This window comes from Cibotium barometz, chromosome 32 (assembly GCF_041138505.1).
Source record: "Cibotium barometz isolate CiBa-2024 chromosome 32, ASM4113850v1, whole genome shotgun sequence".
Lineage (NCBI taxonomy): Eukaryota > Viridiplantae > Streptophyta > Polypodiopsida > Cyatheales > Cibotiaceae > Cibotium > Cibotium barometz.
The window spans coordinates 38763402-38835490 of NC_141077.1; the positions used below are offsets into that span (position 1 = coordinate 38763402).

At 41.3% G+C, this 72089-nt stretch overlaps 1 protein-coding gene across 2 annotated transcripts; it reads left to right on the forward strand.

The window, feature by feature from the left end:
* Nucleotides 1-25042: 25042 nt before the first annotated feature.
* Nucleotides 25043-27425, forward strand: LOC147620178 (mitochondrial uncoupling protein 5-like). 2 transcript variants are annotated; one of them, XM_086772712.1, is made up of 2 exons: nt 25043-26377; nt 26994-27425. In XM_086772712.1, the coding sequence occupies exons 1-2, from the start codon at nt 25506-25508 to the stop codon at nt 27019-27021; spliced, it is 900 nt and encodes a 299-aa protein (XP_086628838.1). In that variant the 5' UTR covers nt 25043-25505; the 3' UTR covers nt 27022-27425. The 2 variants fall into 2 exon arrangements, with proteins under 2 accessions (XP_086628838.1, XP_086628837.1); XM_086772711.1 differs by lacking the exon at nt 26994-27425 and having other exon boundaries at nt 25046-26756.
* The last annotated feature ends 44664 nt before the right edge of the window (nt 27426-72089 follow it).

Genomic DNA, 72089 nt, shown 5'->3' on the forward strand with positions numbered 1-72089 from the left:
CCTTTCTCTCCACATGCAACCCCAAATCAGAAAGTAGCTTGTGCAACCAAGCTATCTCACATGCTGCCACCGCAGCTACTCTGTACTTTGCCTCTGTGCTTGATAAGGCAACTGTGGGCTACTTCTTGTTGCTACTCATGTCACAACAGCACTCCCCAACAATGAAAACATAAATCCACTGGTAGATCTCTTGTTTGAGATGCTACCTGCCCAATCTGCATCTGTGTACTCATATAGCTCATGGTACACCTACTGCATAAAATGCATAATCAAGAGTGGCCCTCAAATACCGAAGTGTGCATTGCACACACTGTCAAGATGTGGTTTGTGCGGAACTTGCATAAACTGGCTCTCTAAGCTAATAGTGTAGCTCAAATCTAGCTTGCTGATCGTGACATAGATCAAACTCTCCACAATCTTCCTATACATAGTGGGATCCTCCAACACATAACCTGCATCTACACTAAGCTTGCCATTTTGATCTAATGGCATCGAGATTAGCTTACAATTAACCATCCCATACTTGGACAACATATCCTGTTAGATACCTGTAACGTCGCTACGGGCGTTACCACAAGAGGGGACGGCCTCTGGCTCACCACCCAGCCATAGAGGAAGAATGAGGATTGCCTCTCATCCCCCAGGCTATATAGTGTGTGGCTTGCCGTCCACACTAGCCTGGCCGCCCATGACTCCGCATGGGCATCCTCTCCCACTGAACCCCGGACATGGCCATCCGGTCTGCCGTCGGTCTCACAGGCGTTACAGCCTACGTGACATTACCCCCCCCCTTAAGAAGAGTTTTCATCCTCGAAAACAAATTGGGGAAACCTTTTGGAAATTGCACTACGGCGTTCCCAGGTAGCTACCTCCTCACCCCTATTTGTCCATTTAACAAGTACCTCTTGGTACACTTTATGTCGGGTTTGTCTGTCATGATACTGTAGAATCTTTTCAGGTTCATGTGGTATCTTTGGTGGATCTATCAAGTCCACCAAAATATCTGGAGAAACTGCGTTCTCTAACCCGTGAACTGAATTCTTCAGTTTAGTGACATGGAAGACAGGACGGACTTGAGAACTCTCCGGTAACGCAAGTTTATATGCTACGTCCCCAATCTTCTTAAGGATTTTAAAAGGACCACAATATCTCGGAGAAAGTTTATTACACTTTCTCGTTTTCATGGTTTCTGACTGCGCAGGAACCTTGAGGAATACAAAGTCACCTTCTGCAAAGGTCACCTTTCTACGTCCTATATCCGCATAAGTTTTAGCGCGATCCTGAGCGCTACGAATGCTCTCACGTGCGGCTCTGAGCATATCATTCATATCTTCAAGGAAATCCTTGACAGATTGAATCTTCTCCTTTTCTAGGCCTACAGCCATCGGAGATCTCGGCTGGAATCCATACATTAACATGAATGGTGTAAATCCAGTCGCTGAGTGTTTGGAGCTGTTATAGGCAAACTCCAATAAGGGCAAGTACTCTTCCCAATTAGATTGCTTCTTACTAACATAAGAACGCAACATATCCTCTAGAATTTGGTTAACTCTTTCAGTTTGACCATCAGACTCCGGATGATCTGCCGTACTCATACTCAGAGTAGTATCCAACTTTTTGAAGACTTCCCTCCAAAAATGACTGTTGAACTTTCTATCTCTATCCGACACTATATCTGCGGCGGGCAGGCCATATAGCTTGTAGAGATGTTCAATAAAGAGTTTTGCCAACTCTGGCGTTTCAACAGTTTTCTTCGTGGCGATAAACTTTGCCATTTTAGTTAACCTGTCCACTACCACCCACACCGAGTCATTCCCTCGACTCGTCTTGGGTAAACCGGTAATGAAATCCATGGAAATGCTTTCCCATTTCCCTTGAGGAATCTCCAGCGGCGGATGGAGTAGTCCTCCAACCTTAAGACATTCATGTTTATTGACCTGGCACTTACTGCATTTCAGCACATAAGTCTGGACGTCCTTAAACAACTAGGCCAATAAAACTGTCTTTTTACTAGTGCATAGGTCTTCTGAATCCCAAGATGACCCGCACTTGGACTATCATGACTTTCTTTAAGAATGTGGGCCCGAAAGTCACCAATAGTTGGTACACATATTCTACCCTTGTAGAGTAAGTACCCGTCGTCAATGGAGTAATTAGCATATTTCTCCCCTCGACGAAGTTTATCACTCCCCTTTGAAGCCGTGCCAGTCAAAGGTGATGAAGGGCCTACGTCAGAGCTCTCTGGCTCCAAACTATACCCAGAAGACACGGCTAGTCTCTCCGGACTAACTCTCGCTTCCCTTCTCGTTGCACCTCCGGCCAGTCTCTCCGGACTAGCTATCCGTGCCAACGAGGGAGGTGGTCGCGTCTGTGAAGAAGTGCGTACGCGTACAGTGCACCAGACCTCTGTAAAAGATGGATCGTGCTCACATAAACCACGTAGTGACTCCAAGAAATCATTCTTGAAGACTGTGAAACTAAGTTCATTAATCTGTGGCATGTGACTAAGTGCATCTGCGACCACGTTATACTTACCTTTCTGGTAACGTGTCTGAAGGTCAAACTCCTATAGAATCTCCGCCCATCGAGCTTTTCTACCCTTCAGTATTTTGACTTGAAAGCCATTTCAAACTTTCATGGTCCGTTCTGACCTCAAAAGTAGCACCATATAAATAGTGTCTCCACTTTTTCAGTGCATGAACTATCACTAGTAACTCTCGCTCATAAGCCGAGTAGTTACGTTGCGCACGATCTAACTTTTTACTCTCAAATGTAATTGGGCATCCCCTTTGCATAAGTACGGCCCCAATGACCTCATTACTAGCGTTTGTTTCCAAAACAAACAGCTCATTTGGATCGACAATAGTCAAAATAGGTGCAGCTGCTATGGTCACCTTGAGCTTATCAAAGCTTCTCTGTTGGGCGTCCTCCCAACTAATGTTTTTATTTTTTGACCGTAACTGGTCAGACAACGGGACTGTGATCTTCGCGTAGTCCTTTACATACTGTCGATAGAACCCCAACATGCCAAGAAAAATCTGCAGTTCCTCGAGATTCTTTGGCGCACTGGCCATTTAAGAATAGCCTCTACTTTTTCTGGCTCCATCCGCGTACCATCGGCGGATATAATATGGCCAAGGTAGTGAATTTCTGTTTCAAAAAATTCACATTTGCTCTTCTTTGCAAATAGTTTGTGCTCTCGCAACAACTCGAACACTAGTCGCAAATGCTCTATGTGTTCTTTCTGTGTCTTACTGTACACAAGAATATCATCTAGGAAAACTACTATGAATTTTTCCAGATATGGACGTAAAATACTGTCCATCAGCGTCATAAACGTCGCTGGAGCATTGGTTAGCCCAAATGGCATAACCAAAAACTCAAAATGCCCGAAATGGGTCCTAAATGCTATCTTCGCAACATCTTCTGCTTTTATTCTAACTTGATGATACCCAAATCTCAGGTCTATTTTTGTAAAGTATCTCGATCCATAGAGTTGATCAAACAACTCGTCCATGCATGGCATTGGATATTTGTTCTTAATCGTTATCTGATTAAGAGCCCTATAGTCTATGCACATCTGCATAGAATCGTCTTTCTTCTTTACCAAAAGAATAGGCGATGCCCACGGACTTGAACTAGGCCGAATAAAGCCTTTGTTCAAATATTCCGTCAATTGTTTTTCCACCTCCTGTGCCTCGGAGTGGCTTAATCTATAAGCAGGTTTGCTTATAGGTTTTGATCCTGGCATAACTTCGATGCCATGGTCTACTTCTCTAGATGGTGATAAACCATCTGGTAAATCATCAGGAAAAACATCCTGAAATTTCTCTAATAAATAGTTTAAAGTATCTACGTACTTTTTCTTTAATGTCTCATTCACCTTGGATTTTTTCTTGTTTGAATCACATGCATGCCAAACAAGGTTTTCAAACAGTGGGTCTCATCCAAGGCTATCTTGTTTTCCTTGTTTGTCTACGCAAACATCATTTATCGTTTCATCTACAGAAACAGAATTTAAAAGAGGGTAACAAGCATATACCTCTGCTATTTGGTCTCTGCGGACCGCTGTACACAGCTCCATGGAGGAAATAAGTGGTGTGGCAGGGACAGTACGGTCGCCCTGCAGGGTAATAATGACTCTACCTCCGTGCTCAAAACATAGCGTATTATGTAAGTAATTCCGAGCTAGACTAGGGCCCAAGCCATACAGCCACTCCCTGCCTAGATATACGTCTGCTCTGGCTAAGTGCATGACCTGAAAGTCAAGCGGAACCTCGTAGTCCTGCATAGATAATGGGACCCCCAATACTATGGTATTCCATACCGTTTTGTCATATCCGTTGGCTAGGCCAACAGTATACTCATGATCACTCCGGGTCTCAGTCAACCCTAACTTCTTGACTAACGAGTAGTTCAAGAAGTTGTGGCTAGCTCCATCATCAATAAAAACTGTGACTCTACGGCCACCTATGGTGTCATACATGCGCACTATGTCATGCGGACCTACAGTAGGCTGCCACATCGCTGGTGTCACTGAACAAACGTGATGCTCATCACAATGACACACTGTCACCCTCTCTGAACTCTGCGGAACTGAGAGGGAGTCTCTGCACTGTATGCAACTGCCTAGAAGATTTACCATCTTTTTTGGGCTCGTTGCCACTCGTACTGGCTTTAGGCTTTGGACACTCAGCCTTCGTGTGTCCTACTTCATTGCAATTAAAGCAGCGATTTTCCTTTCACGCTTTAATATACTGCTCTTTCTTTTGGATTTCGCTGTCTCTTTTCTTCTTGGATGGTCGCGGTTTTTTAGACCAATGACCACCTTGTCCTTCTTGGTCCGTCCTATCCCCTTGTTTATCACTGTGGAACCCTTTTCTTTTAAGACCTGACCTCCTCTTTTCACTACCCTCGGCCCTGCGGAACCCTTTTCTTTTAAGACCCGACCTCCTCTTTTCACTACCCTCGGCCCTGCTAGAACCACCACGCGCACTACGGTGCTTGATGTCATCAAATATTTGCGCATGCTTAATTGCCTCTGCTAAGTCTTTAGGCTGTAAGGGCTCTACATACTTAAGGTAATCATCTTTGAGGCCTCTTTTAAAGCCTCGCAATGTCTGGAATGCATCGATTCCCTTTAGCTTGAGTACTATCTCCCTATAGTCTGAGATGTACTGAGTTAGGGATTTGTTCTCCATCGAGCACTTGTCCCATAACTCCCAGCTTCTCTCTGCCTCATTAACAGGCAAAAATTCTTTTCAAAACATCATTTCAAATTCCGTCCAAGTGGCAGGGTGAGTTGTCAAACTCATCCACAACTTGTACGCTTTGCCGGTTAATGAGAGGCTAGCCTCTACGGGCTATATACGGCTAGGCTGCTATCGCAGCGTGTGCAAATCTGACCACTTCGCTAGAAACATATTGACCGAGTCCTTGTTTCTCTCCTTCTTCTCGCCACCAAAACTAGGCGGCTTTAAGTCTTTTAATAACGACGAAGCTGTCGCTACGAAGGGCCCCGCAGGCACATCGGCATATACTCCTGCAATCACTGGGCGAGGCTACGCTCACCCGTGAGCTCGGCTACCATGAGGAGTCGGAGTACTAGCCGAGGCGGCTGTCAGTGCATCTAAATGTGTGGAGATGCTCTGTAGCATCGTGACTAAATCAGCCTAGACTTTATCCATATTGTTCAGTTTGGCATTAAGATGTTTAAACAGTCCACTAGAGAGCTCCGTCTCTATCAGGACGTCAGCAGGGTCCAATAGGTCATAATCATCGTCGTCGTACTCCAAGAGATCCTCCTCGGTCCCCTCGGCGACGTCGGTGTTCATGTCCTCTGGCTCATCGGCCAAAAAGGGGTCAGTTGCTAATGCGGCCACTGCAGGCTCGCTGGGTCCTAAGGCGGGGTCAATAGACGAGGAGGGCGCTGGCGGATCACGCGTGATCGATGAGCGCACTCTAGATCGGATAACGGTCGGGCGTGTACGGCCTGACAATTTGATCGGGGTCAAACCCGCGACCGAGGACAAGAGACCTAAAAATCCTAGAGAAGTAGAAGGCGGTGGGGACACACTACGCCGAACAGACATCTTTAATTCTTGCAAAAATAATGCGAGAACTCGGAAATTACAAAAAAGAATGCTAATAAAATGAGCAGTGGTGGAGAGAAAATAGTCACCCCCCTTTACGGTTGCCTGTCGATTTGTGTTTCTTGCGAGCCTCTATGTCGCTAGTCCGGGATGCTCTGATCCACGAGAAAAAATGCCTGCAACTCATAAAAAATCTAATTTGTTCGGGAAGTTGTGCCTGAAAAACTCGGATTATCCCTTGCCGGGATTATCCCTCCCCAACCCCGAGAGAGAGGATCCGTGTGAATTTACTTCATTTTTAATTTTATTAAAAATAAACAATAAAAATAAAAAAATAAATATTATTTATTTATTATTATTTTTTTCTTCTCCTGGCCGCCTGCTGCACTGGTGGCCGTCACCAGGCCGGGTTGGCCGTCGCCCGGTTGGTCGCCGTCGCCCCTGGCTGCCGCCGCCTGGTTGGCCGCCGCCTAGGGCCTGGCTGCGCGCCTGGTTGGCTTGGCCTGGCCTGGTTGGGCTGGCCGCCTAGGCCGCCTGGGCTGGTTACGCCTGGTTAGCCTGGCCGCTGGGCTGGCCGCCTAAGGGCTGGCAGCTGGGTTGGCCAGCGGTGGTCTTCGCCCCCCCTCTACACAACGGCGGTTTCGTCACAGACGGGTGGCACACAATGGTGCACATTTGTGCTCTTCGCCCTACTCTCTACACAACGGCGGTTTCTTCACAGACGGGTGGCTCACACAATGGCGCACATTTGTGCTCTTCGCTCCACCTCTCCCCCACACACAGTAGAGAACGTTGCACTAGGCAACTTCCGTTCTTTACCAAATGAAATTTGCTTCGTAGACAGTGGGGTTGGTGTCCGTCCCCCCCACACACAAGCTTCAACGAAACGTCTCTTCGCTTCAGACAAGCTTCAACGAATTCTTTCGCAGACAATTTCAACGCAGAGGAAAAAAAAAAAACAAAACGAAATGCTTACCTGCAATTCGTATAGTTGTGTGAGATGGGGAGAGAGAGAGAGAGAGAGAGAGAGAGAGAGAGAGAGAGAGAGAGAGAGAGAGAGAGAGAGAGAGAGAGAGAGAGAGAGAGAGTTCTTCCCTTCAAAAATGTCTTGGCAGCCTCCCTCCACGCACTCCATTGTGGAGATAAGGATGAGGAGATGAATGGTTGAAAACCATTGAGTGGGCTCTGGTCCCCCGGTCACGCGCGGACCCTGACGACCCCATCGAACCACGCTCTAATACCAGTGTTAGATACCTGTAACGCCGCTACGGGCATTACCACAAGAGGGGACGGCCTCTGGCTCACCACCCAGCCATAGAGGAAGAATGAGGATTGCCCCTCATCCTCCAGGCTATATAGTGTGTGGCCTGCCGTCCACACTAGCCTGGCCGCCCATGACTCTGCATGGGCGTCCTCTTCCACTGAACCCCGGACATGGCCATCCAGTCTGCTGTCGGTCACACAGGCGTTACAGCCTACATGACATATTCAATGCATACTGTCTCTATGATAGCCAAATACCCTCAGGTGTGTGAATGACCTCAATTCCCAAAAAGTAGCGTAGATCTCCCAAATCCTTCAGCTCAAACTTTCATTTGAGAAGGCTTTTCACATGCTCAATCTCATCCAAGTTGTCATCGAGCCAACAATATGATCATCTATATATATGGTGATGATCACAATACCCTTATCACTCTTGCGCACATACAAAGAGTGATCTGCATCTGCCATAAGAAAACCAATAGTGACAAGGTACTCAGCAGTCTTGTCATGCCATGCTCGTGGAGCTTGCTTTAACCCATATAAGGCCTTACGAAGCTTACACACATACTCTGGTGGGTGACCTGTATCCTCAAAACCTGGTGGCTGATCCATATACACCTCTTCTTGCAAGTCACCATGCAAGAATACATTTTTTACATCCATCTGATAAAAACCAACCTTTAGCTGCAACCACTGTAATCACAACTCTTACAGTTATTGCCATCTTTGCAACTGGGGCAAATGTCTCCTCATAATCAATCCCATGTGTTTGAGCATATCCTTTGGCTACCAATCTAGCCTTGTACCTGCTTATGCTACCATCACTATTATGTTTCACCTTATACACCCACTTACAACAACCAATAGCTTTCGTGCCTTCAGGCTGTGGCACCAAATCTCAAGTCATTTCCATACAATGCATCCATCTCCTCATCCATAGCTTTCTCCCAACACACATTTCCAATGGCCTCATCAAAATATGTGGGTTCTACAACCTGCACAACTTTTGCCATATAAGCATAGTGATGTACCACACATAACCATCATAAGTAAACCTCTGCATACTATTTTTGACTCTTCCAGATCTTTGTAACTTTGCATTCATGGCTTCCATAGCCTTCTTCACACCAGGTGTGTCCTCATTGTTAGAATCCCAAGCTCCTCATCAAGGCTCATCTCTGAGCCACTAGAATCTTCATTAACAAGAGAATGCCTTGCAGAAATATCAGGCATACCAAGGGGCTCAACCACTTTCTCTTTGCCTTCATCTGATGTACCAACTACATGTTCAAAACTCGTATTATGATGCATCCTACCACTCCATGGTCTATCAACAGAACTGCTGGATGAGGACTCTCCTGGTCCACTCAACAATGACTGTGATTGTTGACTTGCATTCTGTGCAACCACATTTCCACTTACATCAGCCCCAAAAGCATCTTTTTCAATAGCATACCAGCTACTCATCTCATCAAATACAACATCCCTGCTTACCCTCAATTCACGTGTAGTAGAATTATAACATCTATATCACTTTTGCTCAAGGGAATACCCAATAAACACACATTTTTTCTGCTTTTGGATCAAGCTTGGTACGTAACTCATTTGGCACATGCACATATGCAATACATCCAAAAACTTTCAAGTGAGACAAATCAGGTTTCTTGCCAGTAAACTTCTCATCTGGCGTTACATTATGTATGGATGTAGTAGGAGTCCTGTTCATGATATAAATTGATGTAGACATAGCCTTAGCCCAATAGTTATACGACATATTCTTCTCTGCCCATCAATGCTCGTGCTATCTCTGCAAATGTGCATGTTTTTTCGCTTTTAGCAACTCCATTTTGCTGCGGAGTGTATCTACATGTAAATTGTCTCTGAATGCCATTCTTTTGCAAGAATTCAGAGAACTCATTGGAGAAGTATTCTCCCCCTCCATCTGACCTTAGGCACTTCATATGCTTTCCTGTCTGTTTTTTAGCCATATCTCTGAAATTCTAAAAATGAGTGAACACTTCACTCTTCTACACCCACACTTTCCTCGTGTGGTCATCAATGAATGTTACATAGTACCTGTAGCCACCCATAGACATAGTCTTTGTAGGACCCCATACATCTGAATGCACAACATTTAGTACATTCCTGCTCACATTTCTATCATGTGGAAATACATGTTTTTTTTGCTTTCCAAATTGACATGCTTCACAAGCTTTCTGCATACCTTCAACTTTAAACTTAGGCAACCCTATCACAATTTCTTTAGTCTGCATAGACTTCATTCTTTGCACATTTACATGCCCAATTAGCTTATACCAAATGTTTGTATCTGCAACAACTCCTGAACTATGTGTAAACATTGCAGCACTCACTTCAGGCATATTTACATTCAATGTAAACATTCTGCCTACTATGTTGCCTTTTGCAACCAACTTGCACTTATTATTAAAGTCTTCTACATAGCAGCCATCAGGGTTAAACCGGACCTACAAACCTTGCTCAATCATCTGGCCAACAGAAACCAGATTCTTTGTAATGTTCGGAACATGAAGTACATCTGCAAGGTACTTCACCTTACCATCCTGCATAGACAATGGTACAACTCCAACATGGTAATCGGATGGGTAGTGTCATCCCCTGTTTTCACAAAACCTGGTCTTTCAAGACTCTTCATTTCGTTGAACCACTCACCATGACTTGTCATATGGTTCGAAGCATTTGAATCAACATACCATACATCATCCTTACATACTGCTACATCATTTCCAGACACAGCATTAAAACCACAAACAACCTCTCATTATCCTCATTATTTTTGCTAGAGGATGCATAGTTATTTTGCTGCACTTTTCAATTTTGCATGTTACTCTATTTCTTATAGCAATCTACCTGCACATGTCTAGGCTTACCATAGTAAAAACACCCTCGTGTATCATTATGCAACCTTTGCTAATTACCCACAACCTCTTTGACTCCCTCTCTCTCTAAACTGGCCTCTTCCACATGTATGTTGTTGTGAATCCTGGGACTGTTGCTACTGTTGACTATAATTTTGATTACCTGTTCAGCCACCACCTTGGCCAAGTCCATGACCTCTACCTCGTCCTCTACCTGTGAACTTGTGTACCTGAACTTGTGTAGAAGGCTTGCTACTGTGAAATATTTTTGTTTTGTGAAGACTGTTGATCTTCACCCAAGTTCTTCTCTTCAATGATCAACGTTGACACCAGATCTAATGTCCCCCCCCCGGAGTCTGAATAGACATCTTGAACGCCTTGTATTGTGGCCCGAGACCACGCAGACACACTTCCACCTTATCATCATCATCATCAACATCCAGAAACACCAATTGGTGCAAGGGATTCCACAATGCCCTTGATCTTCAAGGCCTAATAATTCATAGACATATTCTTCTTCTCCACAATATGAAGCTCATTCTTCAACTAAATCTTTTGTGCCTTGGTGTTGGTTTCATACAGCTTCACCAAGATGTCCCATGCCTCCTTAGGTGACTTGGCATCATGTATATGCCAAGCTCATTCCTCAACTAAATCTTTTGTGCCTTGGTGTTGGTTTCATACAGCTTCACCAAGATGTCCCATGCCTCCTTAGGTGACTTGGCATCATGTATATGCCTAATCATAGTGTCCTGTATGCTGATAGAAAGCCAATATATGACTTTCCTTGCTCCTTGATTCCAATCCTTGAACTCCTTTTATATCTGCAGTAGCAGTTGGGTTAATCTCTAGTGCCTTCTCATGTTCACCTTTAATGGAGTCCCAGTAACCTTTCCTATCAGGAAATTTGTCAATCTAAACCTCCAAGCATGGAAGTTGTTCTTGTCAAGCTTCTCTACAACAATCTGGTTTATTCTATCATTCAAAATCTTTTCTATAACACAAATTTACCAACAACAGCACTCTTGCTTGACCTGCACAAATTGTTTGTATTCTCTGCAGCAGTGGTACTATATTGCACCCAAACTGTCACAACTAGTAGTGACCTAAATTTGCATACATACACCCAATGGCAACTTTGAGACCTCTTTGCAATACACACAGTGTTTGCACAACAAATTGCCCTTTCTGCAGTTCCAAAAATAGAGTTTTGCAGAGAATTGAAACTTACTCGCAGTGTTGGTGAACACCTACAAACTGGAAAACGGAGGTCCAGACGCGCATGAAACGCGTTTTCGGCTTGAAAATTCTATCTAAAGTCCAACGGACTTTATAGTTGCCCTGTAGCTCTCCCTCTTTGCGAAGAAAGCTCCTCAATCAAAGTTCGTTTGCCGGTGCCTCCCAAAGAGCTCCCGACGATAAGGGTGTAGTAGCCAACACAAAGGGAGAAGAGTAGATGAAGCTCTTACCCTTGTACCGCTTCCTATGCTTCTCTTGCTTGCTGCTCAGCTCTTAACATGAACCAGGCTCTGATACCATGAAAAGATATAGGGGGATAAGAGAGCTTGAGCTCTTGTAAGCACACACACACACTCACACAAACCCTAGAAGAGAACACACAAGGTGAGAAGCTGAAAATTCTTCTTCTTCTTCACACAACAAAAGAGGTCTACAAAGAAGATAAAGTGACTAACACACATAATAGAGTATATACAAGTGGTCCATAATGTGAACACGCTAAGAGGAGTGAGTAGATGTGGACTAGTCGGTATAGTCTAGCTGTCGAATTTTTGGCAAAGATATGTCGGTGCCAGCTACCAAACTTGCCAGTGATATAAATGTCGAACAGTCATGCAAGTGCCTCGTGAGTGTTAGCTCATGTTGAGCTTGACATCTCAACAGCATTTCCATAGGAAAGCAACAATCGGGCGCAAAGACTCCTCTAGAGCTGGTACACATTGATCTTTGTGGTAAAATGTCTACTACTCCATTAGGGAAATCTTCTTGCTTTATGCTATTAGTCACGATTACAGTAGGAAGATGTGGGTTTATTTCCTTCGGGATAAGGCTGAAGCTTTTGGCAAGTTCAAACAATGGCATAAGCTTGTGGAAAATGAGACAAGAAAGAAGGTGAAGAAGTTTCATAGTACAGATCGAGGAGGAGAATTCCTTTCAACAGAATTTGACAGCTACTGCAAGGAGAATGGCATTAAGTGCCAACTCAGCACTGCTCACACACCTTAGTAAAATGGTGTTGTAGAACGTCGCAAATCGAACTGTTATGGAGATGTCTCGATGCATGTTGAAGGCAAAGGGTTTGCCCAATACATTTTGGGCTGAATCACTTAACACAATAGTTTATTTCCTCAATCGGAGCTACACAAAAGGCACTCAAGGATGTTACACCTCAAGAGGCCTACTTTGGTAAGAAACCTTCAGTTTCTCATCTCAGAACATTTGGCTATGAATGATATGTGCATATTCCAGATGCATCCAAGACCAATCTAGATGCCAAAAGCAAGAAGTGTATCTTTCTTGGATATAGTCAAGAGTCGAAAACATATCGGCTCTATGATACATAGGTAAAGAAGATTATGGCCAGCCTCGAGATGTGGTATTTGCATAATAGCCACACTGAGTGGAGGAAGGAGGTCCGTCCACTCTATCATCAGTCGGAGCAATAGTCCACCATGAGCCCAGCCTACCAATCAAATTTCCTCTCAAGGAGGAGGAGTTTTGAGAGGACGAATACTCTCACATCACAACATCTTGCTGCTGCACCACAAGGAACCACTTCTTCCAAAGTGGGTACAATAGCCCTTTGTTGATGAGCGTAATCCAGTACCTGAGAAGACAAAATCTTTAGTAGATGGACCATGTAGATCAAGGAGAATAGAGGAGCAGAGAAGAGCATCTGATCTCATTGTTAATATGGCCTTGATGGTGGCTGAGATAATGGGAACAGTGAAGGAGCCAGCCAGCTTGGATGAAGCCTTAGCAAATCCAAAGTGAAAAGTTGTGATGCAGTCTGAGTATGACAGCATCATAAAGAACAACACCTAGGAGCTAGTTGATTGACCACCAAACAGAAAGGTAATTGGTACCAAATGGGTTTGGAGGAAAGCTAAGTATAAGGCTGATGGCTCACTTGAAAAATACAAAGCTGGGTTGGTTGCATATAGATTTGCACAGGTAGAGGGTTTCAACTTTGATGAAACCTTTGCCCCCACAGCTCATATGACAACTATCAATACTTGGCGTGGCTGCTCACAAAAAGTGGCCAGTCTTTCACATGGATGTCAAATCAGCATTTTTGAATGGCCATGTCAAGGAGGAGGTATATGTAGCTCAACCACCAGGTTTTGAGATGCCCAGATCAGAAAACAAAGTTTACAGGTTGAAGAAGTCATTGTATGGGCTGAAACAGGCTCCAAGGGCATGGTATCACAGGATAGAACAATTTTTCAAAAATATTGGGTTTATAAGAAGTGCTTCTGATGCTAACTTGTATGTTCTAAAAAGTCATGACAAGATTGTTTTGGTTGTCTTGTATGTAGATGACTTAAACATTTTAGGTGATAATGAAGAGATGATCCAGAAGACAATAGATATGCTAAGCCATGAGTTTGAGATGATAGACTTGGGTCTTATGAATTTCTATTTGGGGATTGATGTCTGGCAAGAGTCAGGTAAAATCTTCATTTTCTAGCAAAAGTATGATTGGGAGATTCTCAAAGTATTTGGGATGACAAACTGCAAGCATGTGCCTACACCAATGGAAGTGAACATGAAGCTTTCTGTAGAGGATTCTTCATCACTTGTTGACATCAGAAAGTACAAGAAGTTGGTGTGGGGAGTTTGATTTTTCTCACTAACACTAGACCTGATATCAGCTTCACAGTTGAGTAGGTTTTCCAACAAGCCACAAGAGAGTCATTGGAAGGAAGGGATGAGGCTTTCTTCGCCGGTGGGAGTAGTGCTACAGGGCAACTATATTGTTTGTTGGACACCATTTTTCTATAGAGGATTCTTCATCACTTGTTGACATCAGAAAGTACAAGAAGTTGGTGTGGGGAGTTTGATTTTTCTCACTAACACTAGACCTAATATCAGCTTCACAGTTGAGTAGGTTTTCCAACAAGCCACAAGAGAGTCATTGGAAGGAAGGGATGAGGCTTTCTTCGCCGGTGGGAGTAGTGCTACAGGGCAACTATATTGTTTGTTGGACACCATTTTTCAAGCTGAAAACATATTTTGGGCGCGTCTAGACCTTAGTTTTTCAGTTTGCAGAGGCGTTCACGATGAGCACTGCATGTAAGTTTCAATTCTTTGTAGCAAAACTCTATTTTTGGAACTGCAGGAAGGGCAATTGGTTGTGCAAACACCGTGTGTACTACAAAGAGGTCTCAAAATTGCCATTGGGTGTATGTATGCAAATTGAGGTCACTGGTTGTGACAGTTTGGGTGCAATATAGTACTGCTCTGCAGAGAATACAATAGTTTGTGCAGGTCAAGCAAGAGTGCTCTTGTTGGTAAATTTGTGTGCAGAAAAGATGTCGAATGATGGAATAAACCTGGTTTTTGCAGAGAAGCTTAACAAGAACAACTTCCATGTTGGAGGTTTAGATTGACCAATTTCTTGATGGGAAAAGGTTACTGGGACTACATTGAAGTTGAACATGAGGAGGCACCGCGGAGATACCGGAGATTAGTGCAACTACTACAGATGTAAAAGAGTTCAAGGATTCAAATCAAGGAGCAAGGAAAGTCATGTATTGGATTTCTATTAGTATACAAGACACCATGATTGGTGGGCATATACAAGATGCCAAGTCACCAAACGAGGCATGGGACACCTTCGTGAAGCTGTATGAAACTAACACCAAGGCACGAAAGATCTAGTTGAAGAATAAGCTTCATATTGTGGAGAAAAAGAATATGTCTGTAAATGATTATGTCTTGAAGATCAAGGGCATTATGGAATCCCTTGCATCAATTGGTGTTTATGTTTATAATGATGATAAGGTGGAAGTGTGTCTATGTGGTCTCGAGCCACAATACAAGGCATTCAAGACATCTATTTAGACTCGGGAGAACATTCCCAACTTCACAGATTTGGTGTCAATGCTGATTATTGAAGAGAAGAACTTGGGTGAAGATCAACAGTCTTCACAAAACAAAAACAGTTTAGATCAGTAGGCCTTCTACACAAGTGCAAGCAAAGGACGAGGTAGAGGTCGTGGACATGGCAATGTGGTGTGGCCGAACAAGTAATCAGAATTATGGTCTCAGCAGTAGCAACAACAGACCCAAGATTCACAAACAACACACAGGTGAAAGAGGCCAATTTAGAGGCAGGAGGAGTCAACGAGGTCATGGTAATTGGCAAAGACAACATAATGATACATGAGGGTGTTTTTACTATGGTAAGTCTAGGCATGTGCAGGCAGATTGCTATAATAAGCAGAGTGACATGCGAAATGGAAAAATGTAGCAAAACAACTATGCATCCTGCAGAAATAATGAGGATAATGAGAGGTTGTTTGTTATGCAACATGTGGTTAATGCTGTGTCTGGAAATGATGTAGCAGCATGTAAATATGATGTATGGTATGCTGATTCAGGTGCTTTGAACCACATGACAAGTCATGGTGAGTGGTTCAAGGAAATGAAGAGTCTTGAAAGACCAAGTTTTGTTGAAACATGGGATGACACTGCTCATCTGATTTTCCATGTTGGAGATTTGCATTGTCTATTTTGGGATGGTAAAGTGAAGTACCTTGCTTATGTACTTCATGTTCCAAATATTACAAAGAATATGGTTTCTGTTGGTTAGATGACTGAGCAGGGTTTGTAGGTTCGGTTTAACCCTGATGGTTGTTATGTAGAAGACTTCAAAGATAAGTGCAAGTTGGTTGCAAAAGGCAACAAAGTGGGTAGAATGTTTACATTGAATGTGAATATGCCTGAAGTGAGTGCTACAATGTTTGGAAATGGTTTAGGAGTTGTTGCAGATATAGGCATTTGGCATAAGAGAATTGGTCATGTAAGTGTGCAAAGAATGAAGTCTATGCAGACTAAACAAATTGTAACAGGGCTGCCTAAGTTTAAAGTTTAAGGTATGCAGAAAGTTTTTGAAGAATGTAAATTTGGAAAACAAACAAAACATGTATTTCCACATGATAGAAATGTGAGTAGGAATGTACTAGATGTTGTGCATTTAGAGATGTATGGGGTCCTATGCGCGAAGACTATGTCTATGGGTGGCTGAAGGTACTACGTAATATTCATTGATGACCACATGAGGAAAGTGTGGGTGTACTTCATGAAGGAGAAGAGTGAAGTGTTAACTCATTTTCAAAATTTCATAGTTATGGGAAGAAAAACAGACAGGAAAGCATATGAAGAGCCTAAGGTCAGTTGGAGGGGGAGAATACTTCTCCAATGAGTTCTCTGAATTCTTGCGCGAAAGAATGGCATTCAAAGACAATTTACATATGTAGATACACTCCGCAGCAAAATGGAGTTGATGAGAGAAAAAACAGGCACATTGCAGAGATAGCACGAGCATTGATGGCAAAGAAGAATATGCCACATAGCTATTGGGATGATGAGGTTGTGTCTACAGTAGTTTATATCATGAAAATAACTCCTACTACAGCCATACATGATGTAATGCCAGAGGAGAAGTTTACTGGCAAGAAACCTGATTTATCTCACTTGAAAATTTTTGGATGTGTTGCATATGTGCATGTGCCAGATGAGTTGTTGCGTGTACTAAGCTGGATCCAAAAGCCTTGAGCAAAAGAGATATAGATGTTATAATCCTACTACACGTGAATTGAGGGTAAGCAGAGATGTTGTATCTGATGAGATGAGTAGTTGGTATGCTGTTGAAAAAGATGTTGTTGGGGCTGATGTAAGTGGAAATGTGGTTGCACAGAATGCAAGTCAGCAATCACAGTCATTGAGTGAACTAGGAGAGTCCTCATCCACTAGTTCTATTAGATAGACCATGGAGTGGTAGGCTGTGTCATAATACCAGCCCTAAAAATGTAGTTGGTACATCACATAAAGACAAAGAGAAAGTTGTTAAGCCCCTTGGTATGCCTGATATTTTTGCAGGGCATTCTCTTGTTAATGGAGATTCTAGTGGCTCAGAGATGAGCCTTGATATGAGAGGAGCTTGGGATTCTAACAATGAGGACACCTAGTGTGAATAAGGCTATGGAACCCATGAATGCAAAGTTATGAAAATCTGGAAGAGTCAAAAACCCCGTGCAGAGGTTGACTTATGATGGTAATGTGGCACATCACTATGATTATATGGCAAAAGTTGTGCAGGTTGTAGAACCCACATGTTTTAATGAGGCTATTGGACATGTGTGTTGGGAGAAAGCTATGGATGACAAGATGGATACATTGTATGGAAATGAGACTTGGGATTTGGTGCCATTGCCTGAAGGCAAGAAAGCTATTGGCTATAAGTGGGTGTATAAGGTGAAACATAATAGTGATGGTAGCATAAGTAGGTACAAGGCTAGATTGGTAGCCAAAGGACATGCGCAGACACATGGGATTGATTATGAGGAGACATTTTTCCCAGTTGCAAAGATGGCAACTATGAGAGTTGTGATTGTAGTGGCTGTAGCTAAAGGCTGGTTTTTAAATCAGATGGATGTAAAAAATCAGATGGATGTAAAAAATGTGTTCTTGCATGGTGACTTGCAAGAAGAGGTGTATATGGATAAGCCACCACCAGGTTTTGAGGATACATGTCACCCAAAGTATGTATGTAAGCTTCGTAAGGCCTTGTATGGGCTGAAGCAAGCTCCACAAGCATGTCATGACAAGATTACTGTGAGTATCTTATCACTATTGGTTTTCATATGGTGGCAGATGCAAATCACTCTTTGTATATGCACGAGTGATAAGGGTATTGTAAGCATCACCATCTATGTAGATGATCTTATTGTTGGGGGTGATAACTTGGAAGAGATTGAGCATGTGAAAAGTCTTCTCAAAAGGAAGTTTGAGATGAAGGATTTGGGAGATCTGCGGTACTTTTTGGGAATTGAGGTCATTCGCACACCTGAGGGTATTTTGCTGTCACAGAGACAATATGTCTTGGACATGTTGTCCAAGTATGGGATGACTGATTGTAAGCCAATCTCTATGCCATTAGATCAAAATGGAAAGCTTAGTGCAAATGCAGGTTATGTGTTGGAGGATCCCACTATGTACAAGAAGATTGTGGGGAGTTTGATCTATGTCACGATCAACAGGTTATGTGTTGGAGGATCCCACTATGTACAAGAAGATTGTGGGGAGTTTGATCTATGTCACGATCAGCAGGCCAGATTTGAGTTACATTGTTAGCTTAGAGAGCCAATTTATGCAGGTTCCGCGCAAACCACATCTTAATTGTGTGTGAAGCACACTTCGGTATTTGAGGGCCACTGTTGATTATGCATTGTTTTATGCAGCAGGTGTACCATTGGAGCTATATGGGTACACAGATGCAGATTGGGCAAGTAGCATCTTAGACAGGAGATCTACCAGTGGATTTATGGTTTCATTGGGGAGTTCTGTTGTGACATGGAGTAGTAAGAAGTAGCCCACAGTTGCCTTGTCGAGTACTACAGAGGAGTTGCAATGGCAACATGTGAGGTAGCTTGGTTACGTAAGCTACTTGTTGATTTGGTGTTGCATGTGGAGAGAAAGGTTGTCATATATTGTGACAATCTTAGCAGTATACAATTGGCCAAGAACCCAGTTTTTCATGCGTGGACAAAACACATTAAGGTACATTACCACTTCATCAGGGAGAGAGTCTTGGCAGGCGACACCGACTTGGCCTACGTTAGTACACAGGATCAGGTCGCTGACATCTTCCGAAGGCCTTGGGAGCTTAGAAGCTCTGCAGATTTTGAGATATCCTTGGAGTTCATGAGCTGGAGTTGAGTTTGATAGGGAGTGTTGAGTTTGATAGGGAGTGTTGAGATGTTAAGATCAACATGAGCTGACACTCACGAGGCGCTTGTATGATTGTTCTACATTTTCATCACTGGCGGGTTTGGTATAGCTAGCACCGACATATCTTCACCAGAGATTCTACAGCTGGACTACACTGACTAGTCCACACCTATCCACTTCACTTAGTGTTTTCACATTATGGACCGCTTGTATATACTCTATTATGTGTGTTAGTCACTTTATCTTCTTTGTAGTAGACATCTTTTGTTATGTGAAGAAGAAGAAGAATTTTCAGCCTCTCATCGTGTGTTTTCTCTTCTAGGGTTTGTGTGAGTGTGTGTGTGCTTGCAAGAGCTCAAGCTCTCTTCTCCCTTACATCTTTTCAAGCTGCACGTGGCTATGGGTGAGGATATACGACGCGAGGATATAGGTGAGGCTATAGCCGTTCGAGGCTATACGTGTGGCTATGCAAAAGGATATACGTGTGGCTATACATGAGGCTATACGTGAGGCTATATGTGAGGCTATTGCACGACTACAACTGCATGCCTATAGCCATTCGTCAAATCCCAAATTTCCTTTATTATGGTGTGGTTGTGGATGCAGCTATACTCTTGTTCTCTTGTAGTGATAGAAGCGTCTACCAAAATCATGAGAGATCTTTGCATTTGTATAAGTGCTCTTACCTTATGCATAAAGCTCAAAGAATATGCATAGGATAGAGCCCTTATGCATTTTCCTTATCATAGATATAGACCTCTGGCTCTTCTATAAATCCACAAGGAACTCATGAGATGGTCTAAACCTTTATGTTGTCATTGTCACGCGTGAGGCATATGACCAATGCTTCCAATGGTTTAGGGTGGAAATCATGTCGCAGGTTGGTTCAAATCCACCCCCTCATATAGACCATCTTTTCCAACCTCCAATCCTTGAGCCACTCATTTTATCCAGCTACATTCCCATCTACCTAGCCCACTCTTTTTTCAATGGCACCTCCATCCATGCCTCCACCCATGCACACCTTAGTCTTGCCATCATCTCCCCAAAGTCATGTGGGGTGTGATGATACTCTAGCATCTAAGTTCCATTGATGCCACTTGGGAGGGCCTAGGGATTCTGAAGAACAATAAGCTCTAAATGCCATTGTCCTTGAGGATGATTTAGTGCATGACTTGTGGAGATGCTAGCTCACCATCCATGAAGGATGAGAGGTATGATTCATGTGTGTAATGGAGAGATCTATTGATGGAATTGCTCTCATAGATGCCCAAGTAAACCTCTGAAAAAACTGCTTACAAACATTGATCAACCAAGCTTTCAAAAATGCATTTATTAAGTGGACCAAGAAAAAGATTAGGGACAAGAAGTGTAAATAGATGTACTTAATATAGTGTTCTCAAAACCCATGGGCTAGTGCTTTGATGAAAGTTGGGATAAAGAGAAAATGAAACTACATCTCTTTAATAGGAGGTCGATCATACACTGATTTCTTCATAGATAGAAATGCATCTATACCCCCCCTATTTCTTATAGTGGAACATCATCAAGGTTAGCTAGAGGTCCTTCAAGAAGGTGTTGCCAAGAGTTAAATCATTATAGACACCATACCATGTACACAATGCAACTTACACACAGTAGACATAATGCCATCCACTCATCAAAAATATTACATCAAAGAATTGAGCCATTCATCTTCCTAGAGCATTGTGAGTAAGCATTCTTTTTTCTAGATGCACATGATGAATAATGTATGTAATGCTATCCACGTGTCACCTCATGGTGGCAAGGTATCAAAATCTATAATGTGTCAAGACCTATATGATAAAATAATGTGCAAGTGAAGGGGTGTTATTGTGAAAGATGCATGACTTCTATGTCATCCACATATCGCCTCATGGTGGTGGCAGGGTATCAAAGTTTGACATATTTTATTATTATGTAACAGACATATTGATATATATGTGGATGGTTGTATAATGTTATTTGTTTTAATACAGGACTATCAATCTTTGGATGCAATTCATGCCCTTTGTGTGGACCTAGACTAGATTCTCATCATTCAAGAGGCTTGAGAAAGATGGTGTATGAGGGTCACAAGAAGTATCTACCAGAGGGCCATGAGCTACGTGAGGGCTATTTGGGTCGGCCTCCTCCTACACTAAAGGCAAGTGATTGGAAGAGAGCATGGGAGGACAACGAAGGGTCTCCACTCCCTAGAATGAAGCGGTTTTCCATATTTTACCGACTACCATATTGGGAAGGTCTAGGTGATGGTGGTAAGTTGCTACTAACTAAAGCTCCTTGGGTATTGACGAAAGAAGATAAAGCTCAAGCTAAGAAGTGCATTTCAGAGTTTCGTACTCTGACTGGATGTATGCACTACCTAAAGGGGGCGTTTACAAAGGATAATGAGCTCTTTGGCTTAAAATCACATGATTGGCATAAGTTCTTGCAATTTGTCTTGCCCTGTGGTGGCCATAAAAGGTTGCCTCACCAACAACATAAGGGATACAATATACAAGATTGGCACCATGGTCCGTTGGATTTCATTGAAAGGAGATAAGAAAAGACACTTTGAAAGTAGCCCACTTAAATGCCATAGAAGCAATTACATTAGTGGAAAAGTTTCTCCCAACCAACATAGTAACCATATAAATGCATCTCCTAGTTCATGTTGTGGATGAGGTGGCTATGGGGCAGGGGTCATCCATTCACGTTGGATGTTCTTTTTGGAGAGGTTCATGAAGATGCTAAAAGGGTTTGTCTCTCAAAGAACTCACCCAGAGGGAAGTATGGCAATGGGATGGCTTGTGCAAGAATCCCTCATGTACATCACAAAGTTTCTTAGTATCATAGACCCTAAAATGCCTAAACTATGGTCAACAAAAGAGGATGATAGGGTAGTTGGAGAAGAGCCACAGGACAAGGGATTGAGAGAAGGATGGATGTGGCCTTACGAGATAAGATCAATAAATTTTGCATCTTAAACTCAAAGAGTATGCAAAAGTTGATCGAGCACTATGGAGAGGCCAAGAACGAAAGGAATCGAGCTCTTCAAGATTTTCAAAGGAGTTAGAAGTCCTATGGCTTGCAACCATACCCTTAATCGCTTGCTATAATTCTAGACTTTCCATCAAGTAGATGGCTCCAACAAACCTTACAAGAAGAAAAACTTCATGATAAGGTTATTACGGATGAGGAAGAGGAGCTTGAATACGATTGTGACTACCGTGTAGGTGATTTCATTCATTCCAAGCCTTGATATGTTCACATGTTTTCCAAATATTATTTACAACTTCTCCATAAACTAACCATGCATTATTTTATTTTAGTACCAATTGCCGCATTGTGGTCACATGGATGCCATTTTTGAGTGGAGCAGATCGATAAGAAGAGAACAACATTCAGTTATAGTGTTAACGCAAATTTCATGCAGGAAAGTAAGACTAGTGCAAGTGATTCAAATACGGATGTGAACATGCTCGATTACTTTGGAACCATCCAAGATATCATCAAGGTTGGCTTTAGAAAGTTTCATATGTTTATCTTTGATGTTAAGTGGTTCAAGGTAGTCACAACAGGAGCACATGCAACCATAGAGACAAATCCAGATTAGTTCAAGTGGACTCCACAAAGATATGGACAGACCAAAAAGACACATTTGTACTACTAGAGCATTGTGAGTAAATAATCTTTAAGGAGGACCCAAGAGATCTAAGATGGTGGTTTGTAATTCAAGTGGCACCACGTAGTAAACAAATATATGAAGATCACATGGAAATAGTAGAAGATGAAGTAGAGATTGGTGTGGGCCAACAAGATCAAGTTCCACTACATGTCGAAGTATAGCAAGAGCAAGGGCTAGACGAAGGTATAGAGATCAAACAATTAGACACATGAGATGTCTCAAACATAGTAGATGGTGATATTGACGAAGAGCCAGCAACAAATGAGGAACCGGAGCCAGAGCTAGAAGATTTCAAGGCCGACATAGATGCATCTTCTATTCCTACATGATTCGAAGATGGAGGGATTTTCCTTGAAATAGAGATCTTCTCGAGGTCAATGATCTTTTTGAAGATGTGAGAGAATTGATAATGTTCAACTATGATTTTGTAAACATGCAAATATTCTCACATGCTATGATTTGATGGTAATGTATTGATTGGTTTCATTTACTTTTACAAGTATTTGTATATACCAAAAGTGAAAAAAAAACATATATATTGGTTAGGGTATAAATAAGCTAAAAATAAAAATAAAAAATTTAATTTTCATTTTTACGTCATTTTCAACGATATTTTCGACACTAATACTGACGTTTGTAGTGACACTAATATCGAAAATATTTTAGACGTCAAAAATCATCGTGAAACATAAGCATCGTGTAGTAGTGTGATCATATTACCATAGGGAGGAGTGGATGAAGGGAAAAACAAGAGAGGAATTTTTAAATGTATTAAAGTCTATTGGATGTATTTTCATTAAGAGTGAATTTTCATCTCATGTCACATGTGAAAAGAATGACCAATCTATGATCCCCATATGAAAAAACATGAGGTAACATGTAAAAATCTTTTATGTTTAGTACGTTATATTTCAACCTTACATTATCAGCTGGGCCAAAAGAGAGAGACTTGCCATGTATGTAAAAGTGTATATTAATACATAAGCTATTATCTTATGTGTGAAAGTATGAGATCATATTATTATGTATAAAAGTTGGTGGACATTTCAGCATATATGGGAAACGAGAATTTTTTTTTCATGTACAATTAGTAGATATTTTACTATATCTAGACAATAACAAGAATTTCACATGTGTTAGTTGGTATAAATTTTTACCATGTGGGAAAAATTAGAAGAATTGTCACAAGTGTTAGGTTGTGGATATTTTCTTGTGTAAAATAAATAAGAACAAATATCACAAGTGTTATATGGTTCCACTTTAAGTGAATTTTTATTTCCATGTGAGAATTAAGACATTCATACATGGGAGGAGAAATGCACTAGTTAAATTTAACATTAGCAAAAAGGAATAATTTTTCACATGTAATTTCACATTGAGGTAAAAAGTCTAAAACTTATAGTGTTTTGCAGAGGCATATTCTCTACAGCATGGTATGATGAGGAGTATCACCAAGAGCAGCAACACGAGTGTGAGAGCACCCACATGAGCCAACAAGGAGAGGCTTTGTATACCATGTGAAGATACATATGGTACAACCATGATGTGGCTAAGGGCTCACAGACAGGAGCATGTGTGATAAACAAAGTGATAAACAAAGGAAGCTCACAAAATGTTTATCAAGATTGTATTACTATAAAGATGTGTTGTGTATACAAGGTGTGCCTTTTATAGAGGTTTGAGGTTGTAGGTGCAGTTAGAGCTAATCTCTACCAGACACGTGTTCGTTGGCCTATATGCATGTGATGGTGTAGATGCATGAATGCACACCTACGTAGGTGTGTGAACCATACTCTAAAGATATACATCACATGTGATATGATACATGTTAGATGTCATGTAAAGTGTAAATGAGCGCGCCTATATGCATGTGATGGTGTAGATGCATGCAGTATGCATACCAAAGTAGGTGTGAAGTAACATACTCTAAGAAAATACATCACATGTGATATGATACATGTGAGATGGAACGTGTAAATGAGCACAAGAAACGAAAGTTGGCTAATGGGTCCCATATTTGAACAGTGTGGAAACTTGCACAACGCCCAAGTATATATTCTGCACAACGCCCAAGTAGAAGAAGACATACATTTGCATTAAAAAACATTAAGCTCGAGGGAAATGATTGAGTTAGAATGTGAATACGTAGGCAAGCTGACCGAATGAATGAATAACACTAACAAGAATCAAAGTGGAGCTCGTGAATGTTGATGGTAACTGCAATAAGCACGTAAAAAAGCCTCCACATGCGTATTTAAGCTGAGTGACTTATAACGAAGGTGGTGTCAGGCTGCGCTGTATAGGGTTTAGATCTAAGATACTATGCCTGGAAAGCTACATATTAGTGATTTCAATACGGTTTCCGTGTTACATTGTTGTTGTTTAAGCATTGCTCTCCTCCTTTCGCAACCTTTGCTTCCATCTGTAGGTAGTTTCTGTGCGCCGTGATGTTTGAACATTGAGGCCTCTCTTACTGTGTACTCAGCGCCCAGAATTATCATCTCCATTGTTGCCATCTCCTTCTTTCTAGTCTCTAATTCATTGTGGGCTATAGTGCGCTTGATCTTTCATCCTGCTCGTCAGAAAATGAACTTCCGTGCTTTCATTGAAGGGGGTTTAGCCTCTGTCGTGGCTGGTTGCTCGACACACCCGTTTGATCTCATCAAGGTGCGGATGCAACTGAGTGAAGGGGAGGCCGACTTTCTTGCAGTAGCGGCTGCATCGACAGCGTCCACAGGCAAATACTGTGGAGGCGGAGGCGGAGGCTATGGACCCATTGGAATAGGAATAAGGCTTGTGCAAGCGGAAGGGTTTCAAGCTCTGTTTTGCGGGGTTTCGGCCACGATATTAAGGCAGAGCTTGTACTCGACGACAAGGATGGGTGTGTACGAGGTACTGAAGGACCAATGGATGGGCAGCACGTGCACGGCGGGGAGGTTGCCGGTGTGCAAGAAGGTGGCGGCGGCCGTGATTGCAGGCGCGGTGGGCGCTGCAGTTGGAAACCCGGCGGACGTGGCGATGGTGCGGATGCAGGCGGACGGGTTGCTCCCCCCAAGCGAGAGGCGAAACTACAAGAGTGTGGTGGACGCACTGGTCCGAATGGTGAGAAATGAAGGACCGGGGTCGCTCTGGACGGGCTCATCACTTGCCATCCAGCGCGCCATGATCGTCACCGCCTGCCAGCTCGTCACCTACGACCACGTCAAGGAAAGCCTAATGCTTCACGCCCCACGTCTGCGAAACAACGCCCTCGCTCTCTGCTTCGTCGCCAGCTTCTCCGCCGGCGTCGTCGCCGCCCTCGCTTCCAACCCCATCGACGTCGTCAAAACCCGCATCATGCACATGAACAGCACAAGCCGCTCCAAGCCTTACCACAACGCCCTCGACTGTGCCTTGAAAACCATCAGAGCCGAAGGTGGCCTCGCCCTGTATAAGGGTTTCCTACCCACTCTCACAAGGCAAGCTCCTTTCACAGTCGTGCTCTTCTTAACCTTGGAACAAATCCGCAGCCTGCTCAAGCACCTATAGTAGTTGCATCTACAGATAGTAGCTACTATTATTCTATGTTTGCCTGCCCGAGGCTTCTCACTACTGGATTCGGGCATTATTTGATGAGATTTCTTTGCAAAGCCAAGGTGATCAGATGCCCAACGTTAATTATCCTTGCATATATTATAAGGCCCATTAAGTTAAGCTGCCCAAGGTTAATTATCCTTGCATATATTATAAGGCCCATTAAGTTAAGCAGGCATGTATATAAAGTAATTGTTGAGTCTCGATGGATTTGATGTAAGCTTATGCAGAATTAAGTAATCTACAACTGCAGCAGTTGAGTGATTTCAATGGAAGTGAAATGTATGTAGTCATGTTATGAGCAATGGTGTACGCAAATCCAACCGTTCCACAATGATTAAAGGAAGTCTATGAAATGGTAATCTATGTAGATTCATTCACGTCAAACCACAAGTACTTGTTGAGATCATAAGTTTATTATTTGCAGGGATCCTTGATGTGAATATATATTCTGTGTTGAACCTTAGGATGTTGCTGATAGGTTAGTATATTACATTGCAGGACTGATGTCTGTCATTCTACTGCGTGAAAGGAACTGGTTTTTTTTTCTAAAAGTTCGATTGAGATCGTCGAGCATTTTGATTTGAAGGATAGTGAAGGTGGAATCTTCGACACGAAGATGCGATATGCTAGGTGATATTCGCAGCATCCAAATGCATATGCTAGTACGTGCCCTGCAAAAAGTTGGTGCCATGCCTCTCTCCTTCTTTTCAAACAAGTTGCAAATTCAACCTCGCACCTTGGTGTCATGTGATCTCCCTCTCTCCTTCTTTTCAAACAAGTTGCAAATTGGTGTCATGTCACTCACAATTCATTTTCTATATTTTCTGCTTTTTTATGGTATTTGTAGACCTCGGATACTAATAAATCTATATGTGTAATGTACAAATTGAGTTTGGTGATGGCTTAATTTTATTGTAGATTTCAATACAATTTGATCATTCTTGTTCTAAATAAGTTGCAAATTAGTTGATCACTCTACTAGGCGTGAATAGCACCTACTCAAATGGTTTTTGGGAGAGAACTTAAATTGACCACACACAACCTACAACTAGGTGCCTCATGGTTTCGTCCGAGGATATTCGATCCCACAACCTCAGAAGGCAATTGAACACTTACACCATCTGGACTACTAGTTTTTGGCACCTACTCAAATGTTGTTATTACCTATGTTTGTCCAAGGATGGTCAACTTGTGTAAAAATTGTAGCTGCTAGTTGTTGTGAATATTTTTTTATATTCTACTTCAGAGCACTTAACTTTAGGGATTTAAGATATTAGTGTGAAATAGAGGAGTGACACTTGTATAGTGTTCTAGAATTTTTAGAAAAGGTTTTATTACTATTTGTGGAGGTTTATATAATTTAAGGTGATATATTTGTGGAGGTTTATATAATTTAAGGTGATATATTTGTTTTGTATAAAATTGGCATATATTATCTATATGGTCTTCAACAACAAATTTATGTAATGTGATATTTTAAAATAGGAGAGATGAACCATGGCTACCGTAAATATTTATTGACATAAAATCATTATGCTACATTTTTTGTATGTTTTTCTTCTAAGAAGAGAAAACATAAGATTATGTGAACATCGCACCTTACTTGATAGTGTGAACATGCACCTTACTTGATAGTGTGAACATGCGCCTTACTTATTTTTACAATCTTCTTGTAAATTTTTTTTTTGTATGTGTTTCTTCTAAGAAGAGAAAACATAAGATTATGTGAACATGCACCTTACTTGATAGTGTGAACATGCACCTTACTTGATAGTGTGAACATGCGCCTTACTTATTTTTACAATCTTCTTGCACCTTACTTATTATGCTACATTTTTTGTATGTGTTTCTTCTAAGAAGAGAAAACATAAGATTATGTGAACATGCACCTTACTTGATAGTGTGAACATGCGCCTTACTTATTTTTACAATCTTCTTGCACTTAAACAATGGAATGTTATTTTTTCCCATTATTTGTATGATGTGGCATTTGTTCTCCATTTTATTGTTGTTTTTCATTAATTATTTTCCATGCAACTTTGTGGTTAGCCCATAAGTTATTAATTATTATTAATAATTATAATAGATAGAAAAATTCTTTATAAATGGTTGTAATAGAAATGAATTGTTATCCTTTACTCTAGAGAGTGTTGTGTATGCTAGTCCATGTCCTTTTACATTTTTGGATTGAACGCTAATGTCTCCATTATAAGACCTTGTACTCTATGTAGTATCGTTCTTATTACTGATGTTGCTCGTAGAACATGTAATTATGTCCTAGTGAATGCATATGTAATGTTTTTTGCTTGTATTTATTTCGTAGTTGGTTGGTTTTATAGGAGTCTAGTCAAATTATATACTAATATCGTACAAGTGTTTGACATTTTTATATTGTGTTATTTTTCTCCCTTTTAATTTTGAAAGTAGATGCTTCTTGGCAATTGCTTGAGCTCCTCTACATATACCACCTCAAACTATTTGATGTCAAAGATAAACAACTTAAAGGCTCTATAAACCCAACCTCAAAGATATCTTGAATAATTTCACACAATAATCAAGCTTGTCTACCACAATAGCAGTATCATGTCTACAAGCTTGACTATCTTGCTCAAAACCTTCCATTACACCACACTCATGTGCATGCCTTTTAAAATCCACATGCTCTCAGTGTAAAAGTTTCTTCCTTTGACCACAATGCATTCATTAGGAGAAATATGGACTCTCTATTTTGCCCCTTAAGGAGTGAATAAAAAAAGATTGGCCTGACCAATGAGAGAGCTGGGATTCTAGATCCATGTAACATGGATCTTTTTGTCATATCTTTGCCCAAATCTCTTAAGACAATAAAATAATAGAGCCTATATCTTTAAAAAATAGAGAAATGTCAGATTCCATATCTTTCATGTCAGATGTACCTTGTGGTTAGCACATGGAAGTTTGAAAATCGAATTTCTTTTTTTTTCTTTTTTTATGTTTAACTTTTTACTTTCCCTCCTTTTGCATTTCACTACCTTTTCATTTCCCCCCCTTTTTTTTAGCGAAATTCAATTTTGCCATATCTTCTGCAACTCTAGTTCTTTCTTCACGAAATTTTATAGGTATGTTGTTCTCCACCATAGCTCTCTCCTTATAAAATTTCATCTCATTTGGACAAAACCTCTATGAGTTATGTACGTTTTCTCACATGAACTTTCTCTTCTTTGTGCCACAAATAGCTATCTTGATCTGAAGTGGCATCAAATTCTTATGATCATATGTTTAGGGTTTGTCTATGTTTTGTCTTGATGTAAGATAGGTTTGTTTATGTTTTGTCTTGATGTGTTGTTGTTTATTTTCACAGGAGCAAGGTTGTGAGCAACAAGATTGTGCAAATCAAAGTAGTAAGTTGCTGTTTATTTCGTGTTGTTTTAATCTTTATTTGTTGCTTATAATCTTCTCTACACCACAGATAACTATCTTGATTTTAAGTGGCATAAAATACTTGTGAGAGTAATGATCATAGGTTTAGGGTTTGTTTATATTTTGTCTTGATGTGTTTATGTTCATTTTCATAGGTTGTAAGCAACAAGGTTGTGTGAATCAAAGCAATAGGTTGCGGTTTATTTTTTGTTGTTTTATAATGTTTATTTGTTGCTTACAATCTTAACATAGATATTTATTAATCATGCAGTCTAACTTTGTTAATTTGGTGCTTTGTTTTTTATTGAAGATGACTTCAAGGAGGAGGAATATCAGTAATATTCACACAGTGGAGGTGTTTAATAGGAGAGATGATGAAGGTAATTGGATCCCTGATCAATACAGTAAGTTAAATTGAATTTTAATGAGACCAAGTACTCGTGGAAGTTTCAAGGTCAAGCTCAAAAATGTAACAGACCCCAACAAACAATGGAAAGGTAGAATCATAGAGTTTAGGAGATGCACCAATGGTACAATAACAGAGGCTTTCATTCAGAGTTTATATGGACAAAGAGATTCGAGTGCATCATGATAACTTCAGTGTGAGACATAAGCCTAATAGTAAGTTTGTATCTCTGTGCTTTGTGTTCTTGTGCTTTTAAGTTTAACCACCATCAACACCTCCGTCTCTGTCTCCCTCTCTCCCTCTCTCTCTCTCTCTCTTTCTCTCTCTCTCTCTCTCTCTCTCTCTCTCTCTCCCCCCCCCCAATATAACATTAATGAGAAAAAATGGTAGGGCAATATAGTGTGTCATTTTGATCAAGAATTTAGATATTGGCTTTCTACCAATTAAATTGAGCGTTTTCTTCCCAAAAGGTATCCAAGGTCTTAAAGAATACAAATTTTGCATCCCAGAAACATAACAATCATGCCCCATTAGATCACACTGGATCAAATAACTCTTGGCCATACATAAATAAAATGCGGGGGAGAGGGAGACCTTGAGTTCCTTGCAAGCAAACACACACACACACACAAGAGAGTACAAGACACGAGAGAGAGAGAGAGAGAGAGAGAGAGAGAGAGAGAGAGAGAGAGAGAGAGAGAGAGATGGATGGCTGAATTTTCTTCTATCTTCTTCTCTTCTCTAAACCATACAACTAAAAGAAAAGAGTATATACATAAAGGGAAAGTAATCTCCTATAACAACATATAATGGTCAGTCTATAGTGTGAACCTGGCTATATGAGCTGGCAGTATAACTATGCCAAAACTCTATTACTAAAGTCATTTGATGAAATAATGCAATCTCTTCATAGGTGCAAGTTTGTTCATGTTCCAATGCTTAAATCTCATCATGCGATCATTTTCATGCTCATTTTGATTGGTTGGCATGATCCACTTCTATTTCATATAGCCACCTCAACATTGAACCCTTGAGATAGACAAATGATTGGTTGGCATGATCCACTTCTATTTCATACAACCACCTCAACATTGAACCCTTGAGATAGACATTTTCAATGAGGGGAAACTTGTAAAAAATATCACCTCAACATCTAAGTCTTGAGATGGAAATTTTCATTAAGGATCAACTTGTATGGCATATCACCATTTAGAATCATTTTAGTCATGATGAAAAGTATTTTCCCATTTCTCCATCCTCATCTTGTTAGTGTAGGAGTGACGAATGTGCTCTATTTTGAAGGTCCCCTATATAATAAATAGTCATTGGTGGGGTGAGAACCTGGGCATCTGACAGCTCCTAGTTTAGACACTGGATGGTGGGATGGTGGCTAAGTAGAATGCATTCTTGTGTGGACTATGTGAAGACAATATTGTCGATTTACATTCATGTCGACCTTGGGCACTATATATAAGCTAGTTTGGAAGCCTTTGTTCATCATAGAGTTCATTGTGTTCAACCACTCTTATAAGTAAGATATTCTCTATTGTATTCATCATAGAGTTCATTGTGTTCAACCACTCTTATAAGTAAAATATCCTCTATAAGCAAGATATCCTCCATCTAGAGTCTACCTCCTAGAGTCTGTCTAGATTGCCATCAAATCTTTGTAGCTAGAGCACATGAGTGGGTGGATAGCCATGAGTTTGTAATAAAAGTTTGCAAGAAATAATATTTGGGTGGTTGTATAATAAGGGTCCTCACTTTGGGATCATGTCCTATGGGATGGGACCTCATTAATGTAGCTTGATCTAGTTATGCTTCTAATTGCATCATCCCAAGTGGCAATCACTCGGGAGGTAACTCAATCGAGTTATCGATCCTGCCACTTGGGACACTTCCACGTGAAACACTACTACCAATGACCACATAAATCGATCAAGTTACATGGTGCACATCCACAAAGGCACCACGTAATGCGATCAAGTTGCATGGTGGACATTCACGTACATTCAATCAAGGTAGAGGGTGGACATCCACATAATTTGATTGAGTTACAAGGTGGACATCCACATAGGTACCACGTCACTCAATTGAGTTACGTGATGTGGGCATCCCCACCATGAAACTCGATCAATATACAAGATACCTACGTGGGTGTCCAATATGTAACAACTTAACCGAGTTACTTACATAACCCATGGAATTCATGCACAACATCAAGCATACGCCTCAACATTGCATAGAATGCACAATTCAAAAATTCAATTTTCCACATAAATCGATCAAGTTATGTGGATACCCAACCCATGATGGAAACATGTTCATTTTAATTCTTGGTAGGCATTTAACAAAAACATGTAATTCCCATGTAACTCAAACAAGTTATGTAAATATCGATTGAATGGTTGCACATGTGTAATGTTTCCCAATTTATTTTTTTGGTTTTTTCACAAAACTTGGCTGAGCTATGCGGATAACCATGATTCACACGTCCAAGAAGATTATTTTTTTGGGTAAGTTTCTTAAAACTCGATCGAGTTATTTGGCAACCAATTGTCTAGTGTCATGTCTCCTTTATGACAAAAAACCTAACTGTAACTTGGTCAAGGTATGAAAATATTCCTCCCCCCTCTCATTCTCATTGTTCACTCTTAGATATCCCTCTGTCCCTAAGCTATATTAGCTTTTCACATAATCATTCACCTAATCTCTATTAGACATTTTGATCACTTCCACACCTAGGTTAGGGATTTAATTAGGGTGGCCTCACATCATCCTCTTTAGAATGGACTCATGCGAGTCCATTGAGAGCCTATTCACTATGAGCTATCGATGGTTTGTGTAAGTGCAGGTGTGACACACCGCCTATCTTGCACAACATCATGGCGGTGGTGATGTTATCCTCCTTACACAGCCTAGGTTGCATTAAGTCTACTACAAACAAAGCTACTATTGCTAGAGTTTCACACAGCTTAACCTGCATTAAGATCCTTCTAGAGGGTTTTGAGCGTTGGAGTGAAGTGAAAAAAATTTCCAATCTAGGACAACTAAAGGCTGTTCTAGAGGAGATCAAGTGCATGACACTTAAGCATGTTGGTAGCAGTGTTGGTCTATTAGCTAGCGACTTATCGACATAGAGTCTTAAGTGTTCTCAGTAGATTACACATGTTGAGTGGGAGACATGTATGTATGATGACTTCACTCTTTGGCTAGAGAAACATGTGACGCTACGAGAAGAATGAGACATAAATGTCTAGAGGGCTCTTGTTGAGGCAGTGCAAACATGCATAGTACCGTGTGTACACCTTGGGTAGAGTCTCCACGGTGGGATTCTACTATTTCCAAAGGTCATTTTAGAGATCACCATCTCTAAAATGACCTTGCTTCTCAGTAGTGAGGCTGTTTTAGAGATAACGATCTAGATTGGTCAGATTTGGATAGTTATAGTGACTAAACCTAGAGTAGCTAGGTTAGTACTTGTTGTAGTCATTATATGATGTTTTCTTACTATTGTCTGGTGGCTAAGCCTAGAGTAGCTATGCTAGCACCCTTATGTTGTACTTTCATGATTTGTCCCATGTTTTATTCTCTTATATTTACTGGCTAAGCCTAGAGTTATTGGGCTAGCACCCTTATGTTGTAATTGCATGATTTGTCCTATGTATTATTCTCTTATATTTATACATCATGCCATTTTAGTTCTATACAAGTGTATCATCTCCGTCTCTCTCTCTCTCTCTCTCTCTCTCTCTCTCTCTCTCCAAGGAACACATGCACATAAGCATTTACACACACACTCATTTGCACATGATTCGCACACACACACACACACACACACACACACACACACACACACACACACACACACACACTTACATAATACACAAAAACATTCACATGCACATACTTATCCAAACATGTATTTTTCTTTCACATCTAATGTTTTGTCTCTTTTAGTCTCTATTTGTTTAGTGGCACTTTGGCACATTTCTCTGATGGTGACCAAATTTTGTAAGAGTGACAGTGGGATCCACATATACACACTTACAAAGTTTGGTTTCCATTAGAGCACATTAGAGCACACTTACAAAATTTGGTTACCATTAGAGCACATTTGGTTACAATGTGCATGGTATATGCTTGGTTTACAATGAGTTGTGGCCTTATAGAGCCCACTTGAAATTGGGCCTATGGCCCATACATTGTATCCAAATGAGCTCTGATGGTGAACAAACTTTGCAAGAGTGAGGGTAGGGTCCATATATACACACCTACAAATTTTGGTTATTGCCAAGAACATTTAGTTGTAATGTCCATGCCAGATGCTTGGTTTTCAATGTGTTGTGGCCTTAGAGAGTACCCTCAAAATTGGGCCATTGGCCTGCACATTGCAACCATGCTTGGTTTTCAATATGTCATGGCCTTAGAGAGCCCTCTCAAAATTGGGCCTTTGGTCTACACATTGCAACCATGATGGTGACCAAACTTTGCAAGAGTAAGGGTGGGGTCCATATATACACACTTGTATAGTTTGGTCACCATCAGAGCTCATTTGGTTGAAACGTGCATGCCAGATGCTTGGTTTTCAATGTGTCTTGGCCTTAGACTTAAGTCTCCTCAAAATTAGTCCTTTGGCTGGTACATTGCAACCAAATAAGCTCTGATGGTGACTAAACTTTGCAAGTGTATATATGTGGACCCCACCCTCACTCTTGCTCGAGGGGTTCACTATAAGTAGACCCTCTGTATCACGTGCGTTTAAGGCCTATTTTAAAAATCCCTTATCTATGAATTTTCCATGAATAAAACATACCCTTTTTCTATTTAGCTTGTGAATACCCCCTTTAAATGGTACCCTTCTGTATGTAAAAAATGTGTGTAAAAAATGTGAATGTTAAAAAAGGATTTTTTAAATCCCTTCTGTATGTTAAAAAAGGATTTTAAAAATCCCTTTTATTGAACCCACGTGCTATGCTTATATATTTATGAGTGATCCCCCATGCACTCTTGCGAGTTTATTTGCCACCATTGAATCACACTTGGCTACAAATGTCTTGTTTTCAATGTATCGTGACCTTGTAGAGCCTTCTTGAAATTGGGCCTTTGGCTCACACATTACAACTAAATGAGCTCCAATTGTAAGAGTGAGAGTGGGGTCCACATATACACACTTACAAAGTTTGGTCTCACCAAATAAATAGTGAAAAGATGCAGGGGAGAAGAGAGCTTGAGCTCTTGCAAGCACACACACACACTCACAAAACCCTAAAAGAGAACACACAAGGTGAGAGGCTGAAAATCTTCTTATTCTTCACACAACACTCAACACACCATATACAAAGATAAGAGTACACACTATATGAAAAGGTACTCAACCAAATACATACTAGGGTTCTCTATAGTGTGAACCCAACTAAATGAGCTGGTGCTATAACTATGCCAACTAGAATGGCTGTCACACAGCCTGTCATCCCACTGGCCGCATATCACCCATGATGTCACTGTTAGATTTGATAACTAAGCTATGAAGATTGATCAAAACATTCTCAAGGTGGATCAAAGATTATACAAGACATCATGAATATGAGGGACAAAAATTGGTATATGCAGAAAATTGATATGAGATTAACACAAGAAGACACTAATTGTGATTAGACATGAACCAAACTTACATAATCACTTGATCACGACTTGTACCTTATTTAGAGACTCCTCTACCCTATTTTTAGTTGCATGAGTTGCATGAACAACATGCACCAACCATTTGTAGGCTTTACACACCAACCACTAGCCTATCAACCACATTTTAATTGGACTAAGGAGTTGGGATTACATTTATCCAACAATCCCCCCTTAAGACCAACTTGTTACAAAACATGAATCAAGTCTAACAAACCTCCTTGACACAATGAGTAAGAGTCCCCCTTAACAACAACATAGGGTAGTGTACTCTTCTCTACAACTCGTCAAGTTGGAACAACATAAGTCTTGACTCAACCACATACATGACATAATTTAAAAAGCATATTCCTCATCTACATCTTTTATACTGAGACTAGAACAAAGATTTGTTTCTTCTTGTTGGTTGACTTCTTCAACCACATGTGCCTTTGCTTGCTTTTGATCTTTTTGGTAGCACTTTGAGGATGGATGATTCGTCTTTCCACAATACTCACAAGGATGTTTGGAGAAACAATCCTTAGTAAGATGATTTGTACGACCACAAATAGTACACTTCTTCTTTGCCGATGTCGTAGTAACAGTATATGCATAAGGATCTATCACATCCTTTGTAATCTTCTTGTCTTCTTCCTGCAAAGAATTTATGATACTTTTCAAAGAAGGGACTGGCTCCTTCTCTTTAAGTACCGTTACAATTTGTCTAAAGCTTGAAGGTAAGCTTTTGAGCAGGATAGCAATAGCATCTTCTTCAGGAACAGGAGATTTAACATAAACCAACTGTGTCATTAAGCTCTTCAACCTGTTAATCAAAGCTGCTAAATTTTCATTACTCTCCATGGTTAGATCAAAGAGTTGCATCTTCAAACTGATCTTGGAATGCTTTGCCTTTGCACCAAAAGTACGTTCTAATAATTCCCAAGCTTCCATAGAACACCATATTGGGGAATATGGCAATTTCCCAGTAGTTTGGGACATGTGGTCAAATCTTTGGATTAATCATAACTTACACTGTTACTCCAAATTGAGCTCTCTATAGCTCACTAGATTCCATTTTCCAAGTGCTTTCCAACAATAGGTCACATGATATGGTTTTGAGAAACTTATAGGCATGTTATCCAGGTCCCACCTTTTTAGTATTCAAAAAATGGGAGTTGGAAAATTCCCAAACTCACGAATATAGTGTTATAGCTGACTCAACATCATCAATATAATGAATAAAATCATCTTCTAAAGCATTAATGATAATACCAAGTGCTTGTTCATCTTTTGCCTTAAGTGCAGCCATTGTAGCTCTTGTAACTGCAGCAGAAATACCAGCTTCATCTTCAGTAAGTGGCTTGACCATACTCCACAGATTTTTCTTCATGAGGTAGCCCTTCACCTTGATTTGCCAGGTATGGAACCCGGTTCCGTTGAATTTGTCGGGGAACTTTGAACTCATGATGATAAAATATGATGATTGATGTTGAGATCTTGCTCACATACATGATTTAAGCCCAAATAACAAAAATATCATCAATATAAAGCAAAATTGGTATCACCATATACTTGGAGCAGAAACTGCAGAAAAGGGGCGACTGGAAATTTGCTTTGTGCAACTGCTACATTGCACCAAATGCCTTCAAATTTTGTGTGCGCATTCTTCACTTGATGGACTCGCAACACCTTGAAGCAATTGTCTCAATTCATATGGACGGCGACGAATGGTTCGAATTTGTAGACGACTAGCGCTGATGGCGACGGCGAATTCTCCCTGCTGCGATGAAATTGGATGATGAGAGCTGAGTTGTAGCATGCGTGGGAGCTAACCAACAAGGCTATAACAAAATATTAGGGTTTCATCCCCTCAGGTGCACACACGGAATCAAACTACAGCAAGGGGTTCAAAACAAAAAAACTAGCTATGGTGATTAAGAAAGTAATTAGGGTTTTTTCTAATAAACTAAATCTAATTGAGTCAAGCTCTGATACCAAATGTTAGATTTGATAACTAAGCTGTGAAGATTGATCAAAACATCCTCAAGGTGGATCAAAGATTGTACAAGACATCATGAATATGAGGGACAAAAATTGGTATATGCAGAAAATTGATATGAGATTAACACAAGAAGATACTAATTATGATTAGACATGAACCAAACTTACATAATCACTTGATCACGACTTGTACCTTATTTAGAGACTCCTCTACCCTATTTTTAGTTGCATGAGTTGCATGAACAACATGCACCAATCATTTGTAGGCTTTACACACCAACCACTGACCACTAGCCTATCAACCACATTTTATTTGGACTAAGGAGTTGGGATTACATTTATCCAACACTCACCAACCATGCCAGTGGGTGTAAGTGTGGGGCCTATCCCCCAGGCGGGTCATCAGCGTCCACCGCCTCACTAGATGAGCTCAATATCTCAACACTCCCCCTCGAGCTCAACTCCATCTCATGTACACCAAGCGAAGCCCTGAATCTGCGAAGCTTCTCTGTACCCAATTCTTTGGTGAAGATGTCAGCAACTTGATCATGTGTGCTAACATAAACAAGGTCAACGTCTCCTACCAAAACCTTCTCTTTGACAAAATGGTAGTGGACCTCTATATGCTTCATGCGAGCATGGAAAACTGGGTTCCTGGCCAACTGTATTGGCCAACTGTATACTACTAATGTTGTCACAGAAAATGACAACTTGTCTATCCACTGATAGACCCAAATCTGCAAGTAACTTTCTCAACCAAGCTACCTCACATGCTACCATAGCAGCACCTCTATACTCGGCCTCTGTATGGATAGAGCAACCGTAGTTTGCTTCTTGCTGCTCCAAGTCACAGCAGCACTCCCCAAAGAAAACATGAACCCACTAGTAGATCTTCTATCTGAGATACTACCAGCCCAATCAGCATCTGTGTACCCATGCACACATATCTCTATCCCAGTTTCATAAAATAGTCCACAATGCAAAGTAGACCTCACATACCTCAGTATGTGTCTCAATGCATCCAAATGCGGCTTCCAAGGAACCTGCATAAACTGACTCACCAACCCAACAACATAGCTCAAATCTGGCCTGGTGATCGTCATGTAGATCAAGCTTCCTACTATGTGCCTATACATAGTAGGATCCTCCAAAATCTCTCCTGAATCTACACTCAATTTACCATTCTGATCCAATGGCACTAAGATAGGCTTATAGCCTGTCATACCATACTTGGACAACATGTCCAAGCCATACTGTCTCTGCAGTAATCCAATACCATGTGGTGACCTAATCACCTCAATGCCCAAGAAATATCTGAGCTCCCCCAGATCCTTCATGTCAAACTTCTGTCTAAGCAAGATCTTTACATCAAAGATCTCTGCATCATGATCCCCCGTAATGATCAAGTCATCTACATAGATGACAACAAGCACAACCCCTCTATCACTGTGTCTCACATACATCGAGAAATCTGCATTGGCTACATGAAAGGCAATAGTGACAAGATATTCAGAAATCTGCATTGGCTAAATGAAAGGCAATAGTGACAAGATATTCAGAAATCTTGTCAGACCATGCTCTTGGTGCAGCTTGTTTTAAGCTATACAAGGCTTTCTTCAACCTGCAAACATGCTTGGGGTGACTCACATCCTCATAACCAGGTGGCTGCAACATATACACCTCTTGCAAATCCCCATGCAACTTGCAAGAATGCATTCCTTACATCCATCTGATGTAAAGACCATTGCTTTGACGCAGCCACCACTGCTATCACAACTCTCACTGTTGCCATCTTGGCAACAGTGAGACTGGGCTGAAAGTTTCCTCATAATCAATGCCATATGTCTATGCATATCCTTTGGCTACCAATCTAGCCTTGTACCTGCTTATGCTTCCATCACTGTTATGTTTTACTTTGTACACCCACTTGCATCCAATGGCTTTCTTGCCTTCAGGAAATTGCACTAAATCCCAAGTCTCATTTCCATATAGTGCATCCATCTCCTCATCCATAGATTTCTCCCAACACACATGCATTCATGGCTTCCATAGCCTTCTTTACACTAGGTGTTCTCATAGCTGGTATCCCAAGATCCTCATCAAGGCTCATCTCTGAGCCACTAGGCCCTGCAGAAATGTCAGGCATACCAAGGGGCTCAATCACTTTCTCTTTGCCTTTATGTGATGTACTAATCACATTTGCAGGACTGGTATTATGATGCAGCCTGCCACTCCATGGTCTATCAACTAAACCACTAGATGAGGACTCCCCTGGTCCACTTAAAGACTGTGATTGCTGACTTGCATTCTGTGCAACCACATTTCCACTCACATCAGCCCCAACAGATTCTTTTTCAGCAGCATATACCAGCTGCTCATCTCATCAAAAACAACATCCCTGCTTACCCTCAACTCACGTGTAGCAGGGTTATAACACTTGTATCCCTTTTTCTCAAGGGAATACCCAATAAACTCACATTTTTCAGCTTTTGGATCTAGCTTAGTTCTCAGCTCATCTGGCACATGCACATATGCAATGCATCCAAAGACTTTCAGATGATGAGACAAATCAGGTTTTGTGCCAATAAACCTCTCCTCTGGAGTTACATCATGTATGGCTGCAGTTGGAGTCTTGTTCATGATGTAAACTGCTATAGAAATAGCCTCAGCCCACCAATAGCTATGCGGCATATTCTTCTCTCCCATCAATGATCGTGCAATCTCGGCAATGTGCCTGTTTTTTCGCTCAGCAACTCCATTTTGCTGCGGAGTGTATCTGCATGTAAACTATCTCTGAATACCATTCTTCTTCAAAAAATCAGAGAACTCATTGGAGACGTACTCTCCCCCTCCATCTGACCTTAGGCACTTTACATGTTTCCCTGTTTGCTTTTCAACCATAACTCTGAAATTCTGAAAATGAGTGAACACCTCACCCTTCTCCTTCATGAAGTATGCCCACACTTTCCTTGTGTGCTCATCAATAAATGTCACATGATACCTGCAGCCTTCCATAGGCATGGTCTTTGCAGGACCCCATACATCTGAATGCACAACATTTAGTGCATTTCTGCTCACATTTTTGCTGTCACGTGGAAATACATGCTTTGTTTGCTTTCCAAATTGGCATGCTTCACATATTTTCTGCATACCTTCAACTTTAAACTTTGGCAGCCCTATCACAATTCCTTTAGTCTGCATAGACTTCATTCTTTGCACATTCACATGTCCAATTCTTTTATGCCAAATGTCTGTGTTTGCAACAATTCGTGAACCATTTGGAAACATCACCGCACTCACTTCAGGCATGTTAACATTTTGCCCACTCTATTGCCTTTTGCAACCAACCTGCACTTGTCTTTAAAGTCTTTAACACAATAACCATCAGGATTAAAACGAACCTGCAAACCCTACTCAATCATCTGGCCACTCTATTGCCTTTTGCAACCAACCTGCACTTGTCTTTAAAGTCTTCAACATAACAACCATCAGGATTAAACCGAACCTGCAAACCCTGCTCAATCATCTGGCCAACTGAAACCAGATTCTTTGTTATGTTTGGAACATGAAGTACATCTGCAAGGTACTTCACTTTGCCATCCTGCATAGACAATGGCACATCTCCAGCATAGGCAATTGGATGAGCAGTGTCATCCCCTGTTTCCACAAAACTTGGTCTTTCAAGGTTTTTCATCTCCTTGAACCACTCCCCATGACTTGTCATGTGGTTCGAAGCACCTGAATCAACGTACCATACATCATCTTTATGTGCTGCTTCAACATTTTCTGACATGGCATTAACGACATGCTGCATAACAAACAACCTTTCATTATCCTCATTGTTTCTGCTCGAGGATGCATAGTTGTTTTGCTATAATTTTCCATTTTGCATGTCAGCGTGCTTATAACAATCTGCCTGCACACATGTCTAGGCTTACCACAATAAAAGCATCCACGTGTATCATTATATTGCCTTTGCCAATTTCCACGACCTCTTTGACTCCCTCTGCCTCTGAATTGGCCTCTTCCACCTGCGTGTTGTTGTTGTTGTGAATTCTGGGACTGTTGTTGTTTTTGCTGCTGGCCATAATTTTGATTACCTGTTCGGCCACCTCCTTGGCCGCGTCCACAGCCTCCTCTACCTCCTCGTCCTCTTCCTGAACTTGTGTAGAAGGCATGTTGCTCTGAACTGTTTTTGTTTTATGAAGACTGTTGGTCTTCACCCAAGCTCTTCTCTTCTCTATAATCAACATAGACCCCAAATCTATGAAATTGGGAATGTTTTTCCGAGTCTGAATAGACATCTTGAATGCCTTGTATTGTGGCCCGAGACCACGTAGACAGACTTCCACCTTATCATCATCATCTACTGAAACACCAATAGATGCAAGGGATTCCACAATACCCTTGATCTTCGATGCATAGTCATTCATAGACATACTCTTTTTCTCCATAGTATGAAGTTCATTCTTCAACTGTATCTTTCGTGCCTTGGTATTTGTTTCATAGAGTTTTATCAAGGTGTCCCATGCCTCCTTGGGGGACTTGGCATCCTGTGTGTGCCCAATCAAGGTGTCCTGTATACTGATAGAGAGCCAATACATAACTTTTTTGGCTCCTTGGTTCCAATCCTTGAAGTCTTTCACATCTGCAGCAGTCGGATTGATCCCCGGTATCTTCGGTTCGGTGCCTCTTCATGCTCACCTTCTATGTAGTCCCAGTAACCCTTTCCCATCAAGAAATTTGTCAACCTGAATCTCCAAGCATGGAAGTTGTTCTTATCAAGCTTCTCAGCAACAATCTGGTTTATGCCATCATTTGACATCTTGCCAGATACACAAATTTACCAGAAACAACACTCTGGTTTGTCCTGCACAAACTGCTGTATTTTCTGTAAGCGGTACTGTACTACACTCAAATGTCACAACCAGTGACCTCAATGTGCATACATATGTTGAAAGAACGGTAGAGGGGGAGGAGACACACACACAGGAGCAAACCCTAATGTATATTGCAAACCCTAACCATAGAGGGAAGCCATCTCCACTCTCACACACAGCATAATGCCATAATCCATAATACACACAACACACTATGAGTTGTGTCCACACACATCTAACCCTAGCTAATGTCCACACACTATGACCAGCTGGACACGCGGTCATTAACCCCTCTCAAGCTCATGATGTACTGCCGATGAAGATGTAGATGAGCTTGGGATATCAAGACTCTCAACACTCCCCCTCAAGCTCATCCCATGTACTCCCAACATAGTACGGAAGTACTCAAACTTCTCCCTGCTAAGTGGCTTTGTGAAGATATCAGCCACCTACTCATCATCAGTCTTCACATATTGAAGATCAACTGTACCATCCAGCACCTTTTCTCTGACAAATTGATAATGGACCTCTATGTGTTTGGTCCTCGCATGAAACACTGGATTCTTGGCCAACTGTATACTGCTCATGTTGTCACAATGAATGACAACTTTGCCATCAATAGGCTCACATAAATCTGCCAAGAGACCCTTTAACCATACTGCCTCACAAGTAGCAATGGCTGCACCTCTGTATTCAGCCTCTGTACTGGATAAAGCAACTGTAGGTTGCTTCTTGCTACTCCAACTCACCACGGCACTTCCAAGTGTAAAAGCATATCCACTAGTAGACCTCCTGTCATATGCGCTACCTGCCCAATCAACATCTGTGTAGCCATGTATGTCCAAACTTTTACCACTCTCATAAAGTAGACCATAATGTGCAGTCTTCACATATCTCATGATGCGTCTCACTGCATCCAAATGTGGTTTTCTGGGGCTCTGCATAAACTGGCTTACTAGCCCCACAGCATAACTCAAATCCGGGCGTGTGATAGTCATGTATATGAGACTACCAACCATCTTCCTGTACATAGATGGATCATCAAGCTCATCACCATAATCAGCCCGCAACTTCACATTTTGCTCCAAAAGGTGTACTCATAGGCTTACACCCTGTCGAGATTCAAGCTCGATGTCAGTGTGAGCCAGCTATGCCATGTGCTGGCATGTTAGGTAGGAACATGTGTGAGACATAAATGACCGCGTGTCCAGCTGGTCATATAGTGTGTGGACATTAGCTAGGGTTAGATGTGTGTGGACACAACTCATAGTGTGTTGTGTGTATTATGGATTATGGCATTATGCTGTGTGTGAGAGTGGAGATGGCTTCCCTCTATGGTTAGGGTTTGCAATATACATTAGGGTTTGCTCCTGTGTGTGTGTCTCCTCCCCCTCTACCGTTCTTTCAACATGGTATCAGAGCTTGAATCTCAACAACATACACCCAATGGCAACTGTTGACCTCCTTCGCAGCACACACAATGTCTGCACAACCAATCTATCTTTTTTAAAATAGAGTTCTGCATAGAATCGATGACTTACCCCACAGAGCTCGAAATCGCCTGCTTTCTGAAAAATGGAGATCGTAACGCGCCCGAAACGCATTTTCGGCTTGAAAAATTCAGTATAGTTGCCCTATAGATTTACTCCCGCGAAGAAAGCTCCTCAGAGATTGTTTGCCGATGCCTCCCGTAGAGCTCCCTACAAGGGTGTAGTTGTCGCCAACACAAATAGGGAAGAGTAGATGAAGCTCTTACCCTCGCACCACTTCCTGTGCTTCTCTTGCTTGCAACTCAGCCCTTAGCATGAACCAAGCTCTGATACCATGAAAAGATGCAGGGGAGAAGAGAGCTTGAGCTCTTGCAAGCACACACACACACTCACAAAACCCTAAAAGAGAACACACAAGGTGAGAGGCTGAAAATCTTCTTATTCTTCACACAACACTCAACACACCATATACAAAGATAAGAGTACACACTATATAAAAAGGTACTAAACCAAATACATACTAGGGTTCTCTATAGTGTGAACCCAACTAGATGAGCTGGTGCTATAACTATGCCAGTCTCTAGAATGGCTGTCACACAGCCGGTCATCCCACTGGCCGCATATCACCCATGATCTCACCAACCATGCCAGTGGTGTGAGTGTGGGGCCTATCCCCCAGGCAGGTCATCAGTGTCCACCGCCTCACTAGATGAGCTCGATATCTCAACAATAGAGACCAAAAGATGTGGTAATAAAATAGAGAAGATAAATTACAATGAGAAAAAATGAGACACCAATAATAGACTAATAAAAATTCAAATGATAACACCAAACTAATCATCAACACCCTCTCTAGATCTCAAAACATCTAATATGCTCTCATGCTCATCTACATGAAGCCGCCAGAGTGGTCGAGTGTCGCTTGTGTGTCTTTGAACCAAATCAAGCCGAAGCTTGATTGCAATCACAAGATAAGACAAGATGTAGGTCTCACGAGAAACCTCGTACTACTAGAGTTGGATGTATCTCTTATGGATACAAACCTACTGAAAATAGTGGCTTGTAACCATGCCATGTACATCAAACTAAACCCCATGATCATCCATGGCATCCTTATTGAGGGTGCTCTTCATAGAGCATCTCATCAACAAATAGTAGTCCGCCTGCTCCTCATTGCCATTGGGGGAAATGACAACAAAGACATCATCCATGGCCAATAAATCTGTAATCTCATAGTCAACTAATGCAAACATGGCACCAACATCATGTGCCATGGGTACAACATGCATTGGATGCTCTTGCATTGTATTGGATATTCTAATTCATAAGATAAGATTACCTTATTCAATAGGATGATTATGGATTGATAATTTTTTTTTAACAATATACATGATATATTTACTTAGATTTTTAAAATGAGAAGAAATTTCATATAAATTTTTTTAAAAAATATTTTTAAATAATAACTTTAAGAAATAAATAAAATTCTTTTTTTAAAGAAGATGACATAAAATATATTTCTTTCAACTATAAAATAATATATTATTTGATTTAGATATATTGTTTATTTTTAGAAATTAAAAAATAAATAAATAAAATAAGTTGATTTAAAAAGTTTATCTTTTAAATAATTATATATATTACATAAATTAATAAATAAAAATGATTTTTAAAAAATGTATATAAGTGTAATAATATATTTTAAATCTATCTATATTTTACTAAAAATTTGAATATCATAAAAGTATTTTACATACATATGCATGGATTAGCTATAATTTATATATATATATATATATATATATATATATATATATATATATATATATATTACATGCATATGAAACTATGAATGGATGCACCCATGCATGTGGGATGATGAGGACATGGAAACTTGTGTTTATGATATGTTATGGTAGATTGTTGGTGTGGCATATACGTGTGTGACATGGTGTGGACATGTGGCACTAACTCAAGATAATGTGATATATCCACATGGTGGATGTTTTGAGATGACATAGACTAATGATGTGAAACAACTCTCCCTTCTTGATGATGTGTTAATGTATGTGATATGGCATCTAATGAGGTGGCATGCCATGCCATCAATGATGAGGTGGCATAATAAAGTGGCATGTGGAGATGGCACATTGAGGTGAAATGCATGCCATATGTAGGTGACATATCACACATGTAGGTGGCATAATAAAGTGGCACATTGAGATGGAATGCATGCCATGTCTAGGTGAAATATTAGACACGTGTAGGTGGCATAATGAACTAGCACATGAAGGTGGAATGCTTGCCATGTGTAAGTAGGTGACATTGTCAGACACGTGTAGGTGGCATAATAAAGTGGCACATTAAGGTGGAATGCATGCCATGTGTAGGTGAAATATTAGACACGTGTAGGTGGCATAATGAATTGGTACATTAAGGTGGAATGTTTCCATGTGTATGTAGGTGACATGTCAGACACGTGTAGGTGGCATAATAAAGCGGCACGTTAAGGTGGAATGCATGCCATGTGTAGGTGACATAGACACGTGTGAACATGTATGGCTACCTAAGGGGTCTCCATTTAGGCCCGATACATTACCTACCATAGGTTACCAAGCTAGTTAGGCTTGGGTTTAGGCTTGGAAGGGAAGACACTACTCAAGTAGAGCTATTTTTACATAAAATGTATGACAATAGACATTTTCTTATTCAAATCAAACCAATTTATTTTTTATAGAATCGCCATGATTAGCACTACTTTCTCATATGAAATTATTGTATAATCACATAAAAATAATCACATAAAAATAAAATTATTGTATAATCACATAAAAATAAAATTTTTAATTATGTTCAATTTTTCGAAGACTTTGAAGTAAATTTCTAGTAGAGATCTTGGAAAATCTGAGTAAAAATAAAGAATTTATGTTATAAAGATGTACTGCACACAAAAAAACTACTCTTTTTGTATACCTTAAAAACATATGTTGATTAATTTAAAATATAAATTACATGTAAAAATTACTAAATTAAGTTAAGATCGTCATTACATACCTTTTTTCCATGCAAAGTGGGGATGGAATTGGAGTTAAAATAAGGAAGTTATTAACATTTTATGATCATACTGTTCAAGTTTGGGACATGCCACATACACTATATTTGTGATGCAAGAAATTTGGCGTTAAAAATTTTTAATTTTCTATCGAACCATATGTTTAAGTGTATGAATAAGGGTGTGACATTTAATTAGAAGAGATCAATGTTGTTAGAATTTGCATATCTCAGTGTTTTGGGATCTGGACACATGTATTTTCTCATGTTTGTCTACTCGTGGTGGGGGTATTTTTGTTGTAGACGGCTAGCTTCACTTCTCACTATATAAAGGGCTCTTCCCTTCATCACTTGTAATGCAATTCATTCATTCATCTGTAAATATGCTCTACACCATCTGTTGGTGGCTAGTATTGTCATTATAAAAGCCTCATGCTACATAATAAGATGTTCATTGTCTGATGTCTCCATCTCTCTGCCTTTCTCCCTCTCTCCTATGTTTTGCTTCTGCATTGTGCAACTTTATCATGGTATCAGCTTAGGTACTGGCTTCCACATAGTGACTCCCCCTTCTGCAAAATAAGGTTTACATTTTTTTCTGGAGTAGAGAGGTACCTGTGTTTTTCATCAACCTGTTGTGTTTCTTCAAGTCGGCTGAGTGTTCTCCTTGGGTGTTGTGTTTTCTCCACGGTGGTTGTGTTTCTTCCTTGGTAACTATGTTTTCCTAGTACTTGCATTTTTCCTTCTTCTCCGCTTCCTTCTCTATCACAATGATTGGTGTTGTGTTTTCTCCACGGTGGTTGTGTTTCTTCCTTGGTAACTATGTTTTCCTAGTACCTGCATTTTTCCTTCTTCTCCGCTTCCTTCTCTATCACAATGATTGGTTGCTGGTGATGTGTGGGTTGCATTTTTAACCCTAGACAGCAGTTGGTGGTCCTCTTCTTCATGTGAGGAGCACTACATACTTGTGGCATCTTTAGCCTACCTCTTCTTTGATGGTTCTACCTATTTCGTGGGTGTTTTTGGCAAGTTTTGGTGGATTGTTTGCTACTTTCCATCCCCTTTCTCTCTTAGTTTTGAGAGGGGGATGATTTTTCCTTGTACCTCATTCTATTGTTGGAGATTGGCGCAGTGGAGTGTTAAGATCATCATTGGCACAAAGGCTTACTTGCAGAGGTGTGCTATTACTGGTGGAGGCATCTATCCTTGACTCTCAAGAATAGATAAGGTTCCCTCCTAGTGGACAAGATCAGTCACTTGCTATATTGCAACAAATAGGAAGGTGTTACTGCTAACTGTTATTGACGACAACAGTGTCATTTGGCCAAGGATTGCAAAACCAAAGTGAAAGAAAGTAGCAACTAGATTATCTTGGATTTAGCCTAGTTAGCCTAGATTAAGAGGATTAACCTAGGTTTAGAGAGAGAAGAGAGAGTAAAAAAACTTGTGTATTCATGATTATCAAAAGGTACCAAAAATATGGTGTATGTAGCCTATACACATGACTCCCTTTCACAATATCATAAGTGTTGTCCATGGGCATGGTCAATCGGCCTTGGGCCCATTATTCATATGATACCATTCCACTTTGTTACAAACCATTCCCACCCAAAATATTTCTTCCTTGAAACCATTGATATGTACAATTACAATCCTCATGGATGGAGTATATGTCAATGCACTCATGTTAAACTTGAAGCTCAAACTCACACCATGTATGGGAGACCAAAATCACATGTATATGGCTGTAAACTGCTCAATAAACCCTGAAAACAAGCCATAACTTCTTCCCCATGATGGCATAATAACCTTAAGTAGCTTCCAATCATTATTATGCATCCAATTTCTAAGGGTGTAGGGCTGTCCAGAGTGAATTTATAATAATTTCCAGCAAGTTAATTCACTGTTCATAACCCTCAACAGCCCTTCAAATCCTTCCAATATAGAGGCGGGTTGCCAAGAATTACCTCTAGTGATTGAGGAGGGAATTTCTTGGCAACCCGCCTCTATATTGGAAGGATTTGAAGGGCTGTTGAGGGTTATGAACAGTGAATTAACTTGCTGGAAATTATTATAAATTCACTAGAGGTAATTCTTGCCATTTGACCAAGTACTCCACTAATGTACGGTTGCAAAGAACTCTTTCTCTTGTACCCAAAATTGTTTCCAGCACATACTCAATCATTCCCTCCTCAATCACTAGAGGTAATTCTTCTTGCACAAATACCTCTATCCCAAGGTAATCTTTGAGATGTGATACATGGAACACATCATGAATCTTTGAGGTTGATGGAAGTGCCAATTGATACATGGAACACATCATGAATCTTTGAGGTTGATGGAAGTGCCAATTGATAACTTCACCAACATGCCTCACCACCTTGTATGGCCCATAGTAGCAATGAGCTAGCTTGGTATTTGTCATGTCCTTGAGAGAAACATATCTTGTCTTGGGAATCCTCAAGAATACCCAATCACCTTGAGAGAAACATATCTTGTCTTGGGAATCCTCAAGAATACCCAATCACCTTCCATAAACTCCAATGGCCTATGATGAGCATTAGCATAATGTCTCATCATTTCTTGAGCTTGCTTCATATTAGCTTTGCATTGTTGTGGCTCTATGCTCCATGTATATCTCTATATGTGGGTTCTATGCATTGCTCTATGCATAGAGATTTATGCATGTTCTCGATATATATAGAGATATGCATGCATACATAGAGCCTTGTAGATTTATGTATGTATGCATAATACCTCTATGTATGCATAGAGCTTTATGCATGTACTCTATATATACATAGAGATATGCATGCATGCATAGAGCCTATGTACTATATGTATGTAAACATACATAGAGCTATACATGTATACATAGAGCTACAAGGCTCTATACATGTATATCTCTATGTGTGGGCTCTATGCATTGCTCTATGCATAGAGCTTTATGCATGTACTCTATATATATGTAGATATATGCATGCATACATAGAGCCTTGTGTAGATCTATGTATGTATGCATAGAGCTTTATGCATGTACTCTATATATATAGAGAGATATGCATGCATACATACAAAGCTTTACATATTCATACATTGCTCTATGTATAGCTCTATGTGCATGCTCTCTAATGCATTTCTTTATGTGTTACTCTATGCATAGAGCTTTATGCATGTGTGCTATATATACATAGAGATATGCATGCATACATAGAGCCTTATAGATCTATGTATGTAAGAATAATATCTCTATGTATGCATACATAGAGCTACAAGGCTCTATGTTCCATGTATATCTCTATGTGTGGGCTCTATGCATTGCTCTATGCATAGAGCTTTATGCATGTACTCTATATATACATGGAGATATGCATACATACATAGACCCTTGTAGATATGTGTATGTATGCATAGAGTTATATGCATGTACTCTATATATACATAGAGATATATGCATGCATACATACAAGGCTTTACATATGTATACATTTCTCTATGTATAGCTTTGTGAATGCTCTCTAATGCATTGCTTTATGTCTTACTCTATGCTAGAGCTTTATGCATGTACTCTATATATACATAGAGATATGATGCATGCATACATAGAGCCTTATAGATCTATCTATGTATGCATACATAGAGCTATTCATGCATACATAGAGCTACAAGGCTCTATGATCCATGCATATCTCTATGTGTGGGCTCTAAGCGCATTGCTCTATGCATAGAGATTTATGCATGCACTCTATATATACACAGAGATATGTATGCATACATAGAGCCTTGTAGATCAATGTATGTCCTCTATATATACATAGAGATATGCATGCATACATAGAGTCTTGTAGATCTATGTATGTATGCATAATATCTCTATGTATGCATATATAGAGCTATACATGCATATATAGAGCTATAAGGCTCTATGTTGCATGTATATCTCTATGTGTGGGCTCTCTGCATTGCTCTATGAATAGAACTTTATGCACTGCTCTATGCATGAGCTAGAGCTATGCATTCATAAATAGAGCTACAAGGCTCTATATATACATGCATAGCTCTATGTACATACCTCTATGTAGAGCAAAGAGTATCAAGCATAGAGTATGCATACTCTCTATGCTTTCTCTATGCATGCATATAGAATAGCATATAGACTGCATAGAGTATAGAGCATAGAGCATAGAGCATGCATAGAGTAGAGCATAGAGCATGCATAGAATATGTATTCTCTATACATGCATAGAGTATGCTCTATGCATCCGCTATACGTGCATAGAGTATGTGTTGAGATATCGAGCTCGTCTAGTGAGGCGGTGGCCACTGATGACCCGCCTGGGGGATAGGCCCCACACTTACACCACTGGCATGGTTGGTGAGATTATGGGAGATATGCGGCCAGTGGGATGACAAGCTGTGTGACAGCCATTCTAGAGACTGGCATAGTTATAGCGCTAGCTCATTTAGTCGGGTTCACACTATAGAGAACCCGTGTATGTATTTGGTTGAGTACCTTTCATATTGTGTGTACTCTTATTCTTGTATATGGTGTGTTGAGTGTTGAGTAGAGAAGAAGAAGATTTTCAGCCTCTCACCTTGTGTGTTCTCTATTAGGGTTTTGTGAGTGTGTGTGTGTGCTTGCAAGAGCTCAAGCTCTCTTTCTCCCTGCATCTTTTCATGGTATCAGAGCCTGGTTCGTGCTAAGGGCTGAGCTACAAGCAAGAGAACCACAAGAAGCGGTACGAGGGTAAGAGCTTCAACTACTCTTCCCTATTGTGTTGGTGACTACACCCTTGTCGGGAGCTCTACGGGAGGCACCGGCAAACGATCTCCGATTGAGGAGCTTTCTTCGCGGGAGTGAAGCTATAGGGCAACTATACAGTCCTACGGACTACAATTTTGGGCCGAAAACGCGTTTCGGGCGCGTCTGGACCTCCGTTTTTCAGAAAGCAGGCGATTTCGAGCACTGCGGGTAAGTCATCGATTCTCTGCAGAACTCTGTTTTAAGAACTGCAGGAAGACAGATTGACTGTGCAGACACTGTGGGTGCTGCAAAGAGGTCTACAGTTGCCATTGGGTGTATGTATGCACATTGAAGTCACTGGTTGTGACATTTGAGAGTACTACAGTACCGCTGTGCAGAAAATACAGCATTAGTGCAGAAAAAACCAGAGTGCAGGTTCTGGTAAAATTGTGTGTTTGGCAAGATGTCTAATGATGGCATAACACAGATTGTGGCTGAGAAGCTTGACAAGAATAACTTCCATGCTTGGAGGTTCAGGTTGACGAATTTCCTGATGGGAAAAGGCTATTGGGACTACATAGAAGGTGAGCATGAAGAGGCACCAGAGATACCGGATATAAATCCAACTGCCGCAGATGTGAAAGAGTTTAAAGACTGGAACCAAGGAGCCAGGAAGGTTATGTATTGGCTTTCCATTAGTATACAGGACACCATGATTGGGCACATTCAGGATGCCAAGTCCCCCAAGGAGGCGTGGGACACCTTGGTAAAGCTTTATGAAACAAATACCAAGGCACGTAAGATACAGTTGAAGAATGAACTTCATACTGTGGAGAAAAAGAGCATGTCTGTGAATGACTATGCGCTGAAGATAAAGAGTATTGTGGAATCCCTTGCATCTATTGGTATGTCAGTAGATGATGATGACAAGGTGGAAGTCTGTCTACGTGGTCCCGGGCCACAATACAAGGCGTTTAAGACGTCTATTCAGACTCGGAAAAACATTCCCAACTTTACAGATTTGGTGTCTATGCTGATTATCGAAGAGAAGAACTTGGGTGAAGACCAACAGTCTTCACAAAGCAAAAACAGTTCAGAGCAACAGGCCTTCTACACGAGTTCAGGAAGAGGACGAGGTAGAGGAGGCCGTGGACGCGGTCAAGGAGGTGGCCGAACAGGTAATCAGAATTATGGCCATCAGCAGCAGCAACAACAACAGTCCCAGAATCAACAACAACAACAACACGTAGGTGGAAGAGGCAAATTCAGAGGCAGGGGGAGTCAAAGAGGCCGTGGAAATTGGCAAAGACAATATAATGATGCACGTGAATGCTATTATTGTGGTAAGCCTGGACATGTGCAGTCAGAATGTTATAAGAAGCAGGCTGACATGCAAAATGAGAAAGTGCAGCAAAACAACTATGCATCCTCAAGCAGAAATAATGAGGATAATGAAAGGTTGTTTGTTATGCAGCATGTCGTGAATGCCATGTCTGAAAATGTTGATGCAGCACAAAAAGATAATGTATGGTATGTGGATTCAGGTGCTTCGAACCACATGACAAGTCATGGGGAGTGGTTCAAGGAGATGAAAAACCCGGAAAGACCAGGTTTTGTGGAAACAGGGGATGACACTGCTCATCCAATTGCCCACGTTGGAGATGTGCCATTGTCTATGCAGGATGGCAAAGTGAAGTACCTTGCAGATGTACTTCATGTACCGAACATAACAAAGAATCTGGTTTCAGTTGGCCAGATGATTGAGCAGGGTTTACAGGTTCGGTTTAACCCTGATGGGTGTTATGTTGAAGATTTCAAAGACAAGTGCAGGTTGGTTGCAAAAGGCAACAGAGTGGGCAGAATGTTTACGTTGGATGTAGATATGCCTGAGATGAGTGCTGCGATGTTTGCAAATGGTTCAGGAGTTGTTGCAGACACAGACATATGGCATAAAAGAATTGGACATGTAAATGTGCAGAGATTGAAGTCTATGCAGACAAAAGGAATTGTGACAGGGCTGCCAAAATTTAAAGTGGAAGGTATGCAGAAAATATGTGAAGCATGCCAATTTGGGAAGCAAACAAAGCATGTGTTTCCACGTAACAGATATGTGAGCAGAAATGCACTAGATGTTGTGCATTCAGATATATGGGGTCCTACGAAGACCGTGTCTATGGGAGGCTGCAGGTAATATGTCACTTTCATTGATGACCACACAAGAAAAGTGTGGGTATATTTCATGAAGGAGAAGAGTGAGGTGTTCACTCACTTTCAGAATTTCAGAGTTTTGGTTAAAAAGCAAACAGGAAAATATGTAAAGTGCCTAAGGTCAGATGGAGGGGGAGAGTACTTCTCCAATGAGTTCTCTGAATTCTTGAAGAAGAATGGTATTCGGAGACAGTTCACATGTAGATATACTCCGCAGCAAAATGGAGTTGCTGAGTGAAAAAACAGGCACATTGCTGAGATTGCGCAAGCATTGATGGAAGAGAAGAATATGCCGCATTGCTATTGGGCTGAGGCTGTTTCTATAGCAGTATACATCATGAACAGGACTCCAACTGCAGCCATACATGATGTAACTCCAGAGGAGAGGTTTACTGGTAGAAAACCAGATTTGTCTCATCTGAAAGTCTTTGGATGCATTGCATATGTGCATGTGCCAGATGAGCTGAGAACTAAGCTGGATCCGAAAGCTAAAAAATGTGTGTTTATTGGATATTCCCTTGAGCAAAAGGGATACAGGTGTTATAACCCTGCTACACGTGAGTTGAGGGTAAGCAGGGATGTTGTCTTTGATGAGATGAGCAGCTGGTATGCTGCTGAAAAAGAAGCTATTGGGGCTGATGTGAGTGGAAGTGTGGTTGCACAGAATGCAGGTCAGCAATCACAGTCTTTGAGTGGACCAGGAGAGTCCTCATCTAGTGGGTCTGTTGATAGACCATGGAGTGGCAGGCTGCGTCATAATACCAGCCCTGCAAATGTGATTAGTACATCACGTAAAGGAAAAGAGAAAGTGGTTGAGCCCCTTGGTATGCCTGACATTTCTGCAGGGCATTCTCATGTTGATGGAGAGTCTAGTGGCTCAGATATGAGCCTTGATGAGGAGCTTGGGATCCCAGCTATGAGAACACCTGGTGTAAAGAAGGCTATGGAAGCCATGAATGAAAAGCTGCGAAGATCAGGGAGAGTGAAGAACCCTGTGCAGAGATTTACATATGATGGTTATGTGGCACATCACTATGCATATATGGCAAAGGTTGTGCAGGTTGTAGAGCCCACATGCATTGATGAGGCTGTTGGAAATGTGCATTGGGAGAAAGCTATGGATGAGGAGATGGATGCACTATATGGAAATGAAACTTGGGATTTAGTGCAATTGCCAGAAGGCAAGAAAGCCATTGGATGCAAGTGGGTGTACAAAGTTAAACATAACAGTGATGGAAGCATAAACAGGTACAAGGCTAGATTGGTAGCCAAAGGATATGCGCAGACATATGGGATTGATTATGAGGAAACTTTCAGCCCAGTTGCCAAGATGGCAACGGTGAGAGTTGTGATAGCAGTGGCTGCGTCAAAGCAATGGTCTTTACATCAGATGGATGTAAAGAATGCATTCTTGCATGGGGATTTGCAAGAAGAGGTGTATATGTTGGTTATGAGGATGTGGGTCACCCCGAGCATGTTTGCAGGTTGAAGAAAGCCTTGTATGGCTTAAAGCAAGCACCAAGAGCATGGTCTGACAAGATTTCTGAATATCTTGTCACTATTGGCTTTCATGTAGCCAATGCAGATTTCTCATTGTATGTGAGACATGGTGATAGAGGAGTTGTGCTTGTTGTCATCTATGTAGATGACTTGATCATTACGGGGGACCATGATGCAGAGATCTTTGATGTAAAGATCTTGCTAAGACAGAAGTTTGAGATGAAGGATCTGGGGGAGCTCAGATATTTCTTGGGCATTGAGGTGATTAGGTCACCACATGGTATTGGATTACTGCAGAGACAGTATGGCTTGGACATGTTGTCCAAGTATGGTATGACAGGCTGTAAGCCTATTTCTGTGCCATTGGATCAAAATGGCAAGTTGAGTGCAGATTCAGGAGAGATCTTGGAGGATCCTACTATGTACAGACGCATAGTAGGAAGTTTGATCTACATGACGATCACCAGACCAGATTTGAGCTATGCTGTTGGTTTGGTGAGTCAGTTTATGCAGGTTCCACAGAAACCGCATTTGGATGCAGTGAGACGCATACTGAGGTATGTGAAGTCTACTTTGCATTGTGGACTATTCTATGAGACTGGGACAGAGATATGTGTACATGGGTACACAGATGCTGATTGGGCTGGTAGTATCTCAGATAGAAGATCTACTAGTGGATTCATGTTTTCTTTGGGGAGTGCTGCTGTGACTTGGAGCAGCAAGAAGCAGCCTACGGTTGCTCTATCGAGTACGGAGGCCGAGTACAGAGGAGCTGCTATGGCAGCATGTGAGGTAGCTTGGTTGAGAAAGCTACTTGCAGATTTGGGTCTATCAGTGGATAGACAAGTTGTCATTTTCTGTGACAACATGAGCAGTATACAGTTGGCCAGGAACCCAGTCTTTCATGCTCGTACGAAGCACATAGAGGTCCACTACCACTTCGTCAGAGAGAAGGTCTTGGCAGGAGACCTTGACCTTGTTTATGTCAGCACAGAGGATCAGGTAGCTGACATCTTCACCAAAGCATTGGGTACAGAGAAGCTCCGCAGATTCAGGGCTTCACTTGGTGTACATGAGATGGAGTTGAGCTCGAGGGGGAGTGTTGAGATATCGAGCTCGTCTAGTGAGGCGGTGGCCACTGATGACCCGCCTGGGGGATAGGCCCCACACTTACACCACTGGCATGGTTGGTGAGATTATGGGAGATATGCGGCCAGTGGGATGACAGGCTGTGTGACAGCCATTCTAGAGACTGGCATAGTTATAGCGCCAGCTCATTTAGTCGGGTTCACACTATAGAGAACCCGTGTATGTATTTGGTTGAGTACCTTTCATATTGTGTGTACTCTTATTCTTGTATATGGTGTGTTGAGTGTTGAGTAGAGAAGAAGAAGATTTTCAGCCTCTCACCTTATGTGTTCTCTATTAGGGTTTTGTGAGTGTGTGTGTGTGCTTGCAAGAGCTCAAGCTCTCTTTCTCCCTGCATCTTTTCAGTATGCACGTTCTATACATGCATAGAGCAGAGTATAGAGCATAGAGCATGAATAGAGTATGCATGCTCTATACATGCATAGAGTTATGCATGCTCTGTGCTCTATACATACATAGTGCATTCTCTATGCATGTATAGAGCATAGAGCATACATAGAGTGTGCATGTTCTATGCGTGCAGCATAGCGCATAGAGCATAGATTATAGAGTAGCATAGAGCATAGATCATAGAATATGCAATCTCTATGCATGTATAGAGCATAGATCATGCATAGAGTATGTATAGTGTATGTATGTATAGAGTACACATGGCTTATATGCATATTTGCTTTAGCATTTTTCTCATAATTACCTCATTTTCTTATATTGTAGATCTCTCATCTTTTTTGAGCCATTAGCTTTTCTCAACCACTCGAGGTTGGCTCTTACACACAAGCTCTTTGCTAGTTATATTTTTTAATGTATGAGAATGTTTTGTTTTAAGCCGTAATCTATGTTTTTTTTAATATCCATGAGAGTACACACAAGACGAGATTCAATTTTTTCCAAATGCTCTCCCTTGAGTAGCATGAGATAGCTAGGTTAACGAGATTATCTTTTCTGTAACTTTATCTTTTTAATGTTAAATTACTAGCATGAAACTTATGGTTCTATTTATGCTCCAGAGGAGCCACATAATGATGTGGAAGCAGGAGAAAGCATTGAATGTGATGATCACAATGAGTAGCTCTTACATAGGCCTTTTGTTTATACATGCTCATATTTTTTATAAGAGTGCCATCTCCGCTCATATTTGTTTTTGTAAGATAATGATGTACAATTTTAAAATTCCCAAATTATCAAGATTTTTCCAAATTTCCTAATATGGTGTTTGGAGTTTTATACTGCTTTTGTGAGATAAGCTTTTGTTGTCCTTATCAATATCTATGACTTTTCCATGATTATCTCTATGAGGTTTCTTAATGCCAAGTTACAAAATCTTGAATACGGGTTTCTACTAACTTTTCAATTTTCTAAATTTTATGTATAAATTATACATAAATTTGATTATCTTGTCTGTATCTTTGTGTTTTCTATATTAAATTATTTATTTTTATAATGATAGTTATATTTAAAGTACCTCGTTAGGTTCTCGGGGAATAATGGGACAAGGGGTAAACTCCCCCAACCTATCCCATTCTATCCAAAAAATCTAATAATGGCAATATTTATGTTGGTATAAGGGTCATTATTTTTATCTATATCTAAAAATGTCAATGCCCACCACTGCGCATATACTAATATTTTGATCAGAGCTAGCATCGGTATTTAGGTTAGCAAACACATCGTTGCCCAATGAGTATTCCAATGATTCTATATTGAAGCTGATACCAATGTTGCAAGTTTTTTTGGGCAAAAAACTAAGTCTAAACCATCGGTATCATACAACGATGTTAGGATGATCTCTTATATTAAATGTTTTCATTATATGTAGTGTGTCTCCCTCTATTTTGCAGTGTGATAAAGCAACAACCACTACAATACAACTCCCCTTTAGCAATGGGTCAAAAGTGACATGTTTTTAAGCTGGCATCGTTTAAGTGATGATGGTCGTTGTATAAGCGATTAAAGTTTTTTAAGAAAAAAAGTTATTGTATATGTGACACACTCTCTCATCGCATGGGGCGTCGCATAAAGATAGCTTATTATGTGTCACTTATATGGCATCTATAACAACACTTGTAAATTGAGTTTTTACAGTGGTGATGCCTGCGTGTTTTTTAAAAATAAATATAAAATATATTTCTCCTGTGAAATCACAGGAGCAACAGCACACTGAGAGAGAGAAGAGAGAGAGAGAGAGAGAGAGAGAGAGAGAGAGAGAGAGAGGTGGGATGTGTGTGTGTGTGTGTGAGTAACAGAGAGTCATAAAAAATTAGCATGAGTTGTGAGTTGTCATTTGCAAGGGCTCATCCAAAATTTCACTACACCTTAGAAAACTTGCCACTTTTTCGAACATGTAAACCAATTTGTAACAAAGAGTTGCAACTTTGTTTTTAAAAAGGCTACTTTTTTAAATATAACATTACTAAATGGCTTCTTTGTCTCGACAAACAAGCTATTTTTCTAACAAAAAGACAACTGTATAGACACCACCTACAAAGTTTAGATTCCATAACTTAGTTAAAAAAATGAGCCTTTTGAACCTCCATCAAAATATGACTCTAGCACATCAACTATCATGAATTTGATGCTTCTATAGCTAGGCATTCAATGAATACACCAAAAAAAACTTTAAGAGATAAGATATCAAGATACTAGGCCTACATGCAATCTCCAAAGAAGCTTGATGAGTTTATAACCCATGAATAAAACTCCATCACATGCCAATTAAAATTCAAAACATGCCAAAATTTAGCAAACATTTGAACTACAAATCGAAACAACTATCTTCACTGACAAAATGACAAGTTTTTGGAAACTAAAAGTATTTGTCAAGGAGATCTAAAAAGTCATAAAAACTATGCTTTTGTCTCCATAATTTAAGGCAATGAACAACTGCTAAGAGCTCCAAATCATGGGTGGCATAATTTGCTTCATATTGCTTCAGCTTGTGGAAAGTATAAGCAACTCGTCTTCCTTCTTGGCCTAACAATTTTAAGATTACAAGATTCATATTTGCATAACGCTTATTTTTGGAGAGTAAAACATTGAAATCATTTTATTTCTAAATATTTACAAGGATGAGTTTTATTACAAAGATCTGAGACTAATATAATTAGTCTTATTTTCCATCAAGGAAAATTCCTAAGCTTGACTATGACATAAGGGTAGAGTGGTCCACATAGGTGAAATATGGGGGTTTCGCTGTAGTTTCTAAGACTCTAAAAACTCATGGGGTAAGGGTGGTAGACTCTGGATTGGGGTAGGTCCCAACACAGCTACTCTATCAGCAGGTAAGATCTGCATCACTTGGTCATACACCCAGCGATCTTGAGGTATGCGAATCCCATCTATAGTCACAGAGGTGTCGGCCCTGGGGGTACCAACGAACCAAAATAAACGAATCATCTTCAACTTTTCAATCCAACAAATCCACTTTAGGTCGGTGGTAAGGTTCCCAATTTGATCTGCTCGGATGAAGAAATATCTCGGCCCACGACTCCAAAAATCTCTACCCCATCCTCTTTCAATACGAGAGAAATGAGGGAGGGACATCTTCTCTAGTATCTGCACCATGCTGTCACGGAACTCGAAATTTGAGGAGTGACTAGCAGTCTCGAAGATGCATTGGAAAACTAGAAACTTCGAGTAGGCATCTTCCTCTTCCTACAATCATTCAAACATCAATTCAACTTGTTTGTTTTAGTGGGTTGTTTTTATTAATTAGCATTATGTTATTGCAAAACAATCCTTAAATGGCAATTCCTAGGAGCTAAGATCGGCTCTGATACCAATTGTAAGGTTCCCCCCTTTTAAAATAGGAGAAACACTTAAGATAGTCCACTAAGTCTTAACTTGGAGAAAATTTTGTATTTATCGACACCTTGACCATGTAGAGATTCAAGGATATGATTCATAGGTAAGACCAGTCCTATCCCACAGGGGAAGCGTGATCTTCTAAAAGTCAAATCACCCATAGGGTAATTTATCATAAATTGGGCAACTACCTCGGCAACTACTAGACTTGATTTCTAGAGGCAATGCTTTTTTCCTCATCCATGCAAGGCACAGCCGCTGACCTAGTCTTCTAGAATAGAGTTGCCCAAGAACCTAATTATCTAGCGTAGGGCTTCTAGAATAGAGTTGATTTCTAGAGGCAATGCTTTTTTCCTCATCCATGCAAGGCACAGCCGCTGACCTAGTCTTCTAGAATAGAGTTGCCCTAATTATCTAGCGTAGGGCTTTCACTTAATCTGTTGGAAAGCTATCCAACTAATCGGGTCCACCCATCCGTAGAATGGTGCCATCGGGGCATTCCACCCTACTCACGCGTCAAATTGTTTTCTAATTAATCCTACCACACTGTTTGACATAGATAAACATGTTCCTTAATTAAGGCCCTTTTCACAAGGTTTGTTAAAACAACCTTTTTACACAATACAATCATGCCAAAGATAAGATCTATATTTAAAAAGTTTATACATGAATCAATTCCATACAAGCCAAACCGGCTCTCTTATTCTTTTCCTTTATTCTGTCGATGATCTAGAATTCGGCCTTCCAGCCTCTACATGCTGGGCAAATCCCTACGGGACCATACACCTCATCATCGACTGCCGCTGGCGAGGACTCAAGCCGGCCTATCGCCCTCTCAGGCTCCGTCGCTCGATCCTTCCGCCCCCCTCAGAGGGATGTCTGCACACTAGGGTGGGCTTACCGCACTAGCTTGGGCCCTCAGAACTAGGCAGCATCATAACCTCTCACCTCAATCGGCGAACCTTATTCTCCCAATGGTATGAGGGATACCTTGGGCCATTCCTGGGCTTTGCTAACGATGCCACCCGGCTACACAAGCACGGAACGGAGTTAGCGTTGAAGCCAGGAAAAACTTGCACTCTTTAAAGATAACAATTTCAATGCAATTTATTGAATACAGCATCACACAGTTCGTAACTTCATACAATTTTATGTCATTATTTTTAAAAGAAAAAGATACACATTTATTAGCACTAATATAAAAAAAACTCTTCTTTGAAATATAACCAAGCTAACCTGGCCACCATTTCCTTGAGGAGCTTGAAAAGGGAGGGTGCATCAGGAGCATCTTCCCTAATCTCGTTGTTGCGTGCTCCTCTCGAGGCAATATTATGACCTTTCCAGAATGGGGCCATCTTGGACTTCGACTTGTAGGGCTCGCTGTCGCGGTCGAAACGCTTCAGTCGGATCTCAATTTTGAGATCGTTTGCTCACCGTATGAGTAAAAGACTATAGCGCATGAACCCTTTCTTAAGGCAAAAACCTCTTATTTAAAGTGTACACAAATGGTGGGGAATTGTGAGATGTCCTTAAGACAAAAACATTTTGCTAAAGGGGAGAAGGGATGAGGTCTGCTGTAAGTCTCTTCACACAGGGTGGGGGGGGGGGAAAGAGTTAAGGACACTGCCTCCTAGCAAGAGGGGAATGGAGGAAAATTGCCTTATCTGAAAAGAGGAAAATGAGGGGGTGTTAGAGGGGTGGCTGCAAGGGGCAACTCTACTACAGCAAGTACACTGCACAGGGACAGACTGCGGCATGGACGACAGTACAACAGGGCATACGCCGCACAGAAATGTGTGTTGCCTGTGGAGCACACAAATGTGTGTTGCCTGCACAGAAATGTGTGTTGCCTGTGGAGCACCCCGGGGGTTTATATAGCTGTGGGGTCTGCGCAAAGCAAGGACGAAAGGACGGTGTACCATCAAAGGCTATGGATCAGTGGCCTGCATGGGTCTAGGGGAAAGGTACGGTGTCGGTTATCAGGGAAAGGAGTGGTACGCATGCTTATCTGGTCTGGGGGCAGCATCATGGGTGTCCACGTAGCTATACGTGTGGACCACACAGTGGGCGGCCATCCTTTGGTTCTTGTGCAGCCATCGTACAGGCACCTTGGTAAGTGTGTACGGTCTAAATTTTGGGGCGAGGTCTCCAAATTCGGGGCGCCCACCTTGATTTGCGTGCCAAACCCAGGGGTGAAATTTTTTTTTGTCCAGGAGGTTCTCTTGGTCGTTGGGGTTCAGACCATTCGTTAATCGGATGCCCGGTTGTGCATTTATTAAGGTTTAAAGGTCGTCGCTTTCTAACTAAAATGGCTGAAATTTGCGTATAAGCTTGATCCGGTGTCCATTTTGGATGCTATAAGATCCTATATTAGGGTAAAATCGCACGCAAATTCCAAATTTGGGCTCAAAATTTAAAGATTCTAAGTAGAAATGACTCAAATAATAAAATCATTGATTTTTATACCATAAAAACTCATAAATTTATCTATTACATGAACATTTCTTTATTAGTGAAGATGGGTATGTTACAGGGGGGTTGTTGTCTCCTCCTCCTCTCTAGACAATAACAGGAAAGAAAGTTCTCAAAGTCGAGAGCAATTTTCTTGATGGTAATCCATGGATCTTTGTTCTTAAAAAAAACCAAGCAAGATGTCAGAGGTGAAGAAAATGGTTTGTTGAACAAAGATGAAAGCTTAAGCACAGTTAGATCTTAAAAGGTAAGGTGTCAGTGGATTCTAGAATCCAAAGCGAAAACAAAAAAGAAGTGCTAGAAACCAAGCCAAATTTTGGTTATTAAAATCCTAAATCTTCAAAAAATGGGGAATGCATGTACTTCTCCAACACTTGGGGATTTCTTGATTCTGGGGATGGTAGAGCACTACCTCATCCCAATTAGAGAAATTCAACTTTTCAGTCATTATTCTCTACATGTGAAGCATGGTTTTTTCCCCTAATAGACAACCAAAAAAATTAGTGCTAATGAAATAAGAAAAAATGAGTTAATTTAACAAACAAACCTTTCAAATTATTCTTCCATTTTCTCTAGAGAGATTCTTCCACCCTTCACACATGAGAGAACTACAATAATCAATGATTTCTCATGAATTCCTTGCTAATGTCTCCACATTGTTATCTTCATTTCTTTGGGAATGGGCTTTGGTGCATCATCACTTGAGGCACCTTTTTTGCCTTTGGAAGCTACACGATGTGCTTAACTTTTGATCTTTTAACTTTTCCTACTCATGTAGCTTCAAATATCTTCTTGTAGATCCCAATTTATCCATACGAAAGGCAAGTTAAAAATAGTTATCATATTATTTCACATTGGGCTTCTGACTTGATCCAAAACCACCTTTCTTTTTCACTTCAAGACCACACTTTTCACAAAATGCAACTCAAGACTTCTCATCAATTTTCTCACCACACTTCAAGGTATCAATTCACTCATTGTGAAAGAACCTTATCTTTTAAATGAAAGTCGTTTCCATTCAAAAGTCTAAGTCAATATTATGGTCAAGGGCAAGTACCTTTTCCTCCTCATTTGTTAAACTAGCATACACCCAACACATAGCCATTTTATAAGTGTCAATATGCTCGTATTACAACAAGATCTTGCTTGGCAAGTGTTAACCTATGACGGACATTGAGACGTATTATGTTTTACGTCATTAATTTAAATATTCTGAGTCATGGGCCGGGCTTGTCGGCACCATATGTTAAGGATGAAGGGATTGGGTGATCGCCGATGAGAGGCGCACCTTGAATATCAGTAGGATAAGGGTTAGGATCGGCCGGCCTTGTATGGGCGCCCAAGTGTGAACGGCCAAGTCACCTATAAGAGTCAAATGTAACCCTAAAATCCTCATTCTCATGTGTTGTGAATACAAGAGTGCTCTTGCCTTATCTCCTTGGTTTCCTTCTCCTGCGTGTGTGTGTGTGTGAGAGAGAGAGAGAGAGAGCGATCGAGCGCACTGTGTAGCGGCACGGCGGCGGCGGCGAGGCGGTAGAGCGGACGGCGGCTCCTCCTTCACGGCTGCGACGCGGGAATCCTTCAAGGCGGCAGTTAAGCGGTGAGTGACACACCTTTTGCATTCTGTTTTGAGCTTGCCTTCCTGGTTGTATGCTTGCAGCCATTCCTGGCTCGCATACGGTGTTCGGCAAGTCCCCAGCTACGACCTGTGCGGCAAAAGCGCACATTTTTGGCGCCGCTGCCGGGGAGTTGCCCTGCACCAAGATCCAGTTTGCAGCTCGGCTGGTGAGTGAAGTTTAATCTACACTGCAAGAAAGCGACTGTGTGTTTGTTGTTGAGGTGTTTCTGTGTTTTGCAATCTGTCTTCTGCAATTTGTCTTCTGCATTTCTGTTTCTTTTGTTATTTTTTCGCTCCGCGTGTGGGCGTGCGTTCTGTTATCTGGTTATCTGAGTGCGGGGGGGATTTCTGAATCCCCAAATCTGTGCTGTGTGCGAACTGCGCCGCGGCCAAGGCTGAACCCTAAAGAAACCCTAGAAAACTTATCTTAAAAAAAAACAGAAAATAAAAATTAAAAAAATATAAAAAATTAAAAATTAAATTTTATTTTTAAAGAAAGAACCAAACGTGTGGAGAGGAAAGATTTTCTAATTGGAGAAATTTTTTTTGAAAAGAAAGAACCCCAATTGACCCACGACCCACGCCTCGGTCTCGGTCTCGGTCTCGGTCTTTTGATATATATAGATATATAGGAGAGTGAGCCTCCATAGCTTTCTTTCAAGTGAGAGCTTATGGGAAGTTGTGCCCTATATGTAGCACACTCCCCAAGGAGTAAAGTGAGCTTATGGGAAGTTGTGCCCTATATGTAGCCCACTCCCCAAGGAGTAAAGTGAGCATGTGGGATAAAGCCCTCACCCTTTCCTCCACGAGCAAATAGTCTTTCACCCCTTCCCCCCAAAGGAAACGGACTGTTTTGAGGACTACAGGAGCTCTAGATAGGCGAACACGGTGCTGTAAAGCACACTAGGACCCTTTAAACGATACGCTCGTTTCGAGCTATCACACGCCCTAGTCTAGGTTCGACCATAAGTAAGGGGGTCAAAAACGGGTTAAAAACAATCTAAAAACAAGTAAAAAGGGGGTGCGAAACACCTAAGAAACCACTTGTGTGAGTTTCAAGGGTAGTCACCAACGCACATAGGATACCCACATCACATGCATCTACGTTCTGGTCGGGTGCTAGAGCCTGAACCACTAGAAAGCGTTTCAGTATACGCAGGCTCACACCATCCCTCCACGTTGGCATCTTGGCCTTCGGCTGGAACCCAAGGGAGTGCAACCCAAGATCCACGAATAGTGGATAGTGACTCATCCTCAACTCAGAAGCCATGGAAGGGCACCCTACCAAGAACCCTGAGGAGACAAGCCAAAACATGCCAGTGTGGGCCCCACAACCTGGATCTAGCATGTTTAGTCGTCTAATAGAGACCTTTAGTAGAGCTACACGCTCTGAACATGCGACAAGCGAAGTAAATGAGGAAGGAGGGGTAGTAGATTCGCCATTCACATCTTATGTAGACCCTACCCTCCCAAAGAGTGTCCATGTGGATATTCTTTCCACTTCGTTTAATGAGGGCCCTACTGAGCTACCACATTCCGATGCTCTTCCTAAAAAAGTAGAGGTCCCTAGAAGCCAATCCATAAGAAGTGACATTGCGTCCACTTCAAGAGAACCGTTTGGCACACCAAGTCTAGATGGGATATTTCTCAATGAAAATTGGGAATATGATCTACACACAGAGACTCTAACTGACCTATACACAGGTTACACATACCATGTAGGTTGGTTAGAAGTCCTACGATCTACATCTAGCGCCACTAATCTAGAGGAGCAACAACACATGATATGTGAGGTGATTCATAGAATTATCCAATTTGAGAGGCAAAATAGGGGAGTGAACCTAGTTTCCACTCGTCCTATGAGGTTTTTAGATACGGGCAAGGCCAAACAACCAACCTTATCCCTCGGTGAGTCCCATAGACCCTTCGTATGTTGTTTCGCCTGGAGTCTCAATGCAGGTTGAGCCCACGAGCAGTAACTTTAGTTTTCCAACCTTGGCTCAACTTTCCATTAACGAATCCACAATGCCGACCCCAATGATGAGCATAACGGAAAGTGCACCTGTTACCGCTGTAGTTAGTACGACGTTGCTACCTAGTGGAACAGTACCTACAACAGTGCGTGCCAGTGCCTATCAACCATATGTACCTATCGCTACTCATGCTCATGTAGCTCCTACGTCTCTTAGTATGCCAATGGCGTATGCTCCACGACCACCTTATCATAACCATTATCCAAGGGGAGCTAGGCCTAGCCACATATCATATCCTACGTCATTTGCCAACATACTCAGACCAACGCCAACTCCTATCAGCCAGGCTATCCCAGAAGTGCCTCCACCAACTATGCCTGCTCACTTAGGTGATCTCGCAGCGCGTTTGCTCAGACGATCGGACGATCCATTGCGGAAAACATGCGGGGCATGCCTGAGAGAGAACCTAGAAGCAAGGCAGTACAAGTGGCTAAGCTCACTCAAAACTTCAGTGGTAACGAGGACGTTAGGAAGCACATTGAAGTCTTTGAACACGTGTGTGATTCCTTGGAAGAGCACAATGAGCTGCATAAGTGTAAAGCCCTAGGCTTAACCTTGAGTGGGAAGGCCGGAGATTGGTATCGAACCTTAAGGGTTGAAGAGCGCACTCACTACCCCACTCTCAAGAGATTGTTCTTGAAAGAATACATACGTGAGGGTGTGCTTTGGGGAGTAGCATCTCAACTCCAAAAAGCTGAACGCGAGGAAGGGGAGTCAGTGAGAGACTTTATAAGTCGATTGAAGCATCTAAATTCTCGCTGCACTCCCGATGAACGCTTCAATAACAACCAACTCCTTGATAGATTCATCCGAGGATTGCACCACGAGGACATTTACAATGGCCTAGTCATTAGAGGTCTTACAACGTGGGAAGCAGTCACTGCCAATGCAATCCAATTAGAAGACAACTTGATGATTGCAGGTAAAAAGGTGTCTTCAGAAACAAAATCCGTTAGTTCGCAAGTATCTGGGCACGAGCCAATGACGGCGAAACCTATTGCCAAGGAGCCCAAGATATCTGAAATGTCTGTGAGACCGACCTTACTAAGGCTCTCCAAGAATACTTTAGGGGTAATCGAGCTCCTCAGAATAGCCATATGTACCCAAGAAGAGAGCAACAATGGTGTTCGGTGTGCTTAGGACCACATAGCACGAGTGAATGTCCCACATTCAGAGTCAAATTCAATGGGAATTGCAATGCATGTGGTAAGTATGGCCATCAATCTAAAGATTGCCTAACACTTAAGCGAATGTTGGCAAACCAGGCACCACTAGCTTGGTCAAACACACCTCAAGTACCCGCGCTAATGCCTGCACAACCTATCGAGCAACCGTCACAGCACATAGTTCCAAGGAATCCGAATGTAGTCCAGTCTGTGCCGTTACCACCGCCAGTGCTAGGACCACAACCTCCACATCCCCAAGGATTACCCCAATAAACCAGATGGGTTGTGAGTCACATAGTGCATGTGGGGATTATGAAGAGGAGATAGACCCTACTGCTCCATACGGGATTGATACGTTTGAAATGATTCCCCAGTACTACATGGAGGATCATTTCAGGCAAGTCAAGCCTGTATATCAAGCGGCTGCTCTTGCCACAAGAGGGAAAAACCTTAATACCACGGCGAGGAGACCACCTCTTCAATGTTACGAGTGTGGTGGACCGCATCGTGTAGCGGAGTGCCCTAATAGGTTACAAAAGATCACTACTCAGATGCAACCAAATCAAGGGAGCACATCGGGAATGCCGGTACTTACATGTAATCGTTGTGGCATAGATCATTTGATCGCTCAATGTCCACATAATCCTAATGCACCCAAGATTACGCCATTGAATTTGGTTGAGGTCACCAACCAAGCACGAAGAACCACACCCGTTGTACCCGCGAATGTAGTTACACGGTCAATGCTTCAAAATCAAAACTACATTCTTGAAGAGAGGGATACTGCATCAATCGCTCAGGCAAAGAAAAAGAAAACACGGCAGAAGAGATCGCTTAATGCCACGAGCTCCAAGCCTAGTTCAAAGACTAACATAGGGACAGGAGACGACCTCGTGTATATGAATGATCCTGAAGATGATTCTGATTCAATAGAAACCATGGGGACCAAAGCCACTACCTTAAGGGAGGAACCTACTCGGGAGCTCAATGAAGGAGAATCAAACGAGTACATAAATAAGGAAAAACAGAAGGAAACTTCCTCGGCCCCACAACCAAGTCAGTTAATGCCCTCTCGACCACCCAAACTGACTGAGACTCCCCAAGACAAGCCACGTGGGCCAAAAACCCTTAAGAAAAAGCTTGGAACTTACCCAAACCTAGTTGAGGAGATTGAACAAGTGCAACACTTAAGGGGTTTGGTGGAAGAAACACAAAGAGAACTGGAGCCAAACCCGAGAAAAATCAAAATTCCAGACACAGTGTTTCCTACGCAAGTTCAGCCTCACAGGAACCATAAACCGTTAGCTATACCTAGTATCATTCGGGAAGAAAGTGAGGATAGGACATCAGGAAGTGGGCAAACACCCTTCTTGCTGGAAAGAATGTTTAGTGAGGGAATGCCTAACCCCATCGAAGAGGAGGTGATTCCATCTTCACCAATCCCTAGTCAAGGGGCGATGTCTCGAAAAGTACCATTGAATGTGTCTAAGCTAATGGATTTCATGTCCTCTGAGATCAGAACCACGATCATATCCAAATTATACGGAGATCCTGAGCTATTCTTAGCTCTTCGGGCATTTCTCAATGGAGAACTAAAGGCAGGGCTACCACAATTTGCAAATATGGATAGACTTGACACGCTTCAAGATGAAGGGGAGCATTGGGATCTACAACCCAACTTAGATGAAGATTCGATCGTTGAAATACCTGTTAACAAGTTGGGACAGTACTTTGAAGGTGACGAATCTAATGCAACCCTCCCCATTACTACCAAGGGATTAACTCTAAAGGGAATCCTTGATGGTGGTGCTCGAGTGAGCATTGTGACTAAAAACTGTTGGGAATCTATGGGGAGACCTCACCTCGAAGTCACAAACATAGTGGTTAAGATGGCAAACGGAACTATTGCTAAACCTATTGGAATGTTAAGGGACCTTAAGATCAAGATCCTGGGATACAAGGTAAAACATACCTTCATTGTAATGGATTTCTCCAAGCATCCTATGTCATATCAAATGATCTTAGGACGTCCTTTCATGAGGGAAGCACAAATGGTGCATGACTGGTCGAAAAACCATGTCTATCTACAATTCCAGGACTCTGTCATTCGAGTTGATCTTGAGAATGGTCGTGCGCATCCTTTAGGAAGCAAGGTTATCATCGATAATCGATCGGATACCACTGTTCACTCCGCCCCATTAAGGTATTGCTATACATGCAAAAAAGAGACTGATGATGGGAAGGATTCTCCTTACATGGATGTCCTACCGGGTATGACTGAGTCGGATAACGTGGATTGGGTACACCTAGCGGCAACCATAGACACATGGGGAAATAGAGGCACAAGTTGGGTAACACCTGAGGGGCAAGATATGCCACCGTTAGTGCCAATAAACATGATAGGTGTTATGCACTTGACTCCTGATGGCGAGAACGTGGCAAACTCCACCGACACTGAAAGTAGCGAAGACTCTGACCAATGCAACTCTGAGTATGAATCTCAAGAAGAAACTGACCCTGAGCCTGATGGGGAAAATGAATCAAATATTCACCCAAATGTGGAAGCAAGGTGCTCAAGGCCTAGGAACAGTGGCCTCCTACAGTTCATCCGAAAGTGAAGATCGACCAAGTGAGTCCGAATTGGATAGAAACAAAAATCAAAAACTTGGTAAGAAGAAAACGAGACATAAGCGCCAACGCTATCGAGCTAATGTACGAACTGCAATAAATAAGGAGAGATCCACTGCAGAATGGCTTAGTTATGTAGGAGCCATTGACGCTCATCGATAATTGGGGACAATACCTCCAAAGTGTCATGTGGTGTATTCCGCAACCTCATGACGTCGCCCAATTAGAAATCGAAGAGAAGCCAAAACTAAGTCGTACTGCAAGAAGGCGGCAAAACCAAGAGTTGGCTCAACAACAAAAGGAGGCGGAATTAAAAGAAAAAAACCGGGCACAACAAGAACCAGTAGACTTACACCCCGCACCCGAGCATTTCAAATCATTCACCAACCACAGGGGAACGTAAAATAGTCTACACAAAAGCCCAACGAACGCCTACCAATGGGAGTAGCGGTGTCTACGATGGCCCTGCGGTAGTCAAGGAGATAGACTTAGCAGATCCAGGTGAGGAGTCTAAACCAGTTTTTATTGCTCAAGACCTCACCAAGGCGGAAGAAGCTGCACTTACGAAGCTTCTTAAAGAATTCAAGGACATATTTGCTTGGACATATCATGATATGAAGGGTGTTCCACCCTCGGTGGTGCAACACACGATTCCAATGATTAGCACTGCTAAACCAGTCTAGCAACATCCCTACCCAATGAATCCTAAGTACGCAAAGATTGTACAAGAGGAAATTGAAAAGCTGGTAAAATGTGGATTCATATACCCAATTGAGCACTCAGAATGGGTTTCTCCGATAGTCATCGTGCCAAAGAAGAATGGGAAACTCAGAGTGTGCGTTGATCTCAAAAAGGTTAATGCAGCCACCAGAAGGGATCATTACCCCTTGCCATATTCTGAACATGTGCTTGAAAGAGTGGCAGGCAAGGAGGCATATAGCTTTTTAGATGGGTACTCGGGTTACAATCAGATCACAATTGCAGTCGAGGACCAAGCTAAAACAGCATTTATCACGGAGTTTGGAGTGTTTGCCTTTCGCGTCATGGCCTTTGGCTTGACCAATGCACCTGCAACATTCCAACGATTGATAAACACGGCCTTTAAGGAATATCTAAGGACTTCTGTGAAGCTTTCTTAGACGATCTTTGTGTTCATTCCTCTTGGGATGAGCACTTGATGTGTTTACGAAAAATATTTGAAAGGTGTAGATTATATCGCATCTCCTTGAATCCTTTCAAATGCCAATTCTGGGTTAAACACAGAGTTATCTTAGGGCATATAGTGTCCAAAAATGGGATTTCCACTGACGAGAGTAAAATCAAGGTCATTCTGGAATTACCCCCATCCACCAACTACAAGGGAGTCCAACGCTTTATGGGCCACGTT

Excerpts from the sequence above, each read along its gene's own strand:
- LOC147620178 (XM_086772711.1), top strand. The coding sequence starts at position 25,506 with ATGAACTTCCGTGCTTTCATTGAAGGGGGTTTAGCCTCTGTCGTGGCT.